The sequence below is a fragment of the Nicotiana tabacum genome, chromosome 1, assembly GCF_000715075.1.
Source record: "Nicotiana tabacum cultivar K326 chromosome 1, ASM71507v2, whole genome shotgun sequence".
Taxonomy (NCBI): domain Eukaryota; kingdom Viridiplantae; phylum Streptophyta; class Magnoliopsida; order Solanales; family Solanaceae; genus Nicotiana; species Nicotiana tabacum.
Genome location: NC_134080.1, coordinates 201,053,827 through 201,125,915, shown reverse-complemented (window position 1 = coordinate 201,125,915; position 72,089 = coordinate 201,053,827). Strand labels below are relative to the sequence as shown.

General features: G+C 39.0%; 1 protein-coding gene and 1 pseudogene across 1 annotated transcript; one reads left to right on the top strand and one right to left on the bottom strand.

Moving 5' to 3' along the window:
* Nucleotides 1-25,146: 25,146 nt before the first annotated feature.
* LOC107825305 (putative purine permease 4) lies at nucleotides 25,147-51,891 on the bottom strand (annotated as a pseudogene).
* A 17,032-nt stretch (nucleotides 51,892-68,923) lies between these two features.
* LOC107776962 (putative purine permease 4) lies at nucleotides 68,924-70,268 on the top strand. The gene has a single exon (XM_016596920.2). The coding sequence runs from the start codon at nucleotides 68,988-68,990 to the stop codon at nucleotides 70,185-70,187; it is 1,200 nt and encodes a 399-aa protein (XP_016452406.1). The 5' UTR covers nucleotides 68,924-68,987; the 3' UTR covers nucleotides 70,188-70,268.
* The last annotated feature ends 1,821 nt before the right edge of the window (nucleotides 70,269-72,089 follow it).

The window sequence follows — 72,089 nt, the reverse complement described above, 5'->3', positions numbered from 1 at the left end:
GGATAAATGACAATAGCCAAATTATGTCTCATGTTCAAAATTATTTTACCTCTATATTTACTTCCTCTCACTCATATTCTAACTGGGCTAACCCCCTAAATCCCCAATTCAGATATAACAAGATTAACCTAGATAATCTAGATACCCCTCCCCCCTTCTAGACAATGAAATTAAAAGAGTTGTCTTCTCGTTCAAACCATTTAAATCTCCTAGCCCAGATGGCTTGCACCCCTTCTTTTTCAAAAATATTAGTATCACATAGGACAATCAGTTAGCAATCTTTGTCGTGACATTTTCAACAATTAGGAAATCCCTCCCGAAATTAACAAAATTTTTCTCTGCCTCATTCCCAAAATCCACAATGCCAACAACATTAAAAATTTCAGACCTATTGGCTTATGCAATACCATCTACAAACTCATCACTAAGATTCTAGCCAACCGTATTAAACCTTTCCTAAATCAACTAATCAGTCCATAATAGGCTAGTTTCATGAAAAATAGATGAGCGTCTGATAATGCTATCATCATCCAGGAACTGATTTCTAAGTTTAACAAACTGAAAGGCAAGCAGGGCCATATGATTCTTAAAATCGACTTAGAAAAGGCTTTTGATCGTTTAGAATGGTCTTTCGTTCGCCACACCCTTGATTACTTTAAATTTCCACCAAAATTTTCCAAATTATTACTGAGTTGTATTTCAACTAGTAAAATAGTAATCTTAGTCAACGGGTCTGTTATAAATTATTTTCAACCAAGTAGAGGAGTTAGACAAGGATACCCCATCTCCCCCTATATCTTTATCTTCTGCCTAGAAATGCTCACTAGATATATAGAACATCAAGTGGACATCAAGAATTGGGATCTTATATCCTTAGGATATAAATGTCCAAAAATCTCCCATTTATTATTTGCAGACGACCTTACTCTAATAGCTAGAGCAAATGCTAAATCATGTCAAGCCATTAAAAATGGTCTTGACCAATTTTGTTCTCTATCAGGTCAATGCATCAATATTACAAAGTCAAAACTACTATTCCCCAAAAATTGTAACCATACTCTTATCAGAGATATTTCCACTATGTCAGGAATCAAGAGAAGTAACAGTTTTGGATTATACCTAGGTTTTCCTATCTTACACAATAGTCCAAAACCTAGAGACTATCAATTCCTAATCGATAAGATGAGAACTAAACTTGCTTCGTGGAAAATGAAATTCTTTAATTTGACAGGAAGAACAACCCTTGCAACATCGTGCCTAAATTCCATCACAAACCACTGCATGCAGTACACCCTCCTTCCCAGGAAAACCCTAAAAGAGATTGATAAATCCAAATGGACTTCATATGGGTATCTCTACAGAGAAAAGGAAATTCACATGGTCAACTGGACTACCATATGCCAACCTTAACCAAATGGTGGCTTAGGCATCCACAATGCTCTTAAAAAAATGTGTGCACTCTAGCTAGCCTAAGTTGGAGACTTCTTACAAATGCATTAACTCCTTGGGCCAAGCTTATCATCTCTTACTATTGTAATAGTCCCTCAATAAACAGATCTTCCTTCGTTTGGAAAAGTATTTGAAAAGGTTGGGAAATTTGCTCCAAGGGCATCATATGGTCCCCCAATTTCCAATCCAATCTGGGAGACAAATTGGATCCCATATTTTGGTAACCTAAGAAATCATGTAATAGGCCCCCCTTCCACTAGGGATACATTAACAAAAATTAGAGATATGTTGGATGGTTCCAATTGGAATTTAGACAGCTTATCCCTTCCTTTTCCTCCGAGATTACTAGCAAATATTACTAAAATAAAAATTCGTCTTAAAGGTCCCTCAATTGACTTACCTATTTGGTCTCTAACCACTAAGGGGTTTTTACTACCAAATCTTGTTATACGCTTCTGGAATCTCCTAATAACACTAACGTAGATTTTGAATGGATTTGGAAATTAGACTATCCCAATAAAATCAAATTCTTCCTATGGAAATGCCTTCACAATCGAATCCCTTGCAGAAAATACCTTTCATAGATTGGACTAAATATTAACCCTAATTGTCTCATCTGTAAAAGCCCAAATGAAGAATCTATTAAACATATCTTTCTAGAATGCAAAGTTGTCAACAAGTTTTGGGCTGACCTTCAATGGCACCAACACATTAACCAAAATGGGAAACACTGGCTTATCCAAATAAAGGACCTTAACTATCCTCTTAATCATGCTTTTTTAAAATGGAACACTTATTTTCCCTTTATCATTCGGCACATTTAGGTCAATAGAAACAATAATAACCACAATAACACTACCAACCTGATTAGGGGTTCTCAAATCATGCAGAGGGCCATAGAATTTAAATTACTCACGAAAAAAATCTCTATACACCCTCCTAAATTACTAATAAAAATCAATTGGGACAAGCCTCCTAGGGGTTGGTTCAAACTGAATGTTGATGCCAGTTTTCATAGCTATAACCAAAAGTGTGGTTTAGGTGGTATTTTCAGAAATGCAAATGGTAGTTGGGTGGTTGGTTTTACAAAATCAGCCCATGCAAATAGCTCACTAGCAGCAGAATTGAAAGCTCTACGAGAAGGTCTAAGGATAGCAAATGAGTGGAAACTCTTCCCACTTGAAATAGAGACAAACTGCTCAGAGGTAATTCAGGCTTTACATGTGGGTAATAAATTATTTAATAAAATTGTTAATGATTGCATGTCGTTAATGCACTAGCAGAGGGTTACTCTCCAGCACACTTTCAGGCAGGGGAACAGGATTGCTCATCAACTAGCAAAAAGGAGCCTAGGAATGGATAACCACGTTTTTTGAGCCGATGGAAGAAGTAATGCTCAGAAGATCCGTAAAAAAGTTTTTGTTGGACCACCTAGTGATGTAATAGATTTTGTGGAAAGTGATAGACTAGAAACTACTACTCATGAAAAGTTGTTATGTAATGAAGCTTGCCAACTGTTAGCAAGCCTAGGGAACCAGTGTGTCCTTCGTGACACATCTTATATTAATCATGTACTAGACGTTCTGTAATTATTAATACAATATATTTTCTGTTTGCTAAAAAAACAACTACGACGACGACCCAGTAAAATCCTATTAGTGGGGTCTGGAGACAGAGGGGGACCTAGAATTTGAGCGCGACGAGGGCACCACTATATGCTAATTACTAGTGATAAAATTAGACTTGCAGCTAAATGCTAATTACTAGCGATAAAATTCAGCGTGCAACTCTTTAAAACTTAATGATTATGATCGATAACTTATCATCTAAATATTTAAAAAAAAGATCTAAAAAAAATCGAACAAGAGAGATTTTTCGCAAAATGGGTGTTATGGGAAAGGAAGGTGTTTGATTTAAGTCTATTTCAATCTTTAAAATTTCTGGTTTTTTCTCAATTAAAAAGGAGTATATGATCAAAAGGGTGTTCAAACTTTAAAATTATCAAAAACTTACACAAAAATTTAAGGGTGTGTTAGTAGCCAAGTAATTGAAGAAGAGTCTCAAACTCTGAGTTGCCATCGTGGAGTCAGAATTGACGATGCCCACTACTTTATCATGGTGATTGTTGAAGAAGGTTGTGACATAAAGTATTTATATTTTTTTTATTTATGGAGTAATAAGTTACAATTTGAGGTTTTTGATTTGAAGGGTGAGATTTAAAACAACAAAAAATTAATTAAGTTGACCAGTATATACTAGTACTACACTAAAACTGATTTTAGAAAAAAGATAATAAAAAATAAAATAAACAAGTTTGTTATTAAATTATGTTGAATTCAAATAAGTAAAACATAAACAAGGAGTAAAAGCTAAACATGAGTTTCGGACCTAGATCAACTACTAAAGGGAGGAAACTAAGGCCTCATTTGTTTTTTTAAGATTAAGACGTTTGGATCTGAACACACATCTGAATATCAAGATGTGTATTAAGATTAAGACATCTGAATCTGAATACACATCTGAATATATTAAGATGTGTATTAAGATCTGAATACTAAAAATTAAGACTGTTTGATTTTTAACATCTGAATGCATAACATTTATCTTTATTTGAAAATAATAAAAATAAAATTCAAATGAAATAGTAACTAATCTAATATTCTATCAATAAAATATATAATTTTTTATATTATGATAGTTGTTGGTGGTGATGGTTAACGGGTGAATGCCGACTAGAGGCGGTGGTTGGTGGTAGTTTTGGTTGATGATAGTTGTACATGCTAGTAGCTAGTAGTGATTGGTAGTGGCGGAGATAATGATTGAGGATGGTGGTGGTAGGTGATGATAGTTAATAATGGCGGATGGTGGTTTGTAATTGAGGAAGGTGGTGGTAGGTTATAATGATGGGCGGTGCCGGTTGTGGTTGTTAATGGTGATGGGGTGGTTGGTTGTGGTAGTTGAGGTGGATAAGTGTTGACTGTGGGTGAGAATGATGGTGGTCGGAGTGGTAGGGATGGTGATGGTCGATAATGGTGGCGGCTATGATTGAGGATGACGGTGGTGTAGTGGGGGTGGTGATGGTGGTAGTTGAGTATGGTGGTGGTGGTGGTTGAGTACAGTGGCGGTGGCGGCATGGTGGTAGTTGATAATGGTCGGGGTGGCGGCAGTTAATAATGAATATGTGATAGCATCTTAATGAAATTAAGTCTCTGTTATAGATGTTAATCATTCAGACCTATTCAGACCTATTAAGTGGTTGTGAAGTGAAAAATACACACTTAATAATTATGATATGATTAATAAAGATTCAGACTTTAAAAACAAACGCACTTAATGTCTGAGATCTGAATGATTAAGATTCAGACCTCCATTAAGTGCAAACAAATGAGGCCTAAAGCACTCTACTCAACCATTACTTCGGTCAAGCTTTTGTGTTTGGGGGCACACATAAATTATTTAAGGGGTCCCAATTGTATTTGCAAATATATATAAAATATATATACATGGTTTCTCCTGAAACTAACGGGGTCTCATGACCCCTCAAGAGGCAAGGCAGGTCCGCCTATGTCTGGGGAGGGTAATGTGTACGCAGTCCTTACCCGATGGAGTAGAGAGGTTGTTTTCGAAAGACTCTCGGCTCAAGAAGACGAAAAGAGACAATATCAGTACCACCAATAGAAACCATAGGAAAAATAACATTATAAAAATGAGAAAGTAATGCAAAATAAAAGTGATAGATAGTACATAGACCCGCCACTATGGAAAACGAAAGTGCACGATCCCAAAACCGACCCGACCGTGATGGCGCCTATTGTGAAACTAGGCTAGCCGACACAAATCCCAAATCAACCAATATTTCATAAAAGTAATTTTTAAGCTATTAATTAACAAGAACCTCATAACATAAGCCTAAATAACCAGTGCGGAAAAATAACACAAGCCCGATATCGGGGTGTCACAAGTCACGAGCATCTACCAAGGTCTGAATACAACAAATACTACCACAGTCTGGAAAATACTAAAATAGTCTAAGGAAGTTGAGAGGGAGAAAAGCAAGGCTGCGAATGCCAGGCAGCTACCTTGCTAACTCCGATGGACCTACCACTGAGTAATTAACACCCGCTACCGGGTTCGGAATATACCTGAATCTGTACACAAGGTGCAGGGAGTAATGTGAGTACGCCAACTCAGTAAGTCATAAAAGTAAATAAAGACTGAGCAGTAAGAAAATACATAATCCATGTCATAATACCACAGTAAGTATATGATGTTTTCAAAATGGTATATAAATCAAGTCATCTCATTAAAATCCAATTTCAGTAAAAATCCTTTGAAACTGTCCTTCAACAATATTTCAAAATGAAGTGATAAAATAGTGAGTAAAAGTAGTGAAAACATAATCAGCCCCTGGGCAAAAACTTACTCGTATACAGCCCCTCGGGCAACATAAATCACAAACAGCCTCTCGGGCAAGACATGTATCATAAACTGCCCCTCGGGCATAATATCAACAGAACCAGCCCCTTAGGTGACCTCACAATCACTCGTAATCAACCCCTCGGGTATAACATGTATCAAAATAAGCCCCTCGGGCAACAACATATCCCTCACTCTGGGTACCCGCGCTCACTAGGGGTGTCCAAACTTCAGGGGGGCTTCTACAGCCCAAGCGCTATAACAAGCCATCTCGTGGCATAATCAATCAGGCCCTCGGCCTCACATAACAAGCCACCTCGTGGCATAAATTAATCAGGATCTCAACCTCACAAAATCATGAAATAGTAGCAACATGTTGCGGCGTGCAAACCGATCCCATAAATATCCTCACAACACAAGCCATCGGCCTTACTTAGTCAGAAACCTCTCAAGACACTCGGTCTATTAGTAAACAAGGTGCTCAGCACAAAATATCATGTTATGTATCAAAACGGAGTAATAAAGACTGAGTTATGAAATCAGTAAAACCTAGCATGACTAAGTACAGATCTTAAATCAAAATAGTGAGGAAATAATAAGAAAAAGGCCCCTAAGGGTCCAAACAGCTTTGGCACGAGGCCCAAATATGGCATTCAGCTCAAAACATAGTAATACTTTCCAAAGCACAATAGTATCAAATAATTTTCAGTCAAATATGCGACTTAATAGTCGTACGGGATGGACCAAGTCACAATCCACAATGGTGCATGGCCTCACGCTCATCATCTAGCGTGCGCGTCACCTTAAAATAGTGAAACGATGTGAAATTCGGGGTTTCATACCCTCAGGACAAGATTTACAATCATTACTTACCTGAAATCGGTCAAATCCCTACTCTGCAATGCTCTTGCCCCTCGATTCGGCCTCCAAATGCTCCAAATCTATTCATAATCAGTACAACACTATCAATATACGCTAATGGAATGAATTCCACATGAAAAATTATCAATTTAGACCAAAATCTCGAAATCCACTCAAACTCGACCCTCGAGCCCACGTCTCGAAATCCGACAAAAATCACAAAACTAGAAAGACCATTCACTCACGAATCCATTGATAAGTTAGGATTTTAACATGTTTTATGCCCCTACTTGCCTATGCTTTGATCATATATTCTTACAAAATAGTCCTAAAAGGCTCACAAGTTGTGCTTGATTGTAGGTTTGATCGACAAAGTGACGAAATGTCAAAGATCGGCTCAAAAAGGAGTAAAAACTACTCAAGTATCAAAGACCAAGAAATCTAAGGAAAGAAGGCCCAGTGCGGACCGCGCAAAGTTGAATGTGGCCGCACTAGGTGGTTCAGAGAGTTGGTAAACCAGGCTAGAAGAAGCGCGGCCGCGGTAAACATCTTGAGGTCTGTGGTGAAGGCTCCGCGGCTACACTACTCTTTTGTGCGGTTCGCGTTCATGAGATTCAGAGAGATGAAAGTTTGCAAAGCCAATGCCATGTGGTCATGATTGCACGGACCTTGCCAGCTCCCTCCGCAGGCACGGTCCATTCTACGCGGTCTACGGAGTCCAAGTTCAGAGAAGCAAAAGTCAAATTCAAAGAGCCTAGTCCGGCCACGGTCCATTTAATGCGGCCCACACTGACCTCGCAGGGGTATTTTGTCCAGTTTTTTCAGCCTAGTATAAATAGAACATTTTACCATTTTTTAGGTTATCAGATATATCAGACGTGAGTTGCGCTCCCGAGAACGATATTTGTAGCCATTTTTGGCACTTTTGCTGTAGTTTAATTTTAGCAATTAATTAATATGTTTAGTTCTTCATCTATTTCTTCAATTTCTTTATCTAGCATGAGTAGCTAAACCCATTAGCTAGGGTTGTGGCTCAACCCTAGTGTGGGTAATTGATGGGTGTTGCCATCTAATGTTAGATTGACTATGAGTGTTTGCTATTTGGGTTGATTTTATGTTTTAATCTAGAATTGGTGGTTGCAAACACTGATTCAAGCTTTGTGGGTTTAACTCTTCTTGAGAAAGAGAGTCTATGACCCCAAAATTGACCCAACAAGGAATTGGGATGGACTCATGAGAAATGATAGTCCCAATTAATGGGTTAAACCTCGAGAGAGTAATTACCCTACTTGAACCCTAGTTGCTTGGTCTAATTTGCCTACCCATTTGGTCTCTAGAGAGTCAATTGGGCAAAATCACTCTCTCTACCGAGAGGTGTGAGAGTGGGTAAAATTGTGCAACGGTTATAGCATAAGCCCCAATTATGTTAATCGAACCTTAGTAACATCTACCCGTCAATTAGCCACCTAGGTAGTGTCACGACCCTAGTGCCCTTCTTCTCATTAGATACAACTTAGCAATATTCTCGTAGCATAATTTAGTGTTAATCAATAGTTTTATATAATACGAAAGCCCAAAAATGTTTGAGGTGACATTAGGGGTACAAACATATCTCTAGGCTAGATAGACAATCCAACTCCACTACTAGCTCCCTGAGGAAATCGATCCCGACCCTCATATCGGGTAAAAGCTATTGCGACTCGCTCTTCCTACCTTAGTGTTGCGTCGAGTTGGCAGTGATCACTTTTTGGCGCCGTTGCCGGGGAGCTTACGATGTTGACTATCTGTTTATTTAGTTTTGTGTTTTGCTTCTCTTTCCTTCTTGTTTACTAATTTTGTTTGTGTCGATCAATCAAGTACAAATGGCTCTTAATGCAAATGACCCTCTCGACAATGTGATAGCGGGGGAGGAGGTAGAGGATCTAGAGAAAGATGAGGTCTTACCTCAAGTTCCACGGAGAGGCCGAAATGCCAATGTAAATGCAAATGAGAACAACAATATTCCAGACCCTCCCCCGCCACCGCCGAGAGTGGCCCCCAGAGTTTTACCAAATCAAGTATACACCATTGCTATTGTTCCTCCCCGAATCCGGGCGGGGAACTTTCAAATCACAAATGTTATGTTGACCTTGCTCGAGCAAAGAGGGTATTTCACAGGCGCCTCCGATCAAAATACTTGCAAGCACTTGAAGGGGTTCGTGGATACATGTTGGGGTAGCAAGTAGACAAACGTGTCCAAGGATGCGTTGAGATTGAGGCTTTTCTCGTTCTCTCTTCGGGGTAAAGCATTGGATTGTTTAGAAAGGCTCCCCAATCATTCTATTACAACATGGGATGAATTAGCAGACAAATTTATTGCCAAGTGCTTTTCTCCAAGTCATATGGCAGCTCTTCGGGATGAAATTCTAGCCTTCAAGCAAGAGCCAACGGAACCTTTGCACGAGATATGGGAAAGATATAGAACAATGGTGAAAGAGTGACCTAATAACGACATGACCAAGGCTATGATTTAACAAAACTTTTATCAGGGCATCAACACAACGAATCAATGCATTGTGAACCAATTAGCCGGAGGGAACTTTATGAAACTTTCTTACCAAGAGGCATGTGATGTACTTGATGAAATGGCCGACACCTCTTCGGCATGGCAAAGCCGAGCAAATGTGCCCCAAGGTGACCCCACGGTCATCCATTTACACAAGGAATTGCACGATCATGGCCAAGCTATTGCCGAGCTTACAACAACTATGAATCAATTGGCAAAGGCGCAATTACAACAAGTCCAAAACCCGTGCCAAGTCAATGCAATGGAAGGTGTTTCTATGTTGAAAAGGAGGCAAAGAGGACAACAACCTCAAGGTAATTGTGAGCAATATGACAACAACAATGATGGTGGTTGTTATTCAAATGAGTGCTATGATGATCAAAGCGAAGAGGTCCAATATGTCAATAACTACCAAGGGAATAGAGGCAACTTTCCAAATCAACAATGGCGTCCCCAAGGAAATTGGGGCAATCAACAACAAGGAGGCGGTAATTGGAATAATAACAACCAACAACAAGGTGGTGGCATTTGGAACAACAACAATCAAAACAACAATTGGGGTAATCAAGGTAACAATAAAGGCAATTGGAATGAGAACAACAATAATTGGAGCAACAACAACAATCAAGGCGGGTGGAATAATAATGGAAACCAACCGGGGGCAAGGCTTTCAAAGGCCCCCAATGTATCAACAACCGGGCAATCCACCCCCTTTCCCTTCTCAAGGTCCTAGTTCTTCCGGAGGTGATATGGGAAGAATTGAAAGCATGTTCGAGCAAATGATGAAAAAGAACCAAGATTCTGATGCCCAATTGGCTTCTCATAATACATCTATCCGAAACTTAGAGGTGCAATTAGGCCAAATCTCTCAAGCGTTGAATACTCGTCCCAAGGGTGCTCTACCAAGTGAAACGGTAGTGAACCTTAAGGATGGGAATAACAATCATATGATGGCGGTTACAACAAGAAGTGGGATAGGCGGTAATGTGAATGCCTCAAAGCAAAAGTAAGTTGTGGATGAAGATGTTGAGTTGCGTGATGATAATGTACCTTTAGGTGTTGAAGATGTGGTTAAAGAGAATGTGAACAATGATGTGCGGATTGATATTGATGATGAAGCCGAGGTAGAGACTCAAAATGCTGTGAACCCATCTAGGGAACACATGATTGACATGCCCAAGCTAGTTGTACTAAAAGGCCAAGGCTCATTTGCCAAGGCCACCTCCACCTTATCCTCAGAGGCTCGCAAAGCAGAAGAATGATAATCAGTTTAAAAAGTTCATTGATATGATAAAGAGCTTATCTATTAATGTGCCATTGGTGGAGGCACTTGAACAAATGTCGGGCTATGCAAAATTCATGAAAGACTTGGTCACAAAGAAGCATTATATGGATTGTGAGACTATAAAGATGACACACCAAGTTAGTGCTATAGTGCATTCAATGGCCCCGAAGCTTGAAGATCCCGGTGCTTTCACCATTCTTTGCACCATTGGGAGTGTGGATTTTGCAAAGGTCCTTTGTGATTTGGGGGCTAGCATAAATTTGATGTCATACTCGGTTTTGAAGACTTTGGGAATTGGACAACCTCGACCTACCTCAATGAGACTTCAAATGGCAGATCGATCGATGAAGCGACCTTTGGGCATAATTGATGATGTACTTGTCCGGGTGGATAAGTTTATATTGCCAGCCGACTTTGTCATATTAGATTGTGAGGTGAACTTTGAAGTGCCGATTATTCTTGGTAGACCTTTCCTCGCTATGGGGAAGGCATTGGTTGATGTTGAAGCGGGTGAGTTGACTTTCCGCATGGGGGATGAGAAGGTGGTATTCCATGTTTGCAAATCAATGAGACAACCCAATAGCACGGAGGTGTGTTCATTTGTGGACATTGTCACAGCTGTGATAGTGGATGACACAAGTTCCATGATTCACGTTGAAGATCTCCTTGAGGCCGTGCTTCTTAATATGGATGTCAATGATAATGCTAGTAGAGTGGAGTGTGTGAATGCATTGAATGGTATGGGTTCATATTCATATGAGCCTAGGAAGCTATCTTTGGATCTTGAAAACCGCAAAACTCCCCCAACAAAGCCATCGATTGAGGAACCACCAGTGTTGGAGTTGAAGCCACTTCCTCCATACCTCAGGTATGAATTCTTGGGTTCAAATTCTATTTTACTTGTTATTCTTTCGTCTTGCTTAACTAACATGAAGGTTGACGCCACTTTGCCGGTACTTCAAAAGCGAAAAAAGGCGATTGGATGGACATTAGCCGACATTCGAGGTATAAGCCCCGCATTTTGCATGCATAAGATCATTTTGGAGGAGGATGCAAGGCCTTCCATGGAGCATCAAAGAAGACTAAATGAGGCGATGCAAGAGGTGGTGAAGAAAGAGGTTATCAGTGGCTAGATGCTGGGGTGGTTTATCCTATTTCTGACAGTTCATGGACTTCTCCGGTGCAATGTATGCCGAAGAAGGGTGGTATGACCGTGGTGACCAATGACAACAATGAGCTCATTCCCACTAGAACGGTCACCGGTGGAGAGTTTGTATGGATTACCAGAAGTTGAACAAGGTGGCTAGAAAAGATCATTTCTCATTGCCATTTCTTGACCAAATGCTTGATCGTCTTGCGGTCCGGGCTTTCTATTGCTTTCTGGATGGTTACTCGGGGTACAATCAAATTCTAATTGCCCCGAAGAACTAAGAGAAGACCACCTTTACATGTCCTTATGGCACATTCGCTTTCTCTAGAATGCCATTTGGATTATGTAATACTCCGGTGACCTTCCAACGTTGCATGATGGCTATTTTCACCGACATGGTGGAGGATATCTTGGAGGTCTTCATGGATGATTTCAGCATGGTTGGGGATTCTTTTGAGGAGTGCTTGGTAAACTTGGATAGAGTGTTGGCCCGATGTGAAGACACTAACCTTGTTCTCAATTGGGAAAAGTGCCATTTTATGGTAGAAGAAGGTATAGTGTTGGGTCACAAGATCTCAAAGCGAGGAATTGAAGTTGATAAGGCCAAAATTGAGGTTATTTCGAGGCTCCCTCCCCCTACTTTTGTCAAAGGGGTGAGGAGTTTCCTTGGGCACGCGGGTTTCTGCCGGAGGTTCATAAAGGATTTTTCTAAAGTGGTACATCTGTTGTGCAAGTTGCTAGAGAAAGATGCAAAGTTCTTGTTCGATGAGAGTTGTATGCAAGAAAGCTTCTTAAGCTCAAGTTGACTTCTACCCCCATCATTACTGCACCAAATTGGAACTTGCCTTTTGAGCTCATGTGTGATGCTAGTGACGTTGCGGTTGGAGCTGTTTTGGGCCAAAGGATTAACAAAATATTCCATCTGGTGTACTACGCAAGCAAGACAATGAATGAGGCTCAAATGAACTACACAGTCACTAAGAAGGAGTTATTGGCTATTGTTTTTGCTATGGAAAAGTTCCGACCTTACCTTATGGGGGAACAGTGATAGTGCATACTGACCATGCCGCCCTTAGGTATTTGATGACCAAGAAATACTCAAAGGCAAGATTGATGAGATGGGTATTGCTTCTCCAAGAGTTTGATTTGGAAATTGTTGACCGAAAAGGGAGTAATAATCAAGTGGCGGACCACTTGTCCCGTTTGGAGGAGGAGGGTAGGCCTTGTGACGGCCTTGAGATAAACGATGCATTTCCCGACGAGCAACTCCTTGCGGTGTCAATGAATGGAATGTCGTTATTTGCCAATGTCGCAAATTATCTTGTTACCAGAATCATCCCGTGTGAGCTCTCTTCCAACCAAAGGAAGAAGCTCAAGCGGGATAGCTTGGATTTTTATTGGGACGAGCCATATTTGTTTAAGATTTGCACCAATGGTGTGATTCGACGATGTGTCCCGGAGGAGAAACAATTGGGTATTGTGGAGGCTTGCCATTCCTCTCCCTATGGTGGCCATCATGGCGGGGCGAGAACGGCTTCTAAAGTGCTTAGTTGCGGATTTTATTGGCCTACCTTGTTTAAAGATGCGGGTGATGTGGTAAAGAGATGTGATGAATGCCAAAGAGCCGGCAGAATTTCTAAAAGGGATGAGATGCCCCTCAATACAATTCTCGAAGTGGATATTTTTTATGTTTGGGGCATCGATTTCATGGGTCCTTTTGTGAGCTCTTGTGGGAACACTTACATTCTCGTGGCGGTGGACTATGTCTCAAAGTGGGTTGAAGTCGTGGCTTTGCCCAACAATGAAGCCCGGAGTGTTGTGGCATTTTTGAAAAAGAATATCTTCACAAGGTTTGGCACTCCTCGGGCTATCATTAGTGATGGGGGGTCTCACTTTTGCAATAAGGCTTTTAACACATTGCTTTCTAAGTACGGTGTCAATTATAAGGTTTCGACCCCCGATCATCCTCAAGCTAGTGGCCAAGTAGAAGTCTCCAACAGAGAAATTAAGAGTATTTTGTCTAAAACTGTCAATGCTAATAGGACCGATTGGTCAAAAAAGTTGGATGACGCTCTTTGGGCTTATCGGACGGCTTACAAAACTCCGATTGGTATGTCTCCGTATCGGTTGGTGTTTGGGAAATCTTGCCATCTTCTGGTGGAATTAGAGCACAAGGCCATGTGGGCTTTGAGAAAGTTGAACTTAGAATGGGATGTTGTAGCAAATCTTTGGGTTGAACAACTTAATGAGCTTGATGAGTTTAGATTCCATGCCTACTCCAGCTCATCCTTGTACAAAGACAAAATGAAGTACCTTCACGACAAATATGCTCGGGGCAAGGAGTTAAAGGTTGGAGATATGGTTCTCTTGTTCAATTCCCGGTTATGTCTGTTTCTGGGTAAGCTCAAGTCAAAGTGGAGTGGGCGTTTGAAGTTGTGTTCGTTACCCCATTTGGTGCTCTTGATCTAAAGAACAAGAATGGTGAAGTATTTAGAGTCAATGGACATCGGGCCAAGCATTATCTTGGGAAATTTGATGATAGCCACATGGTGGCACTTCTCCATATAAAGTGATGTGCTGGTAACATGCGTCATGCCACGACGTTAAATCAGGCGCTGCTTGGGAGGCAACCCATGTCTTTTTCTTTTTGTTGTTTTCTGTGTTTTCTTAGTAGTGTAGGTTTGATTTTTGAGCTAACTGATTGTGAGATGTTGCAGGGATTGAGTTGATGCAGTGCAAAATAGTTTGAAAAAAGTTGAACATTCTCTGAAGATTGACAGTGCGACCGCATTGCACTTTGTACGGCTCGCACTGATGAGGGTCAAAAGTGGTGCTCTCTGAAGTTTACCACCGCAGCTGCATTCCATTTAGTGCGGTCCGCGATGGACCTCCGCGGCTGCGGTCTTCTTTTGTACGATCCGCGGAGGTTTCCTACTCAAGCTTTAAGTGAATAAAACCCAGCGCGGTCCGTAGTGATTTTGGGCGTCCGCGCTGGTAGGTAAGAAAGGGTCCCATTGCTTTTCTATAAATAGACCCCACGGGTCACCATTTACCCTTTTCGAACTCTTTACACTCAGAGACATAAAAGTACTGTTCATAACCTCTTGTGACAGTCTTGCTTAAGATTGGCTAATTACATTTTATCTTCTCATCTGGTAATGTTTCACTTAGTCCTTGTGCATTTACTTGATTAATTTTGTTTTATTTTATTACCATTAGCTTATAACTTCTTTTTCTTCTCGTTAGTTTCTTCTTCTTTATTTAGTTGTTAGCTTAGAGTAGTTTTAAATGTTGGGTTGGTGTGCTGGATATGCATAATGGTTGGGCAAGTGAGTAGGGACAAAGTAGGTGAACTAACGTGAACAATTGTGCAAAAAAATGAAACCCTAACTTAGTGCCTGTGCAAAATACTCTCTGCGGCCCGTGGTCGCCTTTGTGCGGTCTGCGGTGCCCTGACGCGGTCCGCATTGCCATTTTGTGCGGACCGCGGTGCCGAAGTGAATGAAATTGAACCTATGCCCAGCGCGGCCGCATTGCACTTTATGCGGTCCGCGTTGGCCCACCGGGGCATCGGTGCTACTTTGTGCAGGCCGCGGTGGTTGGATTTAGAGAGATGTTTTTCAGGGCTTTGTCCCAATATGGACCGCGGTCGCCTTTGCGCGGTCCGCGGTGCCCCCAGTGCGGCCGCACTCCAGTTTATGCGGGTTGCGGTGCTCTGTTCTACAACTGTTTCTGCAACATTTAATCTATTATCTGCAATTCAATTTCAACACTTGTTTCACTGCCTGTGCTGATACTAACCATGTTAGATGTGTATGCTTGCAGATAATGGTCAAATAAAGAGGCAAAGGCTCGAAACAACACGGCTGAGGTAATTCCTCTCGGGAAGGGAAGCAAAGGATGGTAAAACTCACTCCCCAGGCTAGAAAAAACATAAAGGACATAAGGAGAGCAATCAAAGAGGCTGACAGAGCCATTGATAACTCGGGGAGTGAGTACGAGCCCTCCCGGGAGATCTCTTCAGATTCAGTCCCTCTATACATCCCGTATCCGGAGAACGCCATACACAGAGACACTCCTCCCTCTTCCCCCGATGCTCGAGCTTCAATCAACATTTCTTCTAGGTCGTCTGAGGGCTCAGTGGCAGGTAGTGGGGATGAATACTCTACCTCTCCCACAGAGTCAATGTCTGGAGAGGGTGCTAGAGGTGATGAGGGAGATAGGGAGTTACCCGGGGGTGGTGTGCCTCAAGTTGGGGGTGTTGACCGAACTAGAAATCCTGATGTTTGGGAAGATAGATTCATCAGTCAGGTGGCGTTCAATAAGTTTAGCGAATGGTGGCCGGCATGAAAGCTGATTCTTGAGAGGAGCTTCATTGACAGAGATCTTCTACTCCTACACCCCAATGTACATAGACAGTTTCGAGATGGAGTGGGTTGGGAGTACTTCAAAGATAATTGTGTGAAGGCGAATGAGCACATGGTCAAGGAGTTTTATAGCAATGTGGCCCATATCTTGAAGGGCACTAAGGTGACCAAAGTGCGAAACAAAAATGTGGTATTTATCGGGAGGGCACTAAATGAATACTTGGGGTTCAATGATGAAGATGAGTCCCTTTACAATAAAAGGTTGGCAATGGGCGAGGAGGTTCATTTGTGGTTAGCCTCATACCTGGAAAGCCCGGGTACGGTTCCAGAGTGGTTGCAAGCAGGGGTCAAAATACTTCGGATGACCTTTAACTTTGAGGCTAGGGGGTGGTTGACTTTTGTGTGCAGTCGGCTCGACCCTACTACCCATTATCAGACTATTCCGCTTGCCCGGCCTGTTCTTGTTGCATCTATTATGGAGGGATACCCTATAAATATGGGCAATGTGATGTCCCGAGTCATTTCTGCAGTGGGGGTTGAGCATGACCGGAACTACCCTTTTCCCAGCACCCTCACTATGTATTTCCGGGACCTGGAGGTGGAGAAGAGACCTTTTGACATCAAGGTCAAACCTATAGCTCCATTTTCATGGTACAGTCTGAAGGGGTCAGACAACCCCAAGGACAAAAATTACAAGCCGCCTACTTCTTCCCCAACCGGCCAGTCTGAAGAGCCGGTTGCGGTAGAGCCCTCCACTGAGCCTGCTTCCACAGTTGCTGACACGCCTCCCGGACCTTCCACTACTACTGGTCCCTCAACTTCAGCTGGCCCGGGGATTCCATCTTCCCGGGCCCATCCTATCACTGCCCACCAGCTAAGTCAGACACTTTATAGCTTGAACAACTAGATGTCAACTGCGTCATCCAAGTTGTCCACCTTGACTTCTACAATTGCGGCTCAGTCGGCATCTCAGACAGCTCAGCTTCCACAGTCCATTGAGGACACACTGAAAAAGATCTTGGAGAACCAGGAAAAGATTGTGAACACTCAGTCTACCTTGTCTAAGGTAGTGGACTCACATGGAAAGGCTTTGAAGGAGCTTGCCCGGGAGCACAAGAAGATGAGAAAGACAAGGGCTTCCAAGGAGTCGGTGAAAGAGCTGAGAGCAGATGTGGACAAGCTGATGGCAGACCAGATGCCTCTTGACTTATTATTCGGGGATCCAGCCCCAGTAGCAACACCAGAAGCAGAGCCATAGCAGGAGCAGACACAGATGCTTCCAAAGAAGAAGAGGAAGCTCCCGAGTACATATGAGGCGATCATCCAGTTGGCGGATCCACCGGAGGCTCCCTCCAGTTAGCCACAGGATGTTCCTGATATTCAGCCCATCCAGGTCCAAGCCCTAGGCCCAGCAGCTGAGAAGCAGGAGACTGGGAACAAGTCTGAGGTTCCCGTACATACAGAGGACCCGGGGACCACTCATGTTCCCATGCATACAGACGAGGCTTAGGGAGCTCTTATATCCTTTCATCTTGATTTTTGATGCTTATTTGTTTAGTTGGCATTGGGGACAATGCCAGCTTTTATTTGTGGGGGTGCACCCTACTTTTTATCCGGATGATTATATATATTAATTGACTTAGTTTATGTTTCTGTTGATTTTCTATTTGGTCTGTATATAACTTTACATTTAGTTACTTTTATCGCACTTTTTATCTTTCATTTGGTCTATATATAAAGTTACATTATTGTATATATTCATCCCCCGTTGTATACTCTAATCCCCTATTGTAAATATTCATTCTATTTTCTATTTTCGTACAAATTTTTCATTTTTAGCTTAGTAGATAGGCTCGCAGCCTTTTGTTTCGTTTTTGGCGTTTTCAATAAGCCCTTGGTTTTCTTAATGCCACGGTTCTTTCCAAGGGTGGAGTATTATGCGAACCGGGTGGATCTTCCCGATGATGGATGGCGTGACAACCTTCTTAAGGGTTTGAGTTCATTTTTTATTTTTCTTTTATTTTTAGTAGTTTATAGTTAAGGGTACCTTAAGCAAAGCTTCACTTGGGCCTAACACATTTGCCTTTTATCCCATGGTCAAAGACAAGTGGTTGTGTTTAGGATGGTGAAAGTAGTGACCTTGAGACTCTTGTTTTGACCAAACAAACATCATGTGGTCTTTCGGGACTATTGTGTGCTCAATCGTGTCTAAGGTTGTTGTGGGCCCCCGACTCTATGTCTTTAGCAATCCTTGAGTATGTGTGGTGAGAAATCGAATTGTGAGTCCAAGTCCCGAGCCAATGGTCTAGAACTTGCCCTGAATGTTTGTTGAGGCGAAATTTTGAGTGAAATTCGACTTGAGAAGTGATTATAGGCTCTCCTTGATCCAAATAATAGTCGAACAATTCCATAGCCTACCAAGGATATAATCCCTAGCTAACCCTTTTGAACCTTAAACATTTTTCTTTCAAGAACCAATGCTACAAGCCTATACCCGTTCTAAATTATATCTTCTCTTGGCACCCAAATCGTCCCTTGAGTAATGGCAAAAGTCTAAGTTTAGGGGGGGGAGACAAGAAAGAAAACAATGCGGTAAAAGGTACAAAAGCAAAAGGAAAGGAAGGCGATGAAAAAGAAAGAAAAGAAAAAGACAAAAAAAAGGCCCAATGTGCAAAGAATAAAATGGGATTCAGAAAAAACAAAAGTGAAAAAGCTGTGCGAAAAAGTACAAAAAGAAGAAATGCTTTGAATTGCATAAGAAAGAGTGACAATGTGTATCTCTAACCCCTTGAAAAGAAGTGAAATACTCAAAGAGTCAAAGAGAATTGTGTCAAAATGAATCAAAAGAAGTACTTAAGGGAAGATGGAATCCATATAGACCAACAACTTTTCCTACCTTGAACCAAAAGCTTTCACATTGACTCCACAAAAGCCCTATATGATCTTGAGTTGGATGACGCTCGCATTAGTAGATACTTACATGAGGGTCAAACATATGGTACTTAGAGCCGGACTTTTGACCTTTCCTTGAGAGGGACGAGTGAATTCCCATTAACCTTGGTTTGTGTGCTTATACTCTAAAAGGTGAGGTTTTGCTTAGGGAGATTTGAGGATGTATGAGTTTGGGTTCCACAGCGACCAAAGTAATTGAGAGAGTTCTTTGATGTAATGAGTCAATTCTTGATGCTCTTGTGTCACACTTGATCCATAGTTTTTCAAAGTTTAAATTTTGTTAATGATCCATTCGTATTGAGGGCAATTGTTAGTCCCAGTTGATGCTTGTTGAGGTTACTTTAGGACAGCTGGAATTACTTGGATTTTCCTTTAAGGGGTGGGTCTTATTTTGTTTGCTTAAGGACAAACAAAGGTTTAAGTTTGGGGGAGTTGATAGGTTAGGATTTTAACATGTTTTATGCCCCTACTTGCCCATGCTTTGATCATATATTGTTACAAAATAGTCCTTAAAGGCTCACAAGTTGTGCTTGATTACAGGTTTGATCGACAAAGTGACGAAATATCAAAGATCGGCTCAAAAAGGAGTGAAACCTACTCAAGTATCAAAGACCAAGAAATCTAAGGAAAGAAGGCCCAGTGCGGACCGCGCAAAGTTGAATGCGACCGCACTAGGTGGTTCAGAGAGTTGGTAAACCAGGCTAGAAGAAGTGCGGCCACGGTAGACATCTTGCGGTCCGCGGTGAAGGCTCCACGGCCGCACTACTCTTTTGTGCGGTCCGCGGTCATGAGATTCAGAGAGATGAAAGTTTGTAAAGCCAATGTCATGCGGTCCGCGGTCGTGATTGCGCGGACCGCGTTAGCTCCCTCCGCGGCCGCAGTCCATTCTACGCGGTCCGCAGAGTCCAAGTTCAGAGAAGCAAAAGTCAAAGTCAAAGAGCCCAGTACGGCCGCGACCCATTTAATGCGGCCCGCACTGACCCCGCATGGGTATTTTTGTCCTGTTTTTTCAGCCTAACATAAATAGAACATTTTACCATTTTTTAGGTTATCAGATATATCAGACGTGAGCTGCGCTCCTGAGAACGATATTTGTAGCCATTTTTGGCACTTTTGCTTTACATTTACAATAGATTCTTGTAGTTTAATTTTAGCAATTAATTAATATGTTTATTTCTTCATCAATTTCTTTATCTAGCATGAGTAGCTAAACCCATTAGCTAGGGTTGTGGCTCAACCCTAGTGTGGGTAATTGATGGGTGTTGCCATCTAATGTTAGATTGACTATGAGTGTTTGCTATTTGGGTTGATTTTATGTTTTAATCTAGAATTGGTGGTTGCAAACACTGATTCAAGCTTTGTGGGTTTAACTCTTCTTGAGAAAGAGAGTCTATGACCCCAAAATTGACCCAACAAGGAATTGGGATGGACTCATGAGAAATGATAGTCCCAATTAATGGGTTAAACCTCGAGAGAGTAATTACCCTACTTGAACCCTAGTTGCTTGGTCTAATTTGCCTACCCATTTGGTCTCTAGAGAGTCAATTGGGCAAAATCACTCTCTCTACCGAGAGGTGTGAGAGTGGGTAAAATTGTGCAACGGTTATAGCATAAGCCCCAATTATGTTAATCGAACCTTAGTAACATCTACCCGTCAATTAGCCACCTAGGTAGTGTCACGACCCTAGTGCCCTTCTTCTCATTAGATACAACTTAGCAATATTCTCGTAGCATAATTTAGTGTTAATCAATAGTTTTATATAATACGAAAACCCAAAAATGTTTGAGGTGACATTAGGGGTACAAACATATCTCTAGGCTAGATAGACAATCCAACTCCACTACTAGCTCCCTATACCAAATTCATCAAAATCCGGCATCAAATAACCATTCAAATTCCTAAAATCATCTCTCCAATTCTCTTCCATTTTTCCCTAATTTTACACCCCAATTCCCAATTTAGATGATGAAAATCAAGATATAATCATAGAATTTAACCAAAAAACAAGTGAAGAATACTTACCTCAATCACCTCTCTTAAATTGCCTTAAAAAATCGCCCAATTCCGTGGTCTCTAACTCAAAATATGAAAAAATAGGCTCAAACCCTCGATTTTGATATTTAACACTGCTCAGATTTTACTCTTTGCGAACGCGGTAGCGCCCTCGCGTTCGCGAAGCACAACTGCCTCTGATTTGGAAGTCCTTCTACATGAACGCGATTCCCCACTCGCGAACGCGTACCTTAACCAGCTCAACTATCGCGAACGTGACGCCCTCCTCGCGAACGCGATGCATACTCAGATCAAATCTTCGCGTTCGCGGCCTCCCCTTCGCAAACGCGAAGAACAAAATTCATCTGCTCTCAATAACATTTCGCAAACACGATAGCCTTCTCGCGAACGCAAAGAAGGAATTCTCTGCTACAAAAATACCAGAAACCTGCCCAACTTCTAAAGCCAACAATTGATCCGTTAACCACCCGAAACTCACCAGAGGCCCTCGGGACCTCAACTGAATATACCAACACATCCCATAATATCATTAAAACTTAGTCGAACCTTCTCATCACTCAAAACAACATCAAAACACCAAATTACCCTCAGATTAAAGCCTAAGAACTTATAAACTCTCAAATTTCACAAACGACGTTGAAACCTATCAAATCACCTCTGAATGACCTGAAACTTTGCACACACGTCACGAATGACACTACGAGCCTACTCCAACTTTTGAAATTCCATTTCGACCCTAATATCAAATTTTTCACTGTCGGCCAAAATCGTCAAATTTCCAACTTTCGTCAATCCAAGCCAAATTCTACTACGGACCTCCAAATCATATTCCAGGCGTGCTCTTAAGTCCAAAATCACCCAACGGAGCTAACCAAATCATAAAATCCCAATCCGAGATCATATACTAATAAGTCAAGACTGGGTCAAACCTTTCAAATTTAAAGCTTCAAGCTGAGAATCATTCTTCCGTATCTATTTCGATTAACCTGAAAACCAAAACCGACAATCTACATAAGTCATAATACATCATACGGGGCTAGTCATGCCCGAGAATTGGCGAGCGAAGTGCAAATTCTCAAAATGACCAGTCGGGTCATTACAGAAAGAGTAGTAAGACACAATATTGCCACTGGCTGACTTCGACAAAAATCCTACCAGACTAACTTCACAAAGGTACGAAATAAGGAAAGACTCAACTACCTCCTAACCTACAACCCTAATATTCGACTTCCACAGCTTCTTATCAAGGGCCATGTCCTCGGAAATCTGAAGCCTCACCATCTCATGCCTGATTACCTCTCCCCAATACTTCTTAGGTCGTCTTCTACCTCTTCTCTTGCCCTCCAAAGCCAGCCGCTCATACCTCCTTACGGGAGCATCTGGATTCTCTTGTGTACGTGTCCGAACCATCTGAGCCTCGCTTCCCGCATCTTGTCATCAATGGGAGTCACGCCCACCTTCTCCCGGATATCTTTCATTTCTAATATTATCCATCCTAGTGCGCCCGCACATTGACCTCCATATCCTTATTTCTGCTACTTTCATCTTCTAGATATGTGAGTTCTTAATAGGCCAACACTTAGCCTCATATATCATGGCTGGTCTAACCACCGCTTTGTAAAACTTACCTTTGAATATCGGTGGCACTCTCTTGTCACGCAAGACTCCAGATGCCAACCTCCACTTCATTCACCCCCACCCCAATACGGTGTGTGTCATCCTCATTGATCTCCCCTCCCCTCTAGATAACCGACCATGGTACTTGAAATTGCCACTATTTGGGATGACTTGTGATTCAAGCCTCACTTCAACGCCACTTCTCTCGGCTTAGTGCTAAACTTACACTCCAGGTACTCCGTCTTCTTTCTGCTCAGCTTGAAACCCTGAGACTCAAAAGCCCGTCTCCAGACCTCCAACCTATCATTAACACTAGTTCTCGACTCATCAATCAGAACTATGTCATCGGCGAATAACATACACCATGGAACCTCTCCTTGAATATGGCATGTTAACGCGTCCATCACAGGGCAAATAAGAACGGGCTGAGCGCAGAACCTTGGTGTAACCCCATAACAACCAGAAAATCCTCAGAGTCGCCTCCTACCATCCTAACTCGAGTCTTAGCCCCATCATATATGTCCTTAATTGCCCAAATGTAGGCAACCGACACACCTTTTGCCTCCAAGCATCTCCAGAGAACCTCTCTAGGAATCATTGTCGTACGCTTTCTCTAAATCAATAAACACTATGTGCAGATCCTTCTTCCTTTCCCTGTACTGTTCTATCAACCTCCTAATAAGGTGTATAACTTTCATAGTAGAACGACCTGGCATGAACCGAACTGGTTATCAGATATAAACACCATCCTTCTCACCCTCGCTTCAATCACCCTCTCCCAAATTTTCATGGCATGACTCAGTAATATATGTAACGTTAAATCTCTTCCCACTCATCTTCTGATGTTCTGCCAATTTCGTGAAGATTATTTCACGTAAAGCACTAAAATTTGGAGAATTAGCAAGCCAGAATAATTTCTTTTTTGGATGCACTACATTTGTACTGAAATTCTTAAAATCGATAATAGGTGGCAAAAGGTTAAACATTAAGAGCTTACAATACTTCCTGCCATTTCTCTATATTTTTCTCTCCTTCTCCATAATGTTTTCTCATTAACATTTATACGCTTCACAATTACTCAAGTAGAAGTAGACGGGGGTTAGATAAGAAATGAAAGATGTATGACGCATTTAGTTTAAAGTTAATGAATTTATAAGTAATTACAGTTGAAAAATAAAATAAAGAAAATAAAATAAAAATTCTTCAGGCTGAGGCGCGAATATCTCGCTCTCTTTAAGGAGATTCAAGCTCATTGCGGTAGCATCTTCACTAGTTCAGCAGTAATACCGTTGATTTGTTCCCTCCACGATACGATAGCTCGACAACGTCATATGACTCGAACAAACTCTGGACAAGTTGTTGAATCCAAAGCTTCACCAAAATGAACACCTTCCTTCAACCAAAGTAATGACTCCTTTCTTGCCAATTTTATAACCACTGTCTTATAAGAAATAAAGTAATTTAAAATTAAAATGCACTAACACCAACATAAACTTAAGTTGAAAAAGTAGATAAGCTAATTATGAGTAGCAGCACTTTATGTTTATTTCATAAATAGCACCCCCTCCCCCCACCCTTCCCAATATTAGCATAGTTTTAAAATTCAAAATTGATTTTAAATAAATACTTACCTAGAAATATCAGTTCCGTCATGATCATATGCACAAATCTAGAACTTAAACTTAATAAGTTTCTAGTGTTCTATTATATTAATAATTATGGATGAAGCCATTTATGAATTTATTTTTTGAAATATTTATTATTTTCGCAGTACGTATTTTAGTGATTAAATTTCTTTCTATGTTATTTTCAACATAATATTTTTTGTTTTAGTTTCATTGATTAAAATGACATATATGTGAGTTATATTTATTTTATTTTCTAAAAGTATGCAAATGAAACAAAATGTAATTTACCTGTTCTCTTTATTTGTAATTGTAACTAAAACCCAGTTTTGTTAGGCAATATGGGCTCATCTTTTGGTGTCTATCCTAAACAAAAGTTATCTTTAATTCTTAAATAGGTTTTACTAAGCATTATATATTCTTCCAATCTGATTTGGTAATTTTGTTTATAAACTATAATATAAAAAATCTGATGTGCTACCACCGCTAAGGAAAATGTTTTACCAAATTTACTGAGAATGAGCTGAATCAAAATTCGAATTACGTTTGTAGAAAATCTTGAAAGGTGGATTAAAAAAACCTAATGTTGTTGTTGATGATCATGAAACTGCAATTATTAATTTATACTATGTTAAAAATTTTGCTATATTTATGTAACATATGCGAATCCTAACAACATTAGTATTTCAATTTAATGTCCTTAGAAAAATATCAAAAATTAACTAATGAAACCAAAATTGTAAAGAGAGTAAGATGATTATATATATATAATAAACTAACAAAAAAAATTGATATGATATGAATTTGAAGAAAAAGATAACCATTTAGCACGTGACCATTAGCCTCAACCATTGTGTGTTACAATCTATATAGTCTCTTTCTTTTTCTCCTGCTCTTTCATTTTCATACACATTCCATATAAATATGAAGAAAATCCCCATACACGTAACAAAGTTGAAACTATTTTAGTGTCACCAAAATTATCCCCATACACTATAACCCCACTCAATACATTAACGGCCATTAACGCCGTCATGCAAACTCCCCCTGTCAACGAACTTGTCAAGAACACCATTCCAGCCGTACCCATAAAACATAACTACCACGTCACCACGTTAAATATCACCGTTAATCAGTAAGCTTTTTCACCCAAATCAAACACATTTTTGCTCTCTTTTTTTATCTCCAAAAATCCACCGTCTATAGTCATACCCGCGGTAGCCAAAACCATTACTGCTAATTCTATTACCATTTGCATTTCCACAACCATAGAATAACAATAAACATTTTTATATATTTTTTTCATTAATGGGAGATAAAGAGCGAATAATAATCCAGCACCAACTGTTGAGAAAAATCCTATTAAATACTTTGACTTAGTCAAACCTTTTGGTTTGTCATGGTTTGAACCTAAGGCTAATAAGACGGAACTAAGTGTTAACAAAATAACACAATTTAGATTTGCATATGTGATTTTTTGTTTAACCATAATTACGGAAGTGATAAGAATGAAAACCAACTGTGACCGTTGCGACCCTAATTTCTCCGGGATCGTGATGGCGCCTAACTCTTACAATGCTAGGCAAGCCAACAGATACAGTTCTAACACATTAATCATTAACCAAAATAGTAATTAGCAATAATTAAAACTAAACAGATATGAAGTGCGAAAATTTTATAACAGTTTAAAACACTAATACATGACAACCCCAAAGATCTGGTGTCACAATCCACGAACTTCTAAGAATTTCTACAAATACTCGTTTAAAAGAAATACATATGTTCCGGAAATATAGGAAAACAGGGAAAGTAGGATATAAGGAAGTGGACTCCAGGGTATGCGAACACCGGCAGATCTACCTTGAGTCTCCAGACAGCGGACCAATAGCAAAATCTCGATCAACCCGAGCCGGTATCAAAATCTGCACAGTAAGTGCAGAGTGCAGTATCAGTACAACCGACCCCATGTACTAGTAAGTGCCGAGCCTAACCTCGGTGAAGTAGTGACGAGGCTAGGACACGACAAATAACATAAACCTGTGCAGTTAAATCATATACGAGAAAATAACAATAACGGAAATTTAACAGATAATAACGGGAAGGGGAAAAACATGCTGAGGGGACTACGAATATTCTGAATATAGTACAGATCAGGAACTCAGTAAATATCATGCTTTGAACCAACAAAAGTAATAACACAGAAATCACGTGCACGGCATCACCTTCGTGTTTTTACTCTCGTCCTTACCATAAGAAACAACAGAAACGGCATGGCATTACCCTTCATGCATTAACTCTCTCATAACATGGTACGACATCACCCTTCGTGCATTATCAATATCGGAATACGGCACGGCATCACCCTTCGTGCATTAACACTTACAGAATATGGCACGGCATCAACCTTCGTGCTTTAACACTCACTCACAAAAGATTGCACGGCATCACCCTTCGTGCTTTACACTCTTCCTCACCCAAACATCATAAACAATAACAACCCAACCAGGGAATCATTAACAAACAACAACCTCGTTTCAACATTTAACTTCACAATATAAATCTCAACTAGAGTCAATACTCAACCAATATCCAATACCAGAAAAACATAATAAGACTTGTTTAACATTAGTAATAACCAGTTTAAGTATGAACAATACGTATAAAGAAACACAATGGTCACAAATATAAGACTCATTTGCATGCTATGACCTGACAACAAAGTATAGATACCCATCACCTCACCTATAAGTCGTACTCAACAACTAAACATGTAGCAAATAAGGCAACAATACCTAATCCCTCAAGCTAAGGTTAGTCATAACACTTACCTAGATTCCACGGCCAAAATCAAGCCTCAATTACTGCTTTACCTCTCGATTCCACCTCCAATCCACTCGTATCTAGTCATAATTAACTCAATCATATCAATTATTGCTAAAGAAATCAATTCCAATGCATAATTACAATTTCCCAATATTTTTCCCAAAAAGTCAAAAACCAACCACGGGCCCGTGGTCAAATCTCGAAGTTCGGACCAAAACTTGATTAAACATTCACCCCCGAGCCCGAATATACAATTGGTTTTGGAATCCGACCTCAATTTGAGATCTAAATCCCTAAATTTTGAAATTCCTAATTTCTACCCAAAAACACTCGGCTCCACCATAACAAACCCAAGATTCTAAGGTGAAATCTTGTAAAAAGATAAAATAGATTGAAAGAAATAAGTTAAGAATCATTTACCTATGATTTGGCGAAGAAAGGGTCTTTGGAAAATCGCATCTTGAAGTTTAGGGTCTGAAAATTTGAGAAATGAATAAAAAATCCCGTCCAAAATCATTTTTGAACAGTTGTCCAGGACCTGCTATCATCACAAATGCAAACACTTGTTCGCAAATGCGACCTTTTCCTATTGCAAATGCGATGCTGAACTTCGCAATTGTGAAGGTCCCCTTGCAGCCCCATTGATCGCAAATGCGAAGCTTATTTGCAAATGTGATGCTCGCATTTGCGAGCAAGACTTCGCAAATGCGAAGCCTACAGACCTGAAACATACCAGTAATTTTTTTAAGTTTCAAAACACTTCGTAGCCTATTCAAAACTCACCCGAGCCCTCGGGGCTCCAAACCAAACATGCACACAAGTCTTAAAACATCATACGAACTTGCTCACGCGGTCAAATCACCAAAGTAACACCTAGAACTACGAATTTAGCACCAAATTGCATGAATCTCCAAGAAAGTTTCAAAATTTCTAAATTTTCAACCAAAAGTTCGAATCCGGTCAAATAAACTTTGTTTCTCACCAAATTTCATAGACATGACTTAAATACCATAATAAACCTGTACTGGGCTCCGAAACCAAAATACGGGCCCGATACCAAAAAGATCAAACATTATTCAATTTCTAAAAACCATTATATTTTAATTTAACAATTTTCTTCAAAAATTCATTTCTCGGGCTAGGGACCTCGGAATTCAATTCGGGAGATATGCCCAAGTCCCATATTTTACTATGGACCCTCTAGGACCGTCGAATCATGGATCCGGGTCCATTTACTCAAAATGTTGACCGAAGTCAACTTAAATTAATTTTAAAGGCAAAACTTAGAATTTTCTCAAATTTTAGCTTTCCGAAAATGCGCCCGGACTGCACACATAAATCCTGGAGAAGTAAGATGAGGTTTTGAAGGCCTCGGAACCCCGAATTAGGTTTTAAAACATGAGATGACCTTTTGGGTCATCACATTTTTCACCTCTAAAACAATCGTTCGTCCTCGAACTCCCAGGTAGCTGCCTCAACAGGCTGACCTCTCCACTACACACGAACTGAAGGATAACTCTTGGATCTCAACTGATGAACCTGCCTATCTAAAATGGCTATTGGCTCCTCATCATAGGTCAAATCTTTGTCCAGCTAGACAGTGTTGAAATCTAATACGTGGGATGGATCGCCATGATACTTCCGAATCTTGGAAACATGAAACATTGGATGTACCGCTGATAAGCCTGGTGGCCACGCAAGTCTGTAAGCCACCTCTCACACTCGATCAAGAATCTCAAAAGGCCTTCATGGGCAACACCCGAAGCAACACTCTCTCACCGACCATGAATGCCACTTCACGAACCTTACGGTCGGTATAACTCTTTTGCCTGGACTGAGCTATACGAAGTCTATCCTAAATGATCTTAACCTTATCCAAAGCATCTTGTACCAAATCTGTACCCAATAACCGAGCCTCTCCCGGCCCAAACCATCCAACAGGCGATCGACACCGCCTACCATATAATGCCTCGTAGGGAGCCATCTGGATACTCGACTGGTAACTATTATTGTAGGCAAACTCCGCTAATGGCAAGAACTGATCCCAAGAACCTCTAAAGTCAATCAATATCATATGCTCGGAGCATATCCTCCAAAATCTGAATAGTACGCTTGGACTGTCCGTCCGTCTGAGGATGAAATGTTGTGCTCAACTCGACCCGTGTACCCAACTCACACTGTACTACCCTCTAGAAATGCGAGGTAAATTGCGTACCTCGGTCAAAAATGATAGACACAGGCATACCATGAAGACGAACGATCTCACGGATATAAATCTCTACCAACCGCTCCGAAGAATAGGATACTGCCACAAGAATGAAATGCGCTGACATAGTCAGCCTATCTACAATAACCCATACTGCGTCGAACTTACTCTAAGTTCGTGGGAGTCCAAAAACGAAATCCATAGTGATACGCTCCCACTTCCACTCAGGAATCTCAATCTTTTGGAGCAAGCCACCAGGTCTCTGATGCTCGTAATTTACCTGCTGACAATTCAAACACTGAGCTACATATGCAACAATAACGTTCTTCATCCTCCTCCACCAATAATGTTGCCGCAAGTCCTAATACATCATGGCGGCGCCCAGATGAATAGAATACCGGGAACTATGGGCCTCCTCTAGAATCTTCTCCCGAAGTCCATCCACATTGGGCACACAAACATGACCCTGCATCCTCAAAACTCCATCATCTCCAACTGTAACCTGCTTGGCATCTCTATGCCGCACTGTGTCCCTAAGGACAAGTAAATGAGGGTCATCATACTGCTGCTTCATGATACACTTAAATAAGGATGACCGAGTGACTGTACAAGCTAGAACACAACTGGGTTCGAAAACATCCAACCTCACGAATTGATTGGCCAAAGCCTGAACATCTAAAGCAAGTGCTCTCTCACCGACTGGAATATACGCAAGGCTACCCATACTAGCCGACTTCCTACTCAGAGCATCGGCCACCATATTGGCCTTCCTGGGATGATACAAGATGGTGATATCATAGTCTTTCAATAGCTCCAACCACCTTCACTACCTCAAAACTTGAACAAATACTGCAAACTCTTGTGATCCGTGAACACCTCAAACGACACGCCATATAAATAATGCCTCCAAATCTTTAGTGCGTGAAAAATGGCTACTAGCTCCAAGTCATGAACTGGATAATTCTTCTCGTGAATCTTCAACTGCCATGAAGCATATGCAATAACCTTACTATTCTGCATCAATATCGCACCAAGTCCAATACGAGATATGTCACAATATACTATATAGGGCCCTGAACCCGTGGGCAATACCAACATCGGTGCCGTAGTCAAGGCTGTCTTGAGCTTCTGAGAGCTCACCTCATACTCATCCGACCATCTGAACGGGGCACCCTTCTGGGTCAACCTGGTCATCGGGGCTGCTATAGATGAAAACTTCTCCACAAACCGACGTAATAACCTACCAAGCCCGAGAGACTCTAAATCTTTGTACCTGATGTGGGTCTATGCCAATCCTTGACTGCTTCAATTTTCTTAGGGTCCACTTGAATACCCTCTACTGATACAACGTGACCCAAGAAAGCAACTGAACTCAACCAAAACTCACATTTCGAAAACTTAGCATATAACTGGCCATCTCTCAAGGTCTGAAGAACGACTCGAAGATGCTGCTTATGTTCCTCTCGGCTGTGGGAGTAGATCAAGATATTATCAATAAAAAAAATCACGAAAGAATCCAAATAGGGCTTGAAAACTCAGTTCATCAAATCCATGAATCTTGCCGGGGCATTTGTCAACCCAAATGACATCACTAGGAACTCATAATGCCCGTACCGAGTCCGAAAAGCTGTCTTAGGGACATCGGATGCCCTAAACCTCAACTGATGGTAGCCAGACCTCAAATCAATCTTTGAAAACACCTTTGCACCCTGAAGCTGATCAAATAAATCATCAATCCTCGGCAATAGATACTTGTTCTTGATGGTGACTTTGTTTAATTGCCGATAATCTATGCATATCCATATCGATCCATCCTTTTTCTTTACAAATAATACTGGCGCACCCCAAGGCGAGACACTGGGCCTAATAAAGTTTTTATCAAGAAATTGCTCCTTCAATTCTTTCAACTCTAGCGGGGCCATACGGTATGGCAGAATAGAAATGGGCTGAGTGCCCGGAGCCACATCAATGCAAAAGACAACATCCTTGGCGGGTGTCATCCCTAGCAGGTCTGCAAGAAATACCTCTGAAAACTCACGAAAAAACTGGTACAGAATCTATGGAAGGAACCTCTGCACTAGAATCGCGAACATAAGTCAAACACCCCTTCTCGACCATATGTTGAGCCTTCATATAAGAAATGACCCTACTGGTAGAATGACCAGGAGTCCCTCTCCATTCCAGGCAACCCCGGCAAGGCTAAGGTCACAGTCTTGGCATGACAGTACAATATGACATGATAAGGTGACAGCCAATCCATCCCCAAAATGGCATCAAAATCGACCATATCAAGAAGTAGGAGATCTACAGGGGTCTCAATACCCCCAATAATAACCACACACAAGCGATAGACATAATCTAAAACAATAGAATCACCCATCGGTGTGGACACATATACAAGAGCACTCAAAAAATCATGAGGCACAACCAAATACGTAGCAAAATAAGATGATACATAGGAGTATGTAGACCCTGGATCAAATAGAACTGAAGCATCTCTATTGCAAACTGAAACCATACCTATGATAATGGTATCGGATGCCTCGGCCTCAGACCTAGCTAGGAAAGCATAACATCAGGGCTTGGCCTCACCACTCTGAACTATATCCCTACGACGGCCTCCTGCTAGCTGGCCTCCACCTTTAGCGGCCTGACCTCCACCTTTGTCACGACCCAAAATCCACCAGTCATGATATCACCTAACCCAACCCTCTAGGTAAGCCAATTAATAATTATCCAGCTTTATTTAACTTAATAAAATAATTAAACAAGAGAATTATCTAAATCTTATACATTTCCCAATGACTGGTAGCACAAATCATGAGCTTCTACGAATAGAGTTTACAAAGAAACAATAGAACAATTACACAGTCTGTTTGAAAAGTACATAAATAGAATTTTATAGTCTAAGGCTACCGTGAATAAGAGGCAGCTACAACAGGAACGCGGGTATGCCTTCAAATCCAGCAACCATCGAACGTAGCAACATCAGCATCCGGGATATGCGCGCACTGTGTAGGAAGTGCAGTATGAGTACAACCGATCCCATGTACTCAAAAAGTAACAAACCTACCTCAGGTTGAAAGCAATGACGAGCTAACACACGATCGGGTCCAAAGCCAATATTTCCACAACAGTTCGTAACAACATAAATGCAAGTATAAAAGAGATATCTCAAAAGTAAAATACTCAGCTCGTTCACAGTTCCAGAAAATGGTTGTGCTTTCAAATATCTCAATGAAAGAAAATCCCAAATCTCTTACCAAAAATGGCAAAAGTACGAGTAAGTTTGAAAACTGTAATTTTTCAAATATCCTTTCCACAATAATTACGAGTAAGTTTGAAAACTGTAATTTTCCAAATATCCTTTCCACAATAAATAAAAAATTCATTTTCTTTCCAAATAACAGGTATAAAATGCCTCTCCATGCACACATATCAATGTATATAATAGTCATGAATGACGTGATAGTATATAGCATGAGGAAGAATGCATCTCTATGCCTGTATGTCATGTATGCATGTGAATGCCATGTATCTCAGAGATGAAACATGTACTCACACTTTCAGAGTAGTCAATCTCATTACCTTGCATCCTCTCTTACTAAGCTCAATACTCAACACACTAATCACTCAGCACTGTATAATAACTGTTGCGGCATGCAGCCCGATCCATATATATATATAGTCGACTGCGCTCACTGGGGTTGCACAGATTCTGGAGGGTCTCCTATAGCACAAGCGCTACATCGCTGCGGTGTGCAGCCCGATCCATATATCGTTGCGGCGTGCAGCCCGATCCATATGTCGCTGCGGCATGCAGCCCGATCTATATGTCGCTACGGCGTGCAGCCCGATCCATATATATATATATTATTGCGACGTGCAGCCCGATCCATATATATATATTTATATCCTCACAATTAGGCCCTCGGCCTCACTCAGTCATCACTCTCTACAGTCTCGCTCACGGGCTCAAAATATCATAAAACAAGCCCGACAACAATGATATGATGCATCAACAACAGCTGAGACTGAGATACGATATGAATGCATTAATATGACTTAGTACAAAATATCAATGGAAATCAGTGAGATGATAGTAAGAAATAACCACTACAGGTACAAACAATATCATCATAAAGTCTAAACATGATATTTAGCATGATTGACAGCTCAATTACTTTATCACATGATGAAAACACAAATATCAACAAAATAGGGCCACTATACAGGTCCATGGGAACAACAAAGTCCCATTTCACAGGGTGCACGCCCACACACCCGTCGCCTAGCATGTGCATCACCTCAATACCAATCACATAACATATATTTCGGGGTTTCATACCCTCAGCACTAGGCTTAGAAGAGTTACTTATCTGAAACAAGCCAATTCCGACACCGAGCAAGCTAAGCGATGCTCCAAGAATCCAATCACGCGTGTTCTAACCTTTGAATGGTTTGAAACTAATCAAAAACAACTCGAATACATCAAATAATGCTAAAGCAACCAATCACAATCGAAAAAGGTCAAATCTTTAATCAAAAGTCCAAAATCAACCAAAAAGTCCAACCCGGGCCCGCACCTCAGAACCCGACAAAACTTGCAAAATTTATCAACCCATTCAATTACGAGTTCAACCATACTAGTTTCATTCTAAACCGACTCCGAATCGGTGTTCAAAACTCAAAAGTTCATATTATGAAACTTTAGGCCAAAACCCCAATTTCCTCTTTAAAATTCATCAACCAAAAGCTAAAATCGAAAATAGATTCATGAAATATAACCAAAACTGAGTAGAGAACACTTACCCCAATTTATATGCTGAAAAATGCCTCAAACAATTGCCCAATTCCGAGCTCCCCAACTCAAAATATGTTAAATGCATAAAACCCTCGTTTTAACACTATTCTGCCTCGTTTCTTATGCCAAAAGATCTCGAAACTCATTTTTAATACCTCCAATGGATTCCTTGTGAAATTATAGTCAAGTTAGGCTCTTGAATCATTCCATTTGACCTTATATAGAAGGAGATATGTTGGTTTCAATATTTAAAAATAGTGCAGATTTTTAAATATGCAGCAGTGACAATTTCGTAATTCATCTGAAAAATCTGACAACCCAATTCTTAGTAAAATGACCATAAAATTCTCATACGATGTCCAAATTTGACGATTCTTTTTGCTATGGCTCCGTAATTACGATACGGATCTAATGCTTAAATAAAAACAGAAACGGAGCTTATATGTTCAATGTGGTACCATTTATGCTTGAAGAAATAACGTCGAAACATAAGAAAAAAGAATGCAACACAACCCAAACCTATCCGAAACTCACCTGAGCCCCTCAGGACTCCGTCTAAACATACCAAAAAGTTCCATATCATAATACTGACCTACTCGAGGCCTTAAAATACACACATAACAATATCGAAACGATGAAATGCACCTCAAATCAAACTTAATGAACTTTCGAACTTTCGACTTCCAAAAACTCACGCCGAAACATATCAAATCAACTCGGAATGAACCCAAATTTTGCACACAAGTCCTAATACATCATACGGAGCTACTCGTGCCCCCAAACTACCGAACGAAGTGTAAATGCTCAAAACAACCAGTCGGGTCGTTACATTTTCCCCCACTTAAACATACATTCGTCCTTGAACATGCCTAGAATTGTTTCAAAAGCCATCAAATTATCGTGTAACCTAATTATGCACATACCCCAGGGTGATCCCATATCACCCTATCACATATAGATCTGATAACACAACATGAATGAAATTTCTTAATCCAACCTAGCCCATAAGCCTTTGAATCTAATTTCCACATCCAAAATTTTCTATAAGATCAGAATCTCGCATCTACACATTGTATAAGTCTGAACAAGCTGTATCAAGCCATAGCCATAACTCAAGATGAAATCGCATGATATACCATATAACTCAAACACTCATAACGATAACTTCAAATCATAGTAGCTGCTCAAAATAACCCAATACCGGTAATAAACCTCTGATCAAATAGAGCCTCATTCTAACACCTTCATATACTACCAACGATGAAAGAAACACGCATAAACTCATAACCATTCTCCAGACCAACAAGTTATGGAATTGCCTCTCCTTTGATAAGAACTATAGCAAATTTCTAAGCCGATCAACATCAATATCCTTCCAAATATACCGCAGTCTGATCCGATAGTACCATTCTAGGTACGATGACCTCATTCCATCTAACATAATCACTCTAGTGATATGACACATTAATACAGTCTAAAGCCGCAACTCGTGCAATCCGTGCACCAATAAGTAACATTCCAAATGTACTCAATCAAGGAAAATGACTCAGACAAAGGAACTATCTCGCAAGCTCAATAGGTACCGCTACAAAGCAATGCTAAGAACCTATCACACACCGTAAAACCAAAATACACGAATCTAACACAAAAGATCATGTCTCAGCATAACTCCGCTACAATGCGTGACCCATCCAAATGTTGGTCCATATTATGTACCTCGAGCCACCCCGCTCAAAATCAATAACCATGCAAAATTCGACATCAAGCACCCAAAGTGCATTACCATAACCATGGAGAGAAAATAATGCAATACCACAATCAGGAAAGAACATAGCCAACACGCAATAAATCATGCAATACCCAATACTCATCTCGCTCAAATTCCGCTATAAAGCTCAAATAGAACCGCACTATATGTGCATATAACCAACGAATCACAACTCCTTGGAGCATAGAAGAGTAACTCATAGATCATTTCAGAACACGAATAAGTTCAACAATAACCAAATGGCACATCCCTCAACAATAGCAGTATAGAGCTAACCAATCCGACTCGTTGTAGAATACACATCCTAATGGGTCCTACCAATGGACCCCCAAATCAACTCTGGTCACCCACAAATAGATAAATAATCCTTCGAAAGTCCACAATGACTAAATCATAACACATACTATCACCTGGCTAGCTTCGGCCACACTTCACAGTCCATAATCATGCAACAATCTACTCCTGAGAGCTCCTAGTCTCCAAATCCATATAACCCATGAATCACCATATCTGATCCCAACGCCACCGCCTGAATGTCTAACATATCTCTCATACACGATCAACCCATGAGGAATACCTCTATAATTCTTCTGTGTCATAAAGCAAAATTTGAACACCAACAGTCGATCAACTAGGAGAGTGTCGCAATACCAATAAAGTATCCATAAATCAAAATGCATCCCCCCTTCTGAAATGTATACTCTCATCAAGCCATACCAAATAGTAATGTTATTTACCTAGTCATCTGAAACTGTCCATGTTGCCTAAGGACTCATGACCTCCCCTTCTAAACTGAACCGTGATCTTACACATGCAAATCTCAATCCTACACAACACACCGCATATACTATGCCATCATACGAAAAATACTAGAACTTTGTAATCCACTCCGAGTCACAAACAGCTACTTACTTAATTAGCCAAGAACTTTCCATTTGATTTCATCCGGAGAAAATCACTATACATTACATGCTCCTCACGCCAGTAGAAAATATACATCTCAAAACGTGGTAGAAACCATCGAGAACTCTCCAAAATCCATTTGCAAATAACCAAACCGTCATAACTAAATCTCTCTAACTCAACCAAGCCATGCCGGCCACCAAAATCCAAGAGTACTGCCACAAAACACCTGTAGAAACTCACTACCTCATAAGGACCAAAAGAGCCAATCGCATCCATTACCATGTCGATCCAACCTACTACCAAGTTGCCCTATTTATCCTAATTCATTCTGAATTACCTTCAAATTGATAATTCTCCTTACCATAATACCACAATCCTCAACCAAAACTCACCACACGAGACCCTAGCATAAACCACACCGCCCTAAGGCTCATAAGCCGTTGAATGCTCTCTTAATCACCCCAAAAGTATCACAACCGAGATACCCACTCTGAATAGACCTTCTGCGAATCTAAAGTCATTACATTCGCCTTCCTGATACTAATATGTAGAATCCATAATGATATAGAAACGCCACAAGTCCTGACATCCTCTAATATGAATCTCAGTTTCTAGCCAAAAACACATCCTGAAGATTCCAAATTGCCACGCTCAAATCTTGAATTCATTTGAACCATTCTCGAGAGTCTTCCACTCTGCTCAAATCTCAATTAGACTGACCAAATGGACCGAATGACCGGTGCCCCATTAGCACTCCAACACACAAGGAAGTAACTCCACCTTAATGCAACCAAATATGTTCCTTCTCCATACACATTACATCCTTCACCAATAATAACTCAAATCATTTCGTGATTCTCATATACTCATAAAGTTTACCCAGAATTTACTTTACTCAAGTCATCATCGATCTCACCCTCTGCAGAACATAACTCATTCACAAGTATACCTCAAATCGAAACCAATATAACACATAACCGTGAAATCAACTTATCAATAGTGTACTCCCCCACTTGGCTCAAAGCCATAGATCAAAACACACCATAACTCCCAGTGCCTATACTTTATTACAACCATAATATCGCAGTGAGATTCAACTAAATCCTCCATAAGTTCATGCAACATAAACCATATAATACCTCAAATAATTTGCAAATCTCGCGTTCATCCTCATAACAGTCAAGTCCACTCTCATAAGCAATCCAAACTCAAATTGCAATACATATTTCACTGGTAAAAGAGAACTCTCAATAAACAATCATAGGGATCACACAAACCTCAGGATACCCCGCAGGAGATAGCCCACCTGCTTTTCCTCAAATCGACCTCTCTCTATACCCTTCCACGGTCATAAACATTATGCAATCACTTAATCTTCTTGAGTCTGAACTCATATAGCGATATGAAATCTACTTCACTCCTCAACTAATCAACATGAAAAGACCCTTCAACAAACTCATAACTCAGGACTATACATTAAATCAAGATGGAAATCAAGCACCAAATAGTTCTTTCTACACTCCAAGAAGACCATTCTCGTCACATTCAAGCATATGAACATATCTCGTAGTCACATCATACTCATCACGTAGCCATCTAGCCATAAATTCTATGAATAGGGATACTGTCGGACATATAAATCCAAAAGCACGTGCTCACACAATCAACACCTCTGTGCTCAAACCACAGTCAAAACTCGACCTCAAGTCCTCCAGACTGGCCCATATCAGCATACCAAAATAACATCTCGCACCTCTTCCATGGAATCACAAGCCATCGATGTACAGCTGATACCGAGCGCTCATATGCGCATACGAATGCGTGAAAGGAATTCAAAGAGTCACGTTTCAAGTTGAATCAATACCGCACGATAAGGAAAGAAAGATGGGAAGTATATCCTAAATGTCATGTAGCCTCTCGAAGATAGATATGGACGCCATCATACCGATCCGCAAGACTCTACTAGACACTTGCTCATGACTTGTAGAACCTATGAATCTAGAGCTATGATACCAACTTGTCACGACCCAAAATCCACCAGTCATGATGGCACCTAACCCAACCCGCTAGGTAAGCCAATTAATAATTATCCAGTTTTATTTAACTTAATAAAACAATTAAAGAAGAGAATTATCTAAAGCTTATACATTTTCCAAGGACTGGTAGTACAAATCATGAGCTTCTACGAATGAAGTTTACAAAGAAACAATGGAACAATTACACAGTCTATTTGAAAAGTACATAAACAGAATTTTATAGTCTAAGGCTACCGTGAACAAGAGGCAGCTACAGCAAGAACGCGGGTACGCCTTCAAATCCAACAACCATCAAACGTAGCAGCATCGTCATCCGGGATCTGTACGCACTGTGTAGGAAGTGCAATATGAGTACAACCGACCCCATGTACTCAAAAAGTAACAAACCTAACCTCAGGTTGAAAGCAGTGACGAGCTAACACAGGATCTGGTCCAAAGCCAATATTTTCACAACAGTTCGTAACAACATAAATGCAAGTATAAAAGAGATATCTCAAAAGTAAAATACCCAGCTCGTTCATAGTTCCAGAAAATGGTCATGCTTTTCAAATATCTCAGTGAAAGAAAATCCCAGATCTCTTACCGAAAATGCCAAAAGTACGAGTAAGTTTGAAAACTATAATTTTCCAAATATCCTTTCCACAATAAATAAAAATTTTCATTTTCTTTCCAAATAACAAGTATAAAGTGACTCTTCATACCCACATATCAATGTATATAATAAGTCATGAATGGCGTGATAGTATATAGCATGAGGAAGAATGCATCTCTATGCTTGTATGTCATGTATGCATGTGAATGTCATGTATCTCAGAGATGAAATATGTGCTCACACTCTCAGAGTACTCAATCTTATTACCTTGCATCCTCTCTTACTAAGCTCAATACTCAGAACACTAAATCACTCAGCGCTGTATAATAACTGATGCGGCATGCAGCCCGATCCATATATATATAGTCGACTGCGCTCACTGGGGGTGTACAGACTCCGGAGGGGCTCCTATAGCCCAAGCGCTATATCGCTGCGGCGTGCAGGCCGACCCAATATCGACGCGGCGTACAGCCTGATCCATATATCATTGTAGTGTGTAGCCCGATCGATACATCATTGCGGTGTGCAGGCCGATCCATATATTACTGTGGTGTGCAGCCCGAACTATACATATATATTGTTGCGACATGCAGCCCGATCCATATATATATATTTATATCCCCACAATCAGGCCCTCGGCCTCACTGAGTCATCACTCTCTCCAATCTCGCTCACGGGCTCAAAATGTCATAAAACTAGCCCGACAACAATGATATGATGCATCAACAACAGCTGATACTAAGATACGATATGAATGCATCAATATGACTGAATACAAAATATCAATGGAAATCAGTGAGATGACAGTAAGAAATAACCACTATGGTTACAAACAATATCAGCATAAAGCCTAAACATGATATTTAGCATGATTGACAGCTTAATTACTTTATCACATGATGAAAACACAAATATCAATAAAATAGGGCCACTATACAGGGCCATGGGAACAACAAAGTCCCATTTCACAGGGTGCACGCTTACACGCTTGCCGCCTAACATGTGTGTCACCTCAATACCAATCATATAACATGTATTTCGGGGTTTCATACCCTCAACACTAAGCTTAGAAGAGTTACTTATCTTAAACAAGCCAATTCTAACACCGAGCAAGCCAAGCGATGCCCAAAAATCCCATCACGCGCGTTCCAACCATCGAATGGCTCGAAACTAAACAAAAACAACTCAAATATATCAAACAATGCTAAAGGAACCAATCCCAATAGAAAAAGGTCGAATCTTTAATCAAAAGTCCAAAATCGACTAAAAAGCCCAACCCAGGCCCGCACCTCGGAACCCGACAAAACTTACAAAATCCGTCAACCCATTCAATTACGAGTTCAACCATACTAGTTTCACTCAAATCTGACTCTGAATCGGTGTTCGAAACTCAAAAGTTCATATTATGAAACTTTAGGCCAAACCCCCCAATTTCCTCTTTAAAATTTATCAACCAAAAGTTAAAATCGAAGATAGATTTATGAAATATAACCAAAACCGAGTAGAAAACACTTAACCCATTTCATATGCTGAAAAGCACCTCGAAAAATTTCCCAATTCCGAGCTCCCCAACTCAAAATATGTTAAATGCATAAAATCCTCGTTTTAACATTGTTTTGCCTCATTTTTGGTACCAAAAGATCTCGTAACTCACTTTTGATTCCTCTAATGGATTCCTTGTGAAATTCTAGTCAAGTTATGCTCTTGAATCACTCCATTTGACCTTATATTGAAGGAGATATGTTGGTTTCAATATTTGAAAATAGTGCAAATTTTTAAATACGCAGCAGTGGCAATTTTGTAATAAATCTGAAAAATCTGGCAACACAATTCTTAGTAAAATGACCATAAAATCCTCATAAGATGTCCAAATTTGACGATTCTTTTTGCTATGGCTCCGTAATTACGATACAGATCTTATGCTTCAATAAAAACAGAAATCGGAGCTTATTTGTTCAATGTGGTACAAATATGCTTGAAGAAACGACGCGAAACATAAGAAAAACGAGCGCAACACAACCCAAACCTATCTGAAACTCACCTGAGCCTATCGGGACCCCGTCTAAACATACCAGAAAGCTCCATATCATAATACGGACCTACTCGAGGCCTCAAAACACACATATAACAATATTGAAACGACGAAATGCACCTTAAATCAAACTTAATCAACTCGGAATGAACCCAAATTTTGCACAGAAGTCCTAATACATCATACGGAGCCAATCGTGCCCCCAAACTACCGAACGAAGTGTAAATGCTCAAAATGACCAGTCGGGTCATTACAACCTCTAATAACTTGACCTCGACCTCTAACTTCCTGACCCATACACCTAGCTGGTTGAGAGGGCGGTGGGACACCCGGTGCCGGAACCATGGCATGAGAACCCTGATGCTGAGAACTGCCCGATGCTTGAGGGCAAAATCTAGCAATGTGCCTCGGATCGCCACAAGTATAATAGGACCTCGGCTGCTGAGACTGATGACCCTGAAACTGACCCTAACGGCCTGAGTAACCACCCTAAAAACTCTAGAGAGGAGGTGCACTGATAGGAGCTGGTGATGCACTATAGGGTAGCTGATCAGAGTACTGCATATGAGAGCAACGACCACCTGAAGCACCGTGAGAAGCCTGAAGTGCAGAATGAAATGCCCTGGGAGGATGGCCTCTACCAAAAGAATCCCCGCCTCCAGACAAGGCAACACTGAACCTACAAGAATGACGAGGCCTCTTGTCGGACCCCTGACCACTCCCGTGAGCTAGAACCATCTTAACCCGCCTGGCCACATTGGCCGCAGCCTGAAAAGAAATCTCGCTCCCTGTCCCCTTAGGCATCTACAATCTGATAGGCTGAGCGAGTCCCTCAATAAATCTCCTCTCTCTCTCTCTCTCTCGGTGGGTAGTATAAGAAACGAGCCAAATCAACAAACTTAGTCTCGTACTGAGTGACAGTCATAGAACCCTGCTGAAGATGCTTGAACCGCCTGCGGTAGTCCTCTCTCTGAGTGATAGGAAGGAAATTCTCGATAAATAGCTGAGAGAACTGGACCCAAGTCAAGGCAGGGGACCCAGCTGGTCTAGTCAACACAAAATCATTCTACCATCTCTTGGCGGACCCTACCATCTGAAATACAGCAAAGTTGACCCTATTGGTCTCTACTATCCCCAAGTTCTGCAACACCTCATGGCAGTGGTCAAGATAATCTTGGGGGTCTTCAGAAGCTGCCCCACTGTAATGAACCAGGAAAAGATTGGTGAATTTATCCAACTTCAACAAAACCTCAGAAGACATAGATGATCCACCAGCGTCCTGATCCGCAACAACTGGCTGAGCTACTCCCACTAGCTGAGCTGCTAGAGTTTGGAATTGAGGAGCCATCTGCTCCAGAGTGTGGGTAGCGGGAGTCTGAGCTCCTCCCACGTCCTGAGAGACGGCTGATGCTACAGGGAATGTGCCAGTCTGAGCTACGCTCTCTATAAGGCCCACTAGACGGACTAAAGCATCCTGAAGTACCGGGGTAGCGATGAATCCCTCGGGAACTTGAGCTGGCCCTGCTGGAACGGTTTGAGCCGGAACCTTATCATCGAACTCCACCTGAGGCTCCGCTGCTGGTGTTGCTGCTCGAGCTCTAGGCTGAGCCCTGCCCTTGCCTCGGCCTCTAGCACGGCCCCGGCCTCCTCCTCTGCCCCTCGTAGGAGTTGCCGCTGGGGGATCGGGCTGCTGATAAGTTGATGAAGCGGTACGTATTCTCTCCATCTGCAAAAGAACAGAGTAGAAGTTCAATTAGCATTGAGAAATCAAATCGCACGACAGAGAAGAATAGATGTGAAGTTATTTCTAAACTCTGTAGCCTCTGGGAGATAAGCACAGACGTCTCCGTGCTGATCCCTCAGACTCTACCTAGCTTGTTCGTGGATTGTGAGACTTAGGCAACCTAGTGTTGTGATACCAACTTATCACGATCCAGATTTTCCACTGTCGGGATGTGATGGAGCCTAACTCTTAGAATGCTAGGCAAGCCAACAGATACAGTTCTAACACATTAATCATTAACCAAAATAATAATTAGCAATAATTAAAACTAAACAGATATGAAGTGCGGAAATTTTATAACAGTTTAAAGCACTAATACACAACTACCCCAAAGATCTGGTGTCACAATCCACGAACTTCTAAAAGTTTCTACAAATACTGGTTTAAAAGAATTATATCTGTTCCGGAAATATAGGAAACAGGGAAACTAGGATATAAGGAAGTGGACTCCAGGGTCTGCAAACGTCGGCATATCTACCTTGGGTCTCTTGCGGACTGAAGTCAGCAACCCAAACTCTGATCAGTACGGTCCAGTATCGGGATCTGCACGGAAAGTGTAGAATGCAGTATCAATACAACCGACCCCATGTACTGGTAAGTGCTAAGCCTAACCTCGGCGAAGTGGTGACGAGGCTAGGACACGACAAATAACATAAACCTGTGCAGTTAAATTATATACTAGAAAATAAAATAACGGAAATTTAACAGATAATAACGGGAATGGGGAAAACATGCTGAGGGGACTACGCATATTCTGAAAATAGTACAGATCAGGAACTCAATAAATATCATGCTTTGAACCAACAAAAATAATAACACAGAAATCATGTGTGCGACATCACCTTCGTGTTTTTACTTTCGTCCTTATCATAAGAAACAACAGAAACGGCACGGCATCACCCTTCGTGCATTAACTCTCTCATAACACGGCACGTCATTACCCTTCATGCATTATCAATATCGAAATACGGCATGACATCACCCTTCGTACATTAACACTCATAGAATATGGCACGATATCACTCTTCGTGCTTTATCACTCACTCACAAAACATTGCATGGCATCACCATTCGTGTTTTACACTCTTCCTCACCCAAATAGCAGAAACAATAACACCCAACCAGGGAATCATCAATAAACAACAACCTCGTTTCAACATTTAACTTCACAATATAAATCTCAACTTGAATCAATGTTCAACCAATATCCAATACCAAAAAAACATAATAAGACATGTTTAACATAAGTAATAACCAGTTTAAGCATGAACAGTACGTATAAAGAAATACAACGATCACAAGTATAAGACTCACTTGCATGATATGACCCGGCAACAACGTATAGATACTCGTCACCTCACCTATACGCTGTACTCAACAACTAAACATGTAGCAAATAAGGCAACAATACTTAATCCCTCAAGCTAAGGTTAGCCACAACACTTACCTCAATTCTACGGCTAAAATCAAGACTCAATTATAGCTTTACCTCTCGACTCCACCTCCAATCCACTCGTATCTAGTCATAATTAACTTAATAATATCAATTATCGCTAAAGAAATCAATTCCAATGCATAATTACAATTTCCCAACATTTTCCCCAAAAAGTCAAAAACCGACTTCAGACCCCCTTAGTCAAAACTCAAAGTTTGGACCAAAACCTGATTACCCATTCACCCCCGAGCCCGAATATACAATTGATTTTGGAATCCGACCTCAATTTGAGGTCTAAATCCCTAAATTTCGAAATTTCTAATTCTACCCAAAAACATCCAATTCCACCATGAAAAATCCTAGATTCTAAGATGAAATCTTGTAAAAAGATAAAATAGATTGAAAGAAATAAGTTAAGAATCATTTACCTATGATTTGGGGAAGAAAGGGTCTTTGGAAAATCGCCTCTTAAAGTTTAGGGTTTGAAAATTTGAGAAATGAATCAAAAATCCCGTCCAAAATCATTTTTGAACAGTTGCAGATATCGCATTTGCGATCAAGTTGCAAATGCGAACACCACAAATGCGAACATTTCATCGCAAATGCGAAGAATGTCCAGGACCTACTATGATCGCAAATGCGAACACTTGTTCGCAAATGTGACATGTTCCTATCGCAAATGCGATGCTGAACTTCGCAATTGCGAAGGTCCCCTCCCAGCCCCACCGATCGCAAATGCGATGCTCGCATTTGCGAGCCAGACTTTGGAAATGTGAAGCCTGCAGACCTGAAACATACCAGCAATTTTCTTAAGTTTCAAAACACTCCGTAGCCTATTCAAAACTCACTCGAGCCCTCGGGGCTCCAAACCAAACATGCACACAAGTCTTAAAACATCATACGAACTTACTCGCGCGATCAAATTTCCAAAGTAACACCTAGAACTACGAATTTAGCACCAAATTGCATGAATTTCCAAGAAAGTTTCAAAACTTCTAACTTTTCAACCAAAGGTCCGAATCCGGTCAAATAAACTCCGTTTCTCACCAAATTTCACAAACATGACTTAAGTACCATATTAAACCTGTACCGGGTTCCGGAACCAAAATACGGACCCGATACCAAGAACTTCAAACATTAATCAATTTCTAAAAACCATTATATTTTCAGTTTAATAATTGTCTTCAAAAATTTATTTCTCAGGCTAGGGACCTCGGAATTCAATTCCGGGCATACGTCCAAGCCCCATATTTTATTACGGACCCTTCGGGACTGTCGAATCACGGGTTCGGATCTATTTACTCAAAATATTGACCGAAGTCAATTTAAATCAATTTTAAAGGTAAAACTTAGTATTTTCTCAAATTTTCACATAAAGGCTTTCTAGAAACGCGTTCGGACTGCGCACGCAAATCGAGAAGAAGTAAAATAAAATTTTAAAGGTCTCGAAAACCCAAATTGAGTTTTAAAATATGAGATGACCTTTTGGGTCATCACAGTGACGATAAAACGAGAGAATTTGTTGAAACGGGAAGATAAGAATTGCCCCAAGAAAATAAAAGGTTGTTAAAACCTAATAAAAAACCAATGAGAATAGAGAATGACAAAATTTTAAGAGTGAAACCAGTAAATGATTTTCTATCAGTGAATTTAAAAACATAAAAAAGTAAATAAATAGGGAGAAAGAGAAAAGAAAAGCAAGCAGACTGAACCCAAATAGAAACTCTACGACTAGAACCTTTGCGATTAAAAAGGAAAGCAAGCAGATTGAGTGTTCTTCCTGCATAAAAGTTTTATTTTATATGAAATTTACTGGTTCAACTAATATAAACTTAAGTCGTAAAAATATCCATTACTGAAGTTTAGCATTCTCTATCGAAGAGTAATATAATTTTTTGGTTTAAACCCAGAATCTCAAATTAAGGATGAATAAACCTTACATTATTCTACAATATCTTTTCGTGATTAGTTAATTCCACCTTTTTCCCTAAAAAAATGTAGTTAATTCATTCAACGACAAGATATATATTTTTGTAAAAAAAGTTAAATTATAAAAAAATTTAGCTATTATTTCCTTTGTTTCATGTTATGTGATACATTGACATTATTACTATTTAGGGGAGTCAAAAGAGGTCTTTCCTTGACCAAGAAATTTTAATTAGTATTTTTTAAAACATATTTTAAATTATTAACTATTGTGATTTAAATTACTTTTTATACAATTTTCAAGTATAAAAAAAATTAAGAAACTTGAAGATTCTATTTTTGTATTCATTACCCAAAAAACTATTTATGGTGAATGTCAACAATAGTTTGTATGGTTTATATTAAGTTGCACTAAAAAGGTGAATGTCGATAAATAAACTTAAAATTACAATAAGTAATAACATGAGATCAATTAATTAAACTAGAATTGTAAAAGAATTAATGCATATTATAAATATATTTTTGCATAAAATTGATTGCTTGCACAGCACCACCACACAATCAAGAAAGGAAGGCACAGATGCGAGCATGAGCAAAACCTTTCGGCTAATTATAAGGAGAGGGAGATAGGCTACTTGAGTATCCAATATCACAAATTAACGTGCATGATGATGATAATGATTAATGATGCATTTTTATCATATGATATGTTCAATAAGATTTTCCTTTAAAACAAGAAGGAAATATGATATGTGAAAAAAAAATTGGGACAACTACAAGAAACTAAGAAATTTTTGTCAATGCTGACTTGAATTTCAGGTAATTATTGATTCAAACTCGTGAAGTTACTATTTGAATAGTCGTGATCAACAAGACTTATACCTTAGTAATATCAGTAGAAGCTTTTCACATGATAAGTGTGAATTCGATTCTTACTGTTCCTCTTTTCCTCCAATTCTCCTCCCCCATGTAATTGGTGTGGCAGGAGAGATAGCAAATAATTACATGTGTTCGGAATCATGTTTATTAATGGCCAAATATGACTAAAGAGTGAAATTATTTAAAGCTTTTTCATAAAAGACTGATTTAGTGTTTGGAATAAAGAGTAAAATTATTTGAAGCTTTTAACAAAAGACTGATCTAATTCTTGATTTTTTTATTTTTATTTTTACCATTGATCTTATCATTAGCATAAATGGCTTACATCCAAAACCATCAGTTAAAGAAGGGGACAAAAAGATAGATATACTTAATTTGTAAAAGTTTTTAAGGCCATTAAGTTTAAACTTGACCGCACCTTCTTTTTCTTTTTTAGACAAGTTGAAGGAATGTGTTAACCAAGCTTTCTTCATTATTTTAAGTGGCTTTTAAATCAAAATAGTTTTTAAGCCATAAGTTAGGAATTCTAGCTTTTGGCTTATTTTTGTCATTTTAGCTAAAAAAATAAGAGCTTAAAAGTACTTTTTTACTCTATCCAAACACTACAAAATGACTTAAAAGTTATTTTGGCTTAAAAACCCTTAAAATAAGTCAATCCAAATGGGCAAACTCTAACCTAGCTATAACTTTAGTAATTAATATAAAAAATTATTAATAGAAAGAAAATGAACTTTCGCATTCTAATCGAGTCCCCAGACTTAATTGCCTTCAGTGTTTGCGAATGAAGCGGTACGATCAGACATTTCGAAATATAACAATAATTTGGTGGGAATCAGTGCACTATTAGGAAGCTCGCATTCTCTTATAAACTCGTAAATTAAATATATATATATATATATATATATATATATATATATATATATATATATATATATATATATATATATATATATATATATATATATAGAGAGAGAGAGAGAGAGAGAGAGAGAGAGAGAGAGAGAGAGAGAGAGAGAGAGGCCCGAAGCAGACAATATCACATTATACTAAAAATATCTTTGGATTGTTTTAGCACAACTTGTATCAAATCCCAGGTTCGGTGGGACGAGTGCAAGCAAAGTGATGGTGCAGGGCGGTCCGCACACAAGAAGAAGCTAGTTGCGGGCTTCGGTTGCCATATTACTCTAACAATGTGGCACATAGTAAATCTCGAAAATTGACCCGTAGACCGTTGGAATGGTCAAATGAAACTTAGTTCGAGGGAAAAACTCGTGGATCGTGGTAGGGGGCCACATGTAACTTAATTCGATGAGAGATTGTTGGGTGCGCGAACAAAGTCTCACATTAGTAACTGAAAAGATTGGAATCCTACATATAAGGTGTATGAATCTCTTAATGGTGTGAGGCCTTTTCCAAAAAAATCATGTGGGCTTCGCCTAAAACGAAAAATATCATAATACATATTAAGAGTATTTTTTAGCCGTTTTAGCACAACAATATAAAACATTTAAGAGAAAAAAAAAACTAGCTACTCTTTTATTGGGGTGGCAAGATTTCCGGCTGTCCTAAGTACTGCTTTTTCAAGTTAGAAGTTTCACACCCCTTTTTTACAAAACCTCACTAAACCCTCTTTAAAATAATAAAAGGATTTTGTAAAGCTCAAACAAGGGTTTTTCAATTTTGAAAGTGACAAAAGATAGTGCTCAAAAGGATTAACTCAGAGCCGCCACCTGATATTTGTTTCGGTGTGCCAGGTCACCATTTTTAAAATAATTTTCCTTTAAAACACTTTAGACTCCAAACTAAGTCTACACCAGAGATTTGGGTAAGGGGTTCATTTGACTCGGGAAGAAGGTGTTAGGCACTTCCTAAGTCCCGTGAAGGTCATGGTTGTGTACTCGATCTAATTGGCTTTTAAAATATTCAATTGAGGTAAAAAAAAAACACACACGCACACACAAGAGGCTAGAGGTCGTCCCCACCTAAAAAGATAAAAATAAACAAAAGAAAATATTAAAGTTCTATTCTACGCTTCCTCACGTCATCCAATCTCTGGTCTTCATTAACAAATACCTCAGGGCATACACCGGATAAAATATATACAAATCCTTCGGGGCATTCCCCGGATAAATTTAACTAAGGGAACAACATCTTGCCTCACAATTAACAGAAGTCCTAAAGCTTACCTACCCAAATGTGGTCGGCCTTATATGCTCCTAGCGAATAATAATAAAACGAGAATAAGTAAATAAGAGAAAAACTAAAATAAATTCAACTCGGGGTCATGTTCTTTTAACTTATCATTTTCATGTATTTAGACCAAGCCCAATTCCTAAATAAGTAAGCAAATTAACACTAATGGGCTAAGTCTTTCTCCCAACTCCCACGGCCCAATTCAAACAATTCATCCACATAAGCAAAATGACAGTATATGACAAAGTAACCATCCGAGAGGACACATATGTTAATGATGGATAAAAGACTTGGCAAAAGACACAAATGAATAAAATAGAAGGAGGAGGAGCAAAGGTAAAGAAAGATGGATTAAAAAATGATAAGAGCCATAGGACACCCCTGGACGACCCAACTTATTAACTTGATTCTGAAGATATCAATTAACATCCAAAAGTCTAACTAATGGAGAATTTTATGATCCTAAGTTTGGTTTTTAATCTTTAACAATCTTTCAACTTAAATTATTCAAGCTCAAACAAATCCATCTCACAACAAAACAGCTTTTCAATTCAACATGCAACAAGTTTCCAGTGTATTCAAAGAGCTCAACGAGTTTCATCAGTATCAACTCCTCATAGTTCCAACAGGATAAAATCGAAACAAAGCGCCACAAATTGCACCAAGAAAATGACGAATTAACTAAACGAAGGCACGACGAATTCCAATTCCACAAACAATTTATGAGTTGCCTAAATCTTTCCAATAGTCTTCACACTAAAGAAAAAGCTAATTTGCTGATTGGATAGTGAACAAAGACATATTGTTTCAGGCCTCTGAATCCCAGGCAGTCATGAAAAGAAACCAAAATGCGCATGACAATTAGCATCCAACGCAAGAAACATGAATTGTGCAGACTCAAACCAATAACGATCAAACAGGCGCATTGAAGGGACACTACGGGTTCACTTCATGTTTAGACCTCAAGGAGATGGTCGAAGATTTCTAAAAAAAAACCTCGCATGAATGAATTGATTAGTTAAACTCAGCCAACAGTCATAGAATCAAGAGGACTTCAGTCAGTCAACACGGATAAGCGAGCAAATCAGAAAATTATACGGACCAGCTGCGAGTCAATTTTAATTCGCAATAAATTTGGTCAAAGCGTCTTATCTCTTACCAAATAAGCACGACTACTTACTATAATGGATTTCAAAATTAGAGGATGTAATGAATTAACAGGCAAAAAAATGCATCAAGCTGAAAGGTGCAAACAAATCCAACAATGTTATAATTTCGAATTGCCTTGCGAAATTCAAATGTTCTCAGCATAAACTAGAAAGAAAATCAATAAAGTTGACAACAGAGTCCAACAATAAACTCAGAGGAACTGGAAACAGGACATTTCATGCATAGGCCAACACCGCATTCCTTTACTCGACGAGACTGAAACTTATGTCATCACCAGACCCTCTCGCACTCGAATCGAATCAGTAAACAAACCAGAATTGCATTAAAATGACAAGTAAAACATATAACCGATTCACAATTTTCGCTACCATCAAAGTAGAAACATACGCCAAATAGATTCAAACTTAGAGACAACTACAGAATATTCCAAAGGGTTCATAGTACTCTAGTCACAACAGCTTGTACCAAATCATGACTTAAGCAGTTTTAAAACTGTCCCAGGCCCCAGCTCTTATCACCATTTAATCGACACCTAAATAAAAAAATAAACAAAATAAAAAAAACGAAAGAAAGAATTGCACCTAAAAATTGGAATTTCAATTTCTCTAAAGGTTGAGCAGTTACACGAGCAAAAACGTAACTGCAGCTACAGCGGTGTATTGGGAAAAAACTGAATTTACATTGTAGGTGATGTGGCATGACACGTGGACTGGTCAAACGGTCAAAACACAATAAATAGCCAAGAGGTACGGGTGACAACAGATAAGGGAAAAAAAGCAACATTGGTGCGGACCGTTACTAAAATAGGTACGAGTCTCGTACCTATCCAAGTCATCTAAAAACCGAAGATCGGAAGAAGTTGAAGATACGAATCTGATGACGTAAAAGAGTTTAAATATAGCATTAAATATCAAATACGTTAGAATATTTGATATTTAAAAAGAAATGATTGAGTAACGTTTCTTTTAATGTCATTTATTGCTCATAATTGCCTCATTAAGACAAAGACATTACCTCTTCTCCTAGGATTATCTATAAAAGGAGAAGAACTCACCATCTGTAAGGATACGAAATATTATTGGGATCTTACTGAAATACAAAACTATTTACTGTTTTACCATCATTCTCAAAAGTATTTTATTTTCGTCTCCTGATTATCAGTAACCCGAATTTCTTTTTAAGCTTTGACCAAAGACTCAGATTTTTGGTTAAACAAATTGGTTCCATTACCGGAAATCTGATAATCTTTTCTTTTAATCTATATCTTGTCCATTGTCGTCACCATGTCAAACAACAACACCGACAATAACAGTAATAACACATTGGGAAACCATGAAAATCAAATCCATCAAAATCAAGGTGACGTGGTTCCCTGCCCTCCAGATTCACCACTTCAATCTCGTGAAGGCACTCCTGTTACTGAATCCTGTGCTGATCAACAAGAACAATCTGAACACTTTGAAGGAGTTACAACTGAAGCTTTACAAAAGCTAATTGATGCACAGGTCGGCAAAGCTCTTCAGGCACTTGTTAGTCGATTGCCTGCTGCACCACCCACACCAACTCCTAATAATAATACATTGGAGAATCCCCGTTCTGGTCTTGATAATTCTGGAAACGGAGCAACCCCCAGTGAACCACAGGAAGGGGGACCAGGTAATTCAAATAATTCATATTTGCAAAATTTAGTATTAACCTTGCAGAAACAGATTAAGGAACAAAATGAGTGTATTGAGCAAATCCCTGGAGTTCCGCCTGTAATAAAAGGAGTAGACATGGACAAATACTCACAACAACCATGGAAGCCAAGTGCTGCTCCCCTTCCAATTCCGAAAAAGTTCAAAATGCCTGACATCCCGAAATATGATGGTACTACAGACCCACGTGACCACGTGACTGCATTTACAACAGGCGTGAAAGGCAACGACTTGAACAAACAAGAAATTGAATCAGTACTGGTCAAGAAATTTGGAGAAACACTCACCAAGGGTGCATTAACCTGGTATTCTCTTTTATCTGAAAATTCTATTAATTCTTTTGCTGAGCTTGCAGATTCTTTTATTAAAGCACATTCGGGAGCACAAAAGGTTGAGAAAAGAATGGAAGATATTTTCAAAATCAAACAAGGGGATTCGGAGTTGCTTAGAAATTTTGTTGATAGATTCCAGCGTGAAAGAATGACTCTACCTCGTGTGCCTGACAACTGGGCTGCAATAGCCTTTGCAAGTAATTTAAATGACAAAAGTTTTGAAGCCACGAGACGACTCAAAGAAAGCCTTCGAGAATTTCCTGCAACCACGTGGAATGATGTTTAAAATAGGTATAGTACGAAGCTGCGAATTGAAGAAGATATCGTACCTAAGTTTCATCATGAAGAAAGGGGTGGTCCCCGAAGATCAGAAACCGAAAAAAGATCAGGTAAAAACAAGTACGATCCATATATGGGACCTGCAGGAAAAGACCCACGGTCGAAACAAGATAGCCAGCAATATGATCAAAAATCGAGGAACAGGGACTCTGGTTCTTCTTCAAAGTTCAGGAATGATCGAAACAGACAAGAATCACGGGATGATGACAGAAGTTTAAAGGCACGATTCGGCGGATATAATTTTAATATCTCTACCTCCGATCTCGTAGCTGTTTTAAGAAGCATGGGAGATAAGGTACGGTGGCCAAAAGAGATGCGGTCAAATCCAAATAGACTCAATCCAGATCATTGGTGCGAATTCCACAATGATCACGGGCACAAAACTTCAGAATGTAGATTCTTGCAGAGTGAAGTGGATCATCTATTGAAGCAAGGGTACCTCACTGAGTTATTTAGCGAGAAAGGAAAACAAGCTTATATGAAAAACAGGCAAGAGCCACCACAACCTCCTTCACCCAAGAGGACAGTGAATGTGATAAGTGAGGGAGAAGATATTCACGGCATAACCTACACAACCTCCAACAAGGTTTCTAAGGTAACAATTACACACGGGAAACGGGTGCGGCAGGTCCTAGAAAATGAAAGTATTTCGTTCGATGACGCAGATACCGAAGGAGTGACAACTCCACATAATGACGCACTGGTAATATCTTTACTTGTACATGATACTAATGTAAAACGAGTTTTGATTGATCCAGGGAGTTCTGTAAATATTATACTACTAAGGGTATTACGTGAAATGCAAGCTGAAGATAAAATGATACCCAAGGCGCACACCTTGTCAGGCTTCGACAATTCAAGCGTGGTAACAAAAGGAGAGGTAATTCTAACAACTTTTGCTACGGGTGTTGTTAAAGAAACTAAATTTCAGGTAGTTGATATGGAAATGGCCTACAATATGATCATGGGGAGACCATGGATACACGATATGGATGCTGTCCCATCAACTCTACATCAAGTTATTAAATTCCCATCACTATGGGGAATTTGCCAAATTCGTGGGGATCAGCAGATGGCTAGAAGTGTCAACGTTGTAACAAGTACGGGCACCGTAAATAAAGAAAAATAGCAATTATAGGAAACAGTTGAAGGTAAAAAAGATCAAACTTTAGCTGAACAAGAAAAGACAGATTTGGACTCAAGGCCTGACACAATTCAGGAACCTGAAGAAAATGAAAGCATCAAAACGACAATTAAAGAGCTCGAGGCAGTGATATTATTTGAGCAATGGCCTGAACGGAAGGTTTATGTCGGAGCCAATTTAAGCTTAAACATGCGAGGTATGATAATCGAATTTTTAAAATCTAACTTAGACTGTTTTGTTTGGTCTCACGCTGATATGACAGGGATACCACCGGATGTGATGACTCACAAACTCAATGAAGACCCTGTCATATCAGCGTGAGATCCAGGGAAGCAAGGTGCTTTCAAGAACCAGGTGATTCAGGATGAGGTCCAAAAATTATTAAAAATCGGATCGATCCGTGAGGTAAAGTATCCTAATTGGCTGGCTAACACGGTGGTTGTACCCAAGAAAAATGGTAAGTGGCGCGTTTGTGTGGATTATACCGATCTAAACAAACCCTGTCCAAAAGATTCCTTTCCTTTACCGCATATAGACCAACTAATTGATGCAACCGCAGGTCATGAACTTTTAAGTTTTTTAGATGCATACTCGGGATATAATAAAATTAAAATGGATCCTGGTGATGAAGAAAAAAACTTCTTTCATCACAGACAGGGGGACTTACTGTTATAAAGTAATGCCCTTTGGTCTCAAAAATGCTGGGGCAACCTATCAAAGGTTGGTCACCAAAATGTTCCAAGAACATTTAGGGAAAACAATGGAGGTATATATAGACGATATGCTCGTCAAAACCCAGCGATCTCATGATCATATTTCTCATCTATCTGTTACATTTGAAATTTTGCGAAAATTTAATATGAAACTCAACCCAGAAAAATGTGCATTTGGAGTTGCATCAGGTAAGTTTTTGGGTTTTCTTGTTTCTAACCGTGGTATTGAAGTGAATCCTTCTCAGATCAAAGCAATAGAAGAAATCCCTGATATCCTTACTAATAAAAAGGAAGTACAAAGATTAACGGGAAGAATTGCAGCTTTGGGGAGGTTTATTTCCAAATCCTCAGAAAGGTGTTTTAAGTTTTTCTCTGCACTCAAAAAGCAAGATCATTTTGAATGGAATGAAGATTGTCAACAAGCCCTTAGAGATTTGAAAGCTTATTTGTCAAAACCACCGTTGTTGGTAAAACCAAAGGTGGGGGAAAAAATTCTCATCTATCTGGTCGTATCTGAAGTCGCGGTGAGTGTTGTTTTAGTCTGCGAGGACCAAGGTAAATAATCTCCTATTTATTATGTAAGTAAGTCCTTATTGGATGCTGAGACACGATACCCACAGCTAGAAAAATTAGCATTAGCTTTGATCATGACATCTAGAAAATTAAGACCTTATTTTCAATGTCATCCCATTAATGTAGTTACTGCTTTTCCGCTTCGAAATATTTTGCATAAACACGAACTTTCAGGAAGATTAGCAAAATGGGCTATAAAACTAAGTGAATATGAAGTTCTTTATCAACCCAGGACCCCTATAAAATCTCAAGTACTAGCTGATTTTGTGGCTGATTTTAGCCAGGGGATGCATTTAGAAGCAGAAAAAGAATTACTAGTTTTTAATGGTGCAAACCCGGGGACTTGGGTTTTATTCACTAATGGTTCATCTAATATAAAAGGGGCAGGCCTAGGGATAGTCCTCGTACCACCTGTGGGTGAGACTATTAGACAGGCTATAAAATGTCATTCTATAACTAACAATGAAGTAGAGTATGAGGCTGTAATTGCAGGTTTAGAATTGGCACGAGAACTCGGCATAACGCAGATTATAATCAAGAGTGATTCTCAACTCGTGGTCAATCAGATGCTGGGGACTTATACAGCCAGAGAGTCACGAATGCAAGAATACCTCGCAAAGGTACGGGAGTTAATAAAGCAATTACAAACTTGGAAAGTAGTGCAGATCCCAAGAGATGAGAATGTAGAGGCAGATGCTTTAGCAAATCTCGCATCTGCAGCAGACGTAGCAAACGATACAAATGCTTCAGTCATACATTTATTTCATTTCGTTCTCGAATCTGATAAAAACGAGGTAAATTTTAATCATTTAACATGGGATTGGAGAAACGAAATTGTTGCCTTTTTACAGCGCGGTACCATGCCTAATGACAAAGGAAAGGCTCACGCGCTTCGCAAAAAAGCTGCTCGATATTGTTTATATCAAGGAAATCTTTATCGAATGATGTTCGGTGGACCACTAGCAAGGTGTCTCGGACCCTCTCAAACAGAATATGTGATGAGAGAAGTGCACGAAGGACGTTGTGGGAATCACGCAGGGGGATGGTCACTGGTAAGAACATTAATTCGCACAGGATATTATTGGCCTAAGATGGAAGAAGAAGCAACCAGTTTCGTGTCCAAATGTGATAAATGTCAAAGTTATGGCAACAATATGCACAGACCAGCTGAGTTACTCCATCCTGTTATAGCCCCGTGGCCCTTTATGAAATGGGGAATGGATATCATAGGTCCACTTCCACAAGCAAAAGGTCAGGTAAAGTTTCTACTTGTACTTACAGATTATTTCACTAAATGGGTAGAAGCAGGGGCATTTAAACAGGTACGAGAGAAGGAAGTTAAAGACTTCATATGGCGAAATATAATATGCCGCTTTGGAGCACCAAAGGAGATCGTGTGTGACAATGGACCACAATTCATTGGAGCTCAAATCACAGAATTTCTTCAAAATTGGCAGATCAAAAGGATAACATCTACGCCATACCATCCAGTAGGTAATGGACAAGCGGAATCTACTAACAAAGTCATTATCAACAACATGAAGAAGAGGTTACAGGATTCAAAAGGTAATTGGCCTGAGGTGTTACCTGGAGTATTATGGGCTTATCGTACAACGACCAAAACAGGCACTGGAGAAACACCATTTTCAATGGTTTATAGTGCGGAAGCCTTAATTCCAGTTGAAATAGGTGAGCCAAGCACACGGTACGATCAGACAACGGAGGAATCTAATGATGAAGAGATGCGGGTCAACCTTGATTTACTTGAAGGAAGAAGAGAAGCTGCATTGATAAGGATGGCATCACAAAAGCAAGTAATTGAATGATATTACAATAGGAAAGCACGCCTCAGATTTTTCAAAATTGGGGATTTCGTGCTTAAGAAGGTGTTCCAATCTGCAAAGGCTGCTAACTCAGGAAAGCTAAGTCCAACATGGGAAGGACTGTACAAAGTCCGTGACATTGCGGGAAAAGGAGCATACCAATTGGAGACAATGGACGGCAAAGTTTTACCCTCACAATGGAATGCCATCCACTTAAAAAGATATTACTTTTGAGAAAGTACCTACGGTCAGGTATCACCATGTTAAAATTTCTCTATTGTATTATTAATGTTTTACTAATGATTTTAGATGCTAGGCAAAACACCCTAACTCGTGCCAAATGATGAGTCACAACCTGCAAGGCAAAATGGAGTATTCTTAAATTCCCAGCGCAGGGTTACAATTAATCTGATGGAAATACACTCGAGTTAGGCAGTCTTCATCTATAATCACACCTCCGAGTCCCGTATATCTTTCTGTTTCAGGAAAAGGGCCAAAGTAAAAGAAATAAACAAGTGCTCAAGGCTTCATACTTCACTGCTCAAACACTTGGGGGACTACATATTGTACACAGATACATGTAGAAGTGCAGATACGAATATCGAACAAAAGTCGGCCACAAAGAGACAAGTGTTGAGAAAAAGTTACGAAGTATTCAGCTTTCATGAGAACAACAGAGTCATCTCTCAAAACTCATAAACAAAGTCACCTCTCAGACCCTTCTTAATATATAAAGATAGGGTCATGACTATGCACTGAAACAGGTTATGAAGAAAAACCTTATTTATTCTATGTTATGTACAAATCTGTTACAAGAAAAACAGTTACGAGAAAGTTATAGATGTATTGTAATACATGTAATAGTTAAACACTTGTTAAAGTTCATGAATAAAAACTTGCCAAAGTTGTTTCATACAAAACATGTGTATTCCTATTTCTTTCATCGTATTATAACACCATTATGAAGTTGAGACGTCTTCTTCATTAAGTGTCGATAAAATAAAAGGGCCCTCTTTTATAAGCCTCATGTTGATAATCCATGAGAAGAATCATAAAGCATTTTAAAAGAATAAAAGTGCTAAGCTATTCTATAAGTCCTAGATAAATGGGCAAGAATAAAATATACGGAAGTACCAATAAAAACTTCTTAATATAAAAGACTAAGTGCAAATTTAGTCAACAAAATATTTGTTTTTTACAAATGCCCCATTATGATAACTGGGGACTTCGTCAAAAGATCCCTTAAAGTTGCCAAGGGATAACACCACCAATTAAAAACAGCAATTTCATTTTCAGCTAGTCACTGAAGGGTTGGAACATCAGAAGTTGCAATTTCATTTTCAAGAGCAATTTTAATTGGGCTTGGAATATTGAAATCACCGAGGGGAGAAAGAATCACAGGAGCTTCAGCTTCCATGGAATGTGTCATAGAAGTTTCACCCTCGGGAGCCGGAATTGCAACCTCAATTGCTGCAGTAGCCACTTCTTCATTTAAAAGCTCTTCCGTTCCAAGAGCTTCAAGTGCAGGAGAAGGAGTATCAACAGGTTGTTGACTTTTCTCGATAGTGTCTAAGACTTTGGCTAATTCAGATTGCAAATCGAAGCTTTCCTGAGCAGCTTCCATCAAAGCATCACGGCGAGATTTCGGGAAATCCCAACTTACCTCTATGTTGAAGTTCTCCTCCAGAAGTCCATACTCCCTTTCCCACATAGCAAGATCATTCTTCAATATTTGATATTCAGCTAAATGGGAATCAAGGGAAGCTTCAAGGGAGGCATGAGAGCTCTTCAAAGCTCGAATCTCGTCAGAAGAGGTATGTAAGTCAGCTTGAGCTTGAGTCAAGCTTTGCACTAATTATCCTGCATATTCTTCTTTCTTAGCTAAAAGTGCCTTAAGCTCCCTGACTTCTTCACTAGCCTTTGATAATTGTTCTGACATTGAGCACTCCAAAAGCTCTTTATCTCTTTTAAATTGGCTTGAAGAAGCCTTGGCAGTCGCTAGTTCAGAAGTCAAACCACGCTTTTGCTGATCCAGGAGATTTCTACTTTCTTGCAACTCCTCTATGGTCCCCTGAGCATTCTCAAACTGTTCTTTCCAATTAGCTGCTTCAAGCTGGGCTCCCCTGGCTATTTCCTCGGCCTCATGGATGGACTTTTCAAACTCATGGGTTTTTCTTTCCAGAAGGGAAATTCTTCCCATCAATTCGGTACCAATAAGGTTAGCCTACAGAGACAACTCATAGAAATGAGGATGTGTAGATCGAAAATAAAAAACTTGTTGGTAAAGGAAAAATACCTTCAAAGTAGAATGAACTATGTCATTCATCAGAGTCAGGCAGCTGTGGCTCTCCATCTTCTTCTTCTCAATATCACCGATTAGAGGCTCGAGCCAAACATCAGCTCTACCAGTTTTTCTCAAAAGGCTATGGTTAGCAGGAACTTCAAGAGTAACACTTCCCATAGCCAGGGTTCTACTGCTAGAACCCGCCTCTGTATGCTGAACGAAGGGAGGAGGAGCCATGGAAGGAGTAGTAGTAGAAAAGGAAAACACAGCAGCAGGAGCCATAAGAGTCAAAGAAGGGATGGAAGGAAAAGATGAAGAAATTGGAGCAGAAACGGAAGCAGGTGCAGTTGAAACTGGCGAAGGAATGGAGGAAATAGGAACGAATGAGGAGAGAGGAGCTTCATCAAAAACAGGGTCGGGCTCTCCACTCTCAAAACCACTATCAAAAAGACGCTGAGTTAATTCATTAGTATCTTTTGGCACGGTGTCCTCGTCAGAATGAATCAAAACAGGCTCGGTGGACGAAGTTTGAGCAGGGGTATCCTCAATTTCATCACTATTAATGATTCGTCACCTAACTCTTGGCCTGGCAATTAAAGAGGTATCTTCCTCTTCCTCATTCTCAGAACTTTCTCCTATAGCTTTCCTTTTGGGAAGCGAAGCTCGAGCTTTGTTCAAATCAAGTGCAGCATTAGCAGACATGCGAATGGCCATAGCTACTTCAGTTGTCATTCCTCTAACGCCAAATCCTGATCAAAAGAAGGATGCATAATCAACATTGAGAAAAGGGTGTTTGGCATGTAAAAAAAACGTGTAAAAAGGGACATACCATGTGTTTTCACCTTCCAGCCACGTAAAGAAGAAATTGATTTCCAAGTTCTTTGATCCTTAGGAGCAATCTTCAAAATTGAATCTACCCAACCACGGAAGTTAGGAATAAGTTCCACATCTCCCATGGTTGCTACAAAAAAACAAAAAGAGACGAAGTGAGAAAAAGAATCAAAATTCTCAAAAAAGAGGTACGGTAAATAAAAGGAAACTTATGTGCAAAATTCCACTTCTTAGGGAAGGGAATATTTGTTTCACCAAGCAAGTCCACCGTACGTACAACAATGTAACGGGTGTACCATCCACGATTCCTGTCATCTTCAGGGTTTACCAAAACCTTTTTGCTTCTTGCAGTTAAGGTAAAAACCCCATGGCGCATTAAATTGGGATGGTATAAATGAATAAGGTGAGAAAGGGCGAAGTCGACATTGGCTTTGGCAGATAAGTATCTCAGGCAAGCCACTGCTCTCCACACTAGGGGACCGACTTGGGCCAAACAGATTTTAAAGAAATGACAAAAGTTAATAATGACTGGGTCAACCGGAGGATTAAAACCCAAAGTAAATGGGTAAGTATAAACGAAAGAATAACCATTTCTAAAGGAAGAAATTATTTGATTTGGGGAAGGAATTGACATTCGTAGACTATTGCTCCAGTTACAATCCCTTCTGACGGTAGGGATTGTAAGCTTGGTTACTAATGAAGGATAAGTGTCAGCTTTTTCTAAATTTGCAATTTGCCTTTGAAGAGACGTTCTATCACTCCCAAAAGACAAATCACTGGGAATAATTTCATCGACTAAAGGTTCTTGAGAAGAATCAAGGATTTCTTTACCTTTAGAAGAAGGGGTCTTCGGAATAGAATTCCCGATATTAGGAGAAGAAGAAGCAGGACCAGATAAACCATCACGAGGCCCAAGCTTCGAAGCCTACCTCCTCTGCCTCTCCTATGTCTTGTAGGAGCATTGGGGAAGTGATCAAGAATTGGAACTTTTCTAGGGTTAGGGTTTGGAGATGACATTGTTGAAGAAGGATGAACTAAAAGGGAGAGAAAATACAAGTAAGTAAGAAATTGCTTGTTGAAGATCTATGAAGAAGAAGGTAAACGAAAGAGGGTTAAAAATGCTTATAATGACAACCGTCAAACTTAGAAGTGCAATGAAGGAAAGCCTATAATAAAGGCAACTATCATTTCGTGAATAGTGTGAATGAAGAAGTCTCGAAAAAAGGGGGTAGAATTGCAGAATCAATAAGAAGGTGACACGTATGTAAAGGATTAATTGGTGCAGACCGTTACTAAAATAGGTACGAGTCTCGTACCTATCCAAGTCATCTAAAAACCGAAGATCGGAAGAAGTTGAAGATACGAATCTGATGACGTAAAAGAGTTTAAATATAGCATTAAATATCAAATACGTTAGAATATTTGATATTTAAAAAGAAATGATTGAGTAACGTTTCTTTTAATGTCATTTATTGCTCATAGTTGCCTCATTAAGACAAAGGCATTACCTCTTCTCCTAGGATTAGCTATAAAAGGAGAAGAACTCACCATCTGTAAGGATACGAAATATTATTGGGATCTTACTGAAATACAAAACTATTTACTGCTTTACCATCATTCTCAAAAGTATTTTATTTTCGTTTCCTGATTATCAGTAACCCGAATTTCTTTTTAAGCTTTGACCAAAGACTCAGATTTTTGGTTAGACAAGCGGGAACTCGAATCGGACAGAAGCTCGGACGGAACTTCGGATTGGCAACTGATATCGAACCTCAGACCTCAACTAAACTCCACTTTGTATTCAAATCAGCTACATGAGAACAAATCAAAATTCGGAATTAAAATTGAAGAAGGCAGAACTATATTATTATTTATTTGGTATTTTCTGATTTCGAAATCTGAAAATGAAATTCGAACAAGAGTCTAGACCCAAACTTTTTTTTTTATTTTCTTTTTCTGGAATTCGAACCAAAACATAAAATCTGAAAACTCCAAAGGAACCCTCATTTTTTCTGTAAGGCCCCGTGAAAACTTGTACTCAAAACCGGGTAGCTCGTGGTGCCAAGTCCCGAATATATGTTAGGAATGTGTAAAATTAAGCGAGCTGTGGTTCGGACCCTTTTGGTACTGATCTATGTTATAAAAAGTCAAGAAATACTGTTTTCCAGGAAATGCAATTCTGCGATCTAGAATGCGGTCGCATAACAGATATGCGGACCGCATAATTGCCGCAAAAGGAGTCAGTGTGTTGATCGAATTGGAGGTTAAATATGCGATCCAATATGCGATCGCATAACGGATATGCGAACCGCATAGTCATCGCATATTTCCCTTGGGATTTTGTGAGGGGCAGTTCTGCAGTGCACTATGCGACCGCATAATGGGTATGCGGACCGCATTTCTGCCACATACCCACGCAGTGTGTTCAAATTTTGGGAGCACTTTTGCAGTCCATTCTGCGGACCGCATTCCACTCTGCGATTGCAAAGTGCGATAGCATACCTAACTCGGGCTCCTATTTTTCTAAATTTTAAATCCGACCCCTTCTTCAATAAAACACCCCAATCCCTTATTTTAACATATTTTCTGAACAAAACTAGAGAGAGGGAAGAGATAATTCTTGAGAGATAAAGTCCTACCTACATCAATTTGATTCTTCAAAGTCACTCGGGCCGGGGAATTTCAAGTAATTGTCTTCATCTCCGCTCTTGCAGGTAAAATCTCCAACCCTTTTTCATTGTTTTCAGATTTAAACAAAAAGGGGGATTCTCATGCGTTCATTCTTGAAAATGGAAGTTGAGATACACATGCATGTCCTTTAAAACCTAAAATCTAGTAAGAGGAATTGGGTAGAACTAAAGATTTGCAAAAGAGGGGTTGATAACCTAAGTAAGTTCGGGCTGAGTTTGTGAACTTCAATTCTAAGTTATATGTGTTAACTTGTGAACTAGATTGACGGTACTAGGTTGTTGGTGAATTGGAAATAGAAGAAAAAAGGGGGAATTCAACTCTAGGTATGTATTGCTAACTTTAACCTTTGTAAAGTCACCTTGTTTGGTGTACGAGTAATTGGTATGTGTTACTTATGTGGACTATTTGTGAATTCTTGTGATTAATATGACTTGAATGTTGTGGGTTAAGTCTCCCGATATAAGGGTGTAAGTAAATGGAAACAAACCAAGTGTGTGTGTGAATGTGTTTATGTGGTAAGAGTTGTGTAACAAATGATGGAAAGTCATCGTAATTGATGCAATTGAAACAACTGTGGTAATATCATACGTGACTTTTCGCGGGCAATTATCGTTGTGACTTAAGTTGTATACGGGCTGTTGCATATGATGGAAATTGTACTGACGTTTATGAAAATCCTTTGTGAATTGTTGTTGTTGTCGTGTGAAATGTGATTGTCCGGTGGGATCGGGTTGCGCGCCGCAACACGAAGTTATAAGGTGTGGGTTGTGGTGATAAGGGTGGCCGAGGTAATAAGGGTGGCCAAGGTAATAAGGGTGGAAAAGTGATCGAAATCACTATTGAAATAAAAATATGTGAAAGTTGTGAAATCATTGATGTGATGAAATAATGTTGAAAGGGGAAAAGGAGAGATTGTGGAGTTGTTTGGCTTTGGTTGTTCCTTTCATGTGCATTTGATTGTTGATTCTATTATTGTTTGTTATCTGTGTATTTGTTGATTTTACTTGGGGTAAAGTTTGTTCATACATACTAGTACAATTCAAATGTACTGATGTCACTTTTGCCGGGGGCGCTACATTTGTGTTATGATTGTAGGTGGTTCCATAACAGGTATTCCAGCCCACCGGCAGTAGCACTCCTTCACCTCCCGTCAGCTGAATTGGTGATCCCCTTTCCTCTCGGGGCCCTGCGTGGCTCATGCCGCTTATCCTCCCGAAAATTTTATTTTGGTATTTGCGTAAGGTATAGCCGGAGCCTTGTTACCGGCAAGTATTGTAACACTCTCCTGTATCTCTAGAGGCTCCATAGACAGGAAATGTGGGTTATGTACTTATGTATTTTGGGCAGTATAACTTGTAAACCACGCTAAGTAACTATGTATGTTATGTAAATCTCGTATGAATGTGTTTAAATTTATAAATGGTCATTTCACTTGGTTAATGGGTAATGGAAACGCAGGGTATCACGTGGAATAGAAAAGGCACCCAGGTCCGCTTGGCCGGGGGCTACCCGATCGCGCCGCTCGGTTTTTGGGGCGTGACGTTTTCTCCCCGAAAATTCTGTCCAAGACCCAAATATATAGGCAACCTAGAAGCTTCTCCTTCCTTCCTCTCCAAGAAAATCGAAAAATCTCAACGAAATTCCCCGAAAATCAAAACAAAGATCGGAAAATCTCTTCTATTGGTGAGATAGAGAAATGGAGGGAGTAGATCGAGTGCAACTCAATCCTATGCACCCCATTTTTCCTATTTTTGCCTAAAAGAGTAAATCCGAAGATGAAAAATAGGAAGAAAACGCGTAAAATCAGTTACTAATGATAACGGGGCGGGGGGGGGGGGGGGACCATGAGGGGACCAGTGCTTAAAAGGAATTTCCGGCAGGTTTGGGAGGTGTCGCGGCGGCAGAGGCCTGTGAAGAGGGGTGCGGCTGTTTGGTTTCAAGAAGAGATAGAGTTAGGGTTATGACAAAAATAATTTTTATATGGGGTGAGGAACTAACTTATGACCATTGGATTAAAATAGATTGATGGTTGTGATTTGATAATAGAGTGGGGCGGGTCAGGCAATTGGGTTGATGGATCTTGGGCGGGTAGGTGTTATAGATTGGACTCAGGTTTGGGGCTGCCGATTTGGTCCATGCTTTTGCCCGAAATTGGGCCAACATTTTGGATTTTCTACAATTCTTAAACTCCATAAATGAATAAAACTTGAAACGTTTCTCTCTCTTTTTTTAAATGATTTAAAATTAATTAAAGTAAAATATATCATACTATAAAATTATATTTTTATATAATATTTTTTATATAATATTTTATATTCAAAATAAAAGTGAAAATCATGGTAAAAACAAAAATATATTGTCATAAAAATATTAATAACCTAAACTAAATAGGATAAGATTGAACATGAAACTATTTTTGTATTTTTTCAATTTTTTGTGCCTTAAAAATGGAATTAAAATTAGTAATAAAGTAAAATCCTATAAAAATAAGCTCAAATAAATATCCTAAAAATACTAGGACTACTAAAGGTGATTCTAATATACGGGTCAAAAATTACATATCTACAAGAAGGAATCAATTTCAAAATTTTACAAAAATCTTACTAATTCTCCAAACAGAACAAAGCACCTTTACTTAGGTACAACAGTACATGTCGTATACCATAATAGGGAAAGGACCTAAATCATCTGAAGAGATCACCATTATATTATATTCCGCAGATGAGAAACCAGAAGCTTTCCTCAGAGGAATAAACATGTTCTCTCTAAGGCAGTGGCTGATAGGGCCTATATATGTTCAACGGCTTAAACTATATCCGGCATTTGTTTTATTGAAACATTGATATAAAAACGTGAAAAATGTTAATTATATTTTAATAGTACACTAAGTTTAGTACTAAAAACCCTAGAGGCTGAAAGGTCGAAACTGGTCATGTACTATCCGAAATTGCTCAATTTTACCCTACGTTATACTTTGGATCCGCCAATATCTCGTTGCTACTCAGACCTTGTATATGTATCAAGAAATTTGCTAAATATCTAAAAATATTAGACAATGAATCCAAGTATTATTAAAGATTAACTCGAGGTTGTTGTAGCAAACCATTAAGTTTAAATCCTGAAATCGCAGCTAAGAAATCATCTCATTTTCGCCTTTACCGTTAACAGAGTTCCAGTGCGAAATGAGTGAATTTAACGTGTCAATAGGGGCGTAGCAACTTTTAGTTACGAAGACTCGTATATATCTCATTCCTCCAAAAAATTGTTGTGCCAAAAGGATAAAGGTAATTTGTGTATATATAAACTGTGGAATGCCATTGACATAGCTAAGTTCATATTTTAAATGTGACAATTTAATATTTTTTTCGAATCTGTTTCCATCAAAATCCTGCTGTGATTAAAAAGTCTGATTTTAATTTTCTACTTTTTACTTGTAGTTTAAATTCATCCTCAAGTTGAAACTCCGTGAGAGGTAAAGGAAAAGGAAAAAAATGAAACTTTTTTCTAACCACGGGTAACATTAGAACCAAAATATTTAAAGCATATGTGAAATTTCTCTAATTCGAATATTACGAGGACAAATTTAACCTTTTTTTCTTGTTTAAATCTTGAACCCGCATCTATTCTACTGTACAAGCATGTGGCGTACCTTTAGGCTGTGGTGGTGAAGTGACACTAGGGATGTACATGGACCGGGTTGGTTCGGTTTTTATCAAAACCAAACCAAACCAATTATATCGGTTTGGATTGGTTCGGTTTTGTCGGATTTTTTGGTTTTTCGGGTTTTTTTTATTACATGAATATTATTTCAATCTTACTTTATTAAAATTATAGATAAAGCTTTGATAAGTGAATATATGTTTAGTAAATATGGAAAAAATTGACAAACATATGATCTATTAAAATATTCTAATGAGAGAATTTTTTTAGTAACACATGATAGTTATTTTCTTAGTCGTCTAACAATAATTTTTCGTTAATTTAAGCTTTCAAGGTTAATACATGAGAGGATCCCAAATATTTCTACATTTTCTAAAGAAAAATAACTATAAAGTCTTAAAAATATAAATAAAATTTATATATTTATATGTCGGTTTGGTTCGGATTTTTTTACTCAATACCAAACCAAGTCAAACCAAACCTAGTCGGGTTTTTTAATCGGTTTGGTTTGGTTTTTCGGTTTGGTGTCATTTTCCGGCTCGGTTTGAACACCCCTAGGTGAGACAATCCCGTGGTTTCTTACTTACTCCCTCCGTTCCAATTTATGTGAACTTATTTCCTTTTTGGTTCGTTCCAAAAAGAATGACCCCTTTCTAAATTTGGAAATAATTTAGCTTAAACTTCAAATTTTACTCTTAATGAAAAGCTTTTATAACCACACAAATACTCTGAACTCATTTTTGGCTTGTATAGAACCACAAATTTCAAAAAAAAAAAAATTCTTAAACTCTGTACCCAGTCAAAAAGGATCACATAAATTAAAACGGGTGGAATATGTGTTTTTTCGATGCCAAATATGTGGTTGGAATATGATATGTGCCATTGCAATTTTTTTCGATGGATACTTTGTAGTAGCTTTTCTTCCTTGACGTGACGCAATATAATGTCTTGTATTCTTAGCTGTTCATCATTTTTCATTTTCATTTATCGACAGGAAAAAGCTTAATTTTGAGTATAGTTGGTACGTACCTAGTTACAGTAGTATATTATTCCCACCGCATATTTTGTGAAGAAAATATATTCCTACGACTATTTTCAACCTTTGATGACTCTTTACACACACAGCATATATAGGAAGCGGCAGAGCTAGAAGGTAAGTTAGACTTCGGTCGAACTCATTATATATTCGTATTTAAAAAAAATTTAAAAAGCCAATTACTATATCACTATTCTAGAATTTAAAATTCATAAAGTTTCAAATTCTAGCGTAGGATTTATCGGATAGGCATAACGTCTCCATTCTAATCAAATTTCATTTATATTAGTTTATTTTCATTATGTCGTGGTAAGACTAGTCTAAATAAAGGAATATGTATAGTGAAAATTAATATAATTGACTTCAATTAACTTGGGACTCAGACGTAATTGTCGTCATTAATATTATATCATTTCGTGTCGTGTAATTTAACCTTTTCCTATTATATGCCTATATTGGAAATCTCATCGAGCATATCATATGATCATTTACTCATAAAAATGCATCATTATCATTATCATGCACGTTAGATTGCGATATTGGATACTCAAGTACCCTATCTTCCTCTCCTTATGATTAGCCGAACGGTTTTGTTCATGCTCGACCATGTACCTTCCTTTTATTGATTTTGTACTAGAAAACAATTTCAAGAAAGAATTTAATTATTTTCAATTATTTTTCCACAAATCAACTGTAATTTAATCAATTCTAGATTACTAATAATCATATTTTAAAGCTATTTATGGACATTCACCGCAGATGATAAAGTAGTATCTATTTTTTTTTTTTTTGAAAAGTCGTAATCTGTTGTTGAATGAATTAACAAAAACTCTTTTAAGCAAAAATGGAGAATTTTTTAAAAGGGTAAAATTTTACCCTTTTAGGATAATTCCTCACTAGAGTCCCACCTTTTTATACTTAAGCCAGTACTCACCAAAACCATCTTTTCTCTACAATAAACATCCACCCATTCACCATACTAAATCCAAATTTTCTTTTCAACCCTATTTTCCTTTGCTCTTTTCATTCAATGGAGTTCTTAACTCAACACTCACAGAAAGAACATGATCAAGATCAGGCAAATTATTCAAGAGAGCTAATGATCATAGACACAAAAAACACCACCAAAAAAAGTGGTAGTAGAGTCCAAATGCATGACCAAGAAACAACAAACACTACTTCCACCACTAAAAAACATTACATTTTGCTTCTAGGAATTAACTACTTGTGTCTTTTTGTTGGTTCAATCTCATCAACCCTACTCTCAAAATTTTACTTCAATCACAAAGGTGCTAGTCGTTGGGTTTCTACTTGGGTTCAATCTGCTGGCTTTCCTTTTCTCCTTCTCCCTATTTATTTATCTTTTTATGTTTTTAAATCCACCGAGAGAAAACCATTTACTGGTTTCACTCCTAAAATTTTGTCACTCTCTATTCTCATTGGTTTTTTATTAGGTTTTAACAACCTTTTATTTTCTTGGGGTAATTCTTATCTTCCCGTTTCGACAAATTCTCTTGTTTTATCTTCACAGTTAGCTTTCACTCTTATAACATCCGTTATTATCGTCAAACAAAAAATCACATACGCAAACCTCAATTGTGTTATTTTGTTAACACTTAGTTCGGTCTTATTAGCCTTAGGTTCAAGCCATGACAAACCAAAAGGTTTGACAAAGTCAAAGTATTTAATAGGATTTTTTTCAACAGTTGGTGCGGGATTATTATTCGCTCTTTATCTCCCATTAATGGAAAAAATTTATAAAAAAGTTTATTGTTATTCTATGGTTGTGGAAATGCAAATAGTGATGGAATTAGCAGCTACGGTTTTGGCTACGGCGGGAATGACTATAGACGGTGGATTTTCGGAGATGAAAAAAGAGAGTACAAATGTGTTTGATTTGGGTGCAAAAGCTTACTGGTTAACGGTGATATTTAACGTGGTGACGTGGCAGTTATGTTTTATGGGTACGGCTGGAATGGTGTTCTTGACAAGTTCGTTGACAGGGGGAATTTGCATGACGGCGTTAATGGCCGTTAATGTTTTGGGTGGGGTTTTAGTTTATGGGGATAATTTTAGTGACACTAAAATAGTTTCAACTTTGTTATGTGTATGGGGATTTTCTTCATATTTATATGGAATGTATATGAAGATGAAGGAAGAGGAGAAAAACAAAGAGAGTTCTACAGAAAAGTTGATTAGTGATGATCAACATTTCGTGGAAATGACCTAGATTTGTAATACACAAATGGCAGAGGCTGCTTGTCACATGCCAAGTTGCTGCTTTTTTGTTCTTTGATTATTTAAAACTTTTTTTTTGACCGGGGGGGGGGGGGGGCTAGGGGTGAGGGAGATGGTTAATGTTAGTAATAGTTGTTACTTGTTACCATGCATTTATGTTTATGTATCCATCAATTTAAACCTTCACTATCCATTCTTCCATTAGAAGACAATTCCTTGTAACCAACAAGAAGGAGAAGGGGAAAAAGAGTTAAAAAGAAAAGAAGAACTTTATTATATATCTGTCTTATTACATCTTTAGTTTGACTTAGTTTAATATTTTTGTTTTATTGCTTAGTTAATAGAAGATACTAGCTTCTGGCATTTGTTTATAACATGAATGTTATCGTGTATGCAGGTATAATATAACTTATTTTTAGTTAAATACATTACGAGATGTTTTTTCTTTTTTTGTGCATGCGCTTCTAACTATTTCCATAAATTCTATGAGTAATGATAAAGTTATAAATATTGACCCAAATACATTCAAAGTCAGTATATATAGTGGAAGGAGTACGCTTATCAGATTAGAGGTATGCGTAATCATGTTTATTAATGGGGAAGGAGTAAAGAGTAAGAATTATTTAAAGCTTTTAACAAAAGCGAACTTAGAGGGTATTTGGCTAAGCTTATAAGCTGGTCAAACTGGCTTATAAATACTTTTTGACTTATTTATGCGTTTGGCAAAATTAAAAGTGCTTATAAGTTAAGTGTTTATAAGCCAAAAATAAGCCAAAAGTCATAGGTTGGTCTCCCCCAACTTATCAAATTTCAGCTTATAAGCACTTTAGGTTTGACCAAAATATTTACTATTCTATCCCTAAAATACTTATTTTTAAAACAAAACTCTTCGTATACCTAGTTCTTCAGCTGATTATTATTAATTTCAGCACTTTTATCCAAACACGTAACTGCTTATTTTTAAATCAGTTTCAACACTTAAAAGTACTTTTCAGCACCTAATGCTTATCTGCTACTCTAAATCAGCTAAGCCAAACGGGCTCTTAATTGCGGATTTTGTTTTGTTGTTCATTATATCATTAACATAAATGGCTTACATCCAAATCTATCAGTTAAAGAAACGGACGAAACGATAGATATCCATAATTTGTAAAAGTTTTTAAGGCCATTAAGTTTTAACTTGGCTGCATCTACGGGTGTACAAAGGAAACCGACAAATCGTACCAACCCGATAATCCGAATCAAACCCAGAAAAAAAATTCGATAATAGTTTGGTGTTGGAAAAAGAAACCCGACTATAATTGATTTATTTTGATTTTAACTAAAGAAAGTCAAACCGAAACCAAACCAACCCGACATTACATATATTGAAATTTTAGATATATTTAATATATAAATATACTTATTATGATGTAATTTATAAATATTTCTTAAGAAATTTCATAATTTTATCGTTTAAGGTATTATTTCAAGGTTGGACTTAAAACTTTTGAATATTCCAATAAGTTTTATAGCCATTAACATTAATAAACTAAATAATGCTAACAAAAGCCCAAACCAAAATCAAATCAATACTAATGCTAACAAAAGATATTCAATTCAATACTATAAACGGGAATGTATTGAATATCTATTTTTTGTTTTGCAATAATTTAGATAAAAATGCATAACTTATTTTTATTTTTTCTTTAGCGTTTAGTCATATAATTAATACTCCCTTATTAGTACTTTTAGATTATGTTTATTTTTATTATGGCTTTTTAATTAGCAATATTTATATTACATAATTTTATTGTCTTTATTGTTGAATATATTAGGATAATGCCATGACACATCTCATATTTTATATTATTTTCTTGAAAAATACTTTATATAGTTGTATCTTACTAGGATT

What these genes read in the sequence shown, in the direction of transcription:
- LOC107776962 (XM_016596920.2), top strand. Translation starts at nt 68,988, where the DNA reads ATGGAGTTCTTAACTCAACACTCACAGAAAGAACATGATCAAGATCAG.